General features: G+C 48.0%; 1 long non-coding RNA gene across 1 annotated transcript; it reads right to left on the reverse strand.

Moving 5' to 3' along the window:
• Positions 1 to 31,682: 31,682 nt before the first annotated feature.
• Positions 31,683 to 50,926, reverse strand: LOC142310676 (uncharacterized). Its single transcript, XR_012754205.1, has 4 exons — positions 50,858 to 50,926; positions 48,421 to 48,507; positions 40,029 to 40,153; positions 31,683 to 31,767 (listed from the first exon to the last, which is right to left on the reverse strand). It is a non-coding gene; the product is annotated as an uncharacterized LOC142310676 (long non-coding RNA).
• Positions 50,927 to 61,329: the final 10,403 nt, after the last annotated feature.

Genomic DNA, 61,329 nt, shown 5'->3' on the forward strand with positions numbered 1-61,329 from the left:
TGGAGTAACAGGCACCTGGTACTTGTCCACCGTGGCCTGCTGGATGAAATTGCCTGCTGCCCCGGAATCGAGGTACGCCTCGGCCGTGAACCGCGTCTCTCCCGTTGTCACTTGAACAGTCCACGTAACCGGGTCTGAGAGAGTTCCAGTAGCTAGGGTGGCCTCTCCTACCAACCCTAAGCTTTGGAGTTTCCCGTCCTCTCTGGACAGGAGCGTAGAAGGTGTGTGCCCTCTCCGCAGTAGAAGCAGAGGCCCTTGGCGAGCCGTTCTGCTCGGCGTTGTTCGGACTGCCGCAAACGGTCAATCTGCATAGGCTCGTGGACAGAGACACCAGACGACGCTGACTGAAGTACGGCGGGCTTCTGCGGAGGAGAGGAATGCCGTATCGGACGTCTCTCACGGGACACCTCTTTGGATCGTTCCTGGAATCTGAGGTCCACGCGGGTGGCTAGTGCGATCAGGGCATCCAGGGTGGAAGGAACATCGCGGCCTGCCAGCTCGTCCTTAATACGGCTGGAGAGTCCTTCCCAGAAGGCGGCGGTGAGGGCTTCATTGTTCCACCCCAATTCTGAGGCCAAAGTACGGAAGCGGATGGCATACTGCCCTACCGTCGTAGTCCCCTGACGTAGCCTGAGGAGTGATGAGGCGGAAGCAGCGGCACGTCCAGGTTCGTCAAAGGTGTTTCTGAATGCCTGCAGGAAGTCCTGGATGTTGGTAGTCACAGGATCCTCCTTTTCCCACAAGGGGTTCATCCAGGCCAGTGCCTCACCCTCTAGATGGGACATCACAAACGCCACCTTGGCTTGGTCGGAGGCAAACAAGTGTGGAAGCAGCTTGAAATGAAGGGAGCACTGGTTTAGGAATCCCCTGCAGGTCTTGGGATCTCCGGCGTACCGGGGTGGTGAGGCCAAACGAAGTCTGGAAGCATCCGAGGAGGCTGCCACGGGAGCTGTGGCCGTGGATTGTACAGTGGAAACCTGAGATGCCAAGGATGTGGCCGTCGCTTGTAGCGTGTTCAGGCGGGTATCCACAGAAGACATGAAGTTCAGCATGCGGGTCTGGGTCTCGCGCTGGCGTGTGAGTTCCTGCTGCAAGGCCGCTAGTGCTTCGGCGGGATCCATGGCCTGTTCTTACTGTTAGGGCCAGGTGGACGGGCAGACCCAGGAGGTGGATCCACTGGGCTGAACACCTCACCGAGGGCAAGGTGCCCGGTAGCCGGAGCACTAGCAGGACAGTCCGTTTAGAGGAGTGGAGTAAAGAAGTCCCTGGGACCACGGGGTCTCTGATGGTAGTCCGGGTGACGGAGCTCAGGTTCGGAGGCCGAGATGTCGTCAGGCAGAGTCCGGAACCAATGGAGCGAGAAGACGGGTCACCACAGGGATCGGAGATGGCAGGAACTGACGGGATGGCAGGCCGTCACCGTTCGGGGTTCGGGTATCGTCAGGACCGGTTGGCGAGGCAGGAGCGGCTCTACAAGAGAGATAGGTGAGTATATCACAGACACAAGGAGACCTGACTCCTAGCTTAGAAAACACGAAGAACAGGCCCCGCCCACTTGGAAAGGATCCCCCTATATACCCAGTACCTGATCCTTCAGTATCCTGTTGGAGGACACTGGCCCTTTAAGAAAGGGTCAATGACCGCGCGCGCGCCCTAATGCGCATGCACGAGGCCCGGGTGCCAGAAGCCAGGGCAGGGAGCGGTGAACAGGAGGCAGGGGAGCCGGCCTGGAGCAGAGCTGCCGACGGGCGCCGGGAGCGAAGACCGAGCCGCCTGGGGACCGCAGATGATGGGGGCTGGAGGCTGTGGAGCGGGGGATGCCTAACAGAGGAGCCGGGGAGCGAGGCAGGGAAGCCGGGGAGCGTGGCAGGTGAGCCGGGGATCGAGGCAGGGGAGCCGGGAAGCAAGGCAGGGGACCCGGGGGAGCGTGACATATACCCCCCATCATCCTGCTCATATACCCCCATCATCCTGCTATATGCCATCATCCTGTTCATATACTCCCATCATTCTGGAATATGGCCCCATCATCCTGCTCATATACCCCCATCATCCTGCTATATGCCATCATCCTGTTCATATACCCCCATCATCCTGCTATATGCCATCATCCTGTTCATATACCCCCATCATCTTGGTATATGGCCCCATCATCCTGCTCATATACCCCCATCATCCTGCTATATGCCATCATCCTGTTCATATACCCCCATCATCCTGCTATATGCCATCATCCTGTTCATATACCCCCATCATCTTGGTATATGGCCCCATCATCCTGCTCATATACCCCCATCATCCTGCTATATGCCATCATCCTGTTCATATACCCCCATCATCCTCTTCATATACCCCCATCCTGCGGCACACACAAAAAAAAATAAATAAACGTTTACACTCCCCTTTCCTCGTTCCACGCAGTGTCGCTCCTCCTCCATCTGTGCCGGCAGTGCTGTGTTGAGCCGGCCACTTTCCCTGCAGCACTGCAATATATTGTCCTCCAGTCTGCCGGCATGGCTGTGAAGACACACGTGCGCACAGCGATGACGTCATCGCTGTGAGCACCGCTAGTCTCCAGTCCACAAAGCGCGGCAGACTGGAGGACATCGCGATGCTTCAGGGGAACGGTGAGTACATTGATTCACTGCACCCCGCGCTGATGATGATGCACGGGGAGCAGTGAATACAGACGCACATGATCACTCCAGGCTGTAGTTGCCAGGGGTGATCACGGCCGCTGTTAATTATGCCCGCGTCCCCGCCCATCACCTGTCAGCCCCGGCTTCAGCACTGAGAGATGGGTGGGTGGATGGGCGTGCATATGTAATGAGTGGGCCCACGTGGTCACAGCAGGCGCTGCTGCTGCCTGCTCATGCCCCCGATGACCCGCTCCACCGCAGCACCCTCATTCCCCACAGCTATGCCCTACATTCAGACCATTAGACGCACCCCCCCACTTTCCCCCAACATTTGGGGGGGGAAAGTGCGTATTATGGTCCGAAAAATACGGTATTTTACCTGTATCAGCTTTTCCCATAAATTTTTATTAGGATTGAGATCAGGGTTTTGCGATGGCTGCTCCAAAACATTGACTTTGTTCTCCTTAAGGCACTTTGTAACCAGTTTGACAGGAGCTTCGGGTCATTGTCCATTTGAAAGACCCATTTTCACTTCCGGTTCCGGTCCTGGCCGCGGTGGAGGCATAAAGGAGAAGCTCCTGCCCCCCCCCCGAGAAAAGCAGTCAGACAGCAGCCCCCCCGCATCGGAGTCCGGGACGGGAGGGACCCAGCCTGAAAGCGGAGATCTGCAGCTATGGACAGATACCTGCTGAGGAGCGCCAGCGGCGGTGAAGGGCCCGGGAGAGGCGGCGACGCTGCGGACATGAGGGGAATGGAGGAGAGGAACATGGCGCCGATGAGCGGGCCGGGGGCGGAGCCAGAGGTGCGGGGAAGAGACGCGATGGAGCCGGGTAGGAGCGAGGGATTAGCAGAGGACACGGCTGCAGAGGCAGAGGACTGTGGAGCTGGAGACAGGTGGCTGCAGGGGTCGGAGGAGGGCAGCTCGCAGTGGGAGGATGAGGGGGAGGTGGGGGGAGAGACTGGAGAGGAGGACGCTGGCGTTATGGAGGGGAGCTATGGAGGAACAGGAGGGCTGGAGGAAAACGAAACCCAGCAAAGTAGAGGGCCCAGAGGGAGACAGCCGCAATACAGGAGGAGATCAACCTCAGGCACCCCCTGTAAAGGAGGAAAAAAAAAAACAACAGCAGGATCCAATGACATCTCAATTTTACAAGACATCTGAGGGAGGCAGAGACTCAATGCAAATAAGAAGATCTAAGAAAGCAGCTCCATCTGCTGACCAAAACAAACAAGTGCAAGAGTTCCATATGGATTACAAAAAACTGGCAGTAGAAGTAGCATCTCACTTGTCCAAAGACATAAAAATAGCTATTGAGGTAGCCGTACAAACTTCACTAGCCGCCATGCAGAAGCAATTGGCTGATCATTCAAAGAGACTCACAGAAGCAGAGCAAAGAATCTCTAACTCTGAGGAGACAATCTTGACCATGCAAGCACAGATAGCAACTCTTGTAAAATCTAATGATTACCTGAGAGACAAGGCAGAGGACCTAGAAAACAGATCGAGACGAAACAATCTTCGCATTGTGGGGCTGCAAGAATCGGTAACACTGGGACAGCTGGACAATATTTGTGAGGCGGAACTACCACAGGCGCTGGGCATAAAGGCGAAATTTAGAGTGGAGAGAGCCCACAGAGTGGGACCATTGAGGCAGCAAGAGGCGAAGGAGGGAGAAGGGCAAAATTCAAGCAATAAACCGCCCACAAGAGCCAGACAGGTGATAGTCAAATACCTTGACTACAAGCACAAAGAGGAAATTCTGAAAGCCTTTAGAGAACGAAAGCGACCTTTACAATACCAAGGAAATAGACTGCTGATCTTTGGGGATTATTCCGTTGATGTGTCCAAACGGAGGAAGGACTTCAGTAAACTGTGCACATTTCTGTACAATAAAAGAATAAAATGCCAACTACTCTACCCGGCAGTGCTGAAGGTCAGGAACTCCAATGGTTCGTTCTCATACTATAAAGACCACAAGGAGGCGGAAAATATTCTCATGTCAGAACATAAAGGGAACCGGACGGAGGGGCAGGAGAGGAGATCCAGTGGAGGAGAAAACTTCAGAAAAGGTTCCCCAACGGGTTCGAGAGGAGAGGGTGGACAACGCGGAAGGCAAACACAACCCGAGGCCAGTGGAGAGGGGAGACGCAGTCCAGCCCAGCAGTTTAGCCCAGGGATGGGACCCAGGGAGCAGCGTTCTTGAAAGACACCAAGACACAAGATGACTCTTGAACTGATCTCTACTGGCCCTTATCGATCTACCCCCCTGAGTGAGGAAGGTGGCCGAGCCGAGGGGGACGAGCCAGCGTGAAGGGGACGGAGGGGAGACTGAACAAGTCACCTACTCTCCCCCCCCCTCCTCCCCCTTTTTTTTTTTTTTTTTCTTTTCTCTTTCCTTTTTCTCCTCTCCCCCTCTCTTCTTCCTCTCCCTCTCTCTTTTCTTCCCTACCTCCTCCCTTCTCTCCCCTAATTTGTCTCTGGTGTGTTCTCCCTTCTTTTCTCTTTCTCCCTTCCCCTCTTTTCCCCCCTCGGTGCTTCCCCCCTCTCTCTCTCTATGCCCTCCCCGGTTCTACCTCTCTTGCCTTTTTTCCAATACTACTCCTCGCTTCTTTCTTCTCTTCTCCTCTGCGCTGTTTCTTCCCCTCTCGTGCTTCTTGGCTATGATATCCTTTATCTATTTCTATGCTGGGCTCTTTTATCTCTTTGTCTCTGCTCCGTTGTTCTTCTCTCTTTGTGGATTGCTTTGCAGGTCCAAATACAGTGGGCACGAATGGGTCGGCAGGAAGGTCCCACGAAACTAGGACTAACCCAGTAGATGAACTCTCTTTAAGGTCCTACCACTTATAACATAATGTTTTAATCTCTGTATATTACTTCAGATCGTTATGTTTTACGCGGGGGGATAGAGCTCTGAATCTGTCTATTGGGGGGGGACTAGGGAGACTCATATTTTGGCCAGGAAAAAGGGAAGCCACTAGCATGGCAAAAAGTGCCGAAAGTCCCACCAAAGGGACAACTTGTTATACTGTTGTAGGATTTATACTTTGCATATGTTGTTTAAGAGTTTACACACAAGTTGGGGAAAAGAAATGCCATTCTGGGGAAACCACGTGTGAAGGATATAATGATAGTCGTGTCTCTCCTACAGCTGGGGACCTGGGAGGTGGTATTGATAAGAGCAAATTACCCAGACAAACATGGTGCAACTAACGACATGGAATGTTAAGGGCCTAAGATCACCTAACAAACGAGCAATGGTACTAAGACACTTGAAAAGATTAAAAACAGACATTGCTCTATTACAAGAAACTCACTTGGGGAAGGAAGATTTCTTTCGCATGAAAAAATACTGGGTGGGTTCAGTATATGGGGCAGCGGCGCAAGGAAGGAAGGCGGGCACAATGATTTTGATAAACAAGCAACTTAGACATGAAATAGTGGCTCAGGAAGAGGATGACCAGGGAAGATGGCAGCACATAATAATTAATAGCCCAGCGGGGACACTCAGCATATATAATATTTATGGCCCAAACTCGAAGCAGAATCAGTTTCACGACACCATAAAAGCCATAATTCTCTTGGACAAGGAGCCTAACATCATAGTGGCGGGGGACTTCAATGCAGTGCCAGACTCGGTGGAGGATAGAAGCAAGGGAGAGGGGGAGCCAGGATCCGGGGATAAGGGAACAAATCACAGAGATGTATCACTGGAGGATGTAGGCCTAAAAGACATCTGGAGACTAACTCACCCGCACGATAGAGAGTATACGCACTTCTCTCACCCGCACAACAGTTGGTCTCGCATAGACCAGATCTGGTTATCTATGGAACTTGCGAATGGTGTGCAAAACTGTATGATTGAGAATATGGTAATCTCAGACCACAGCCCGGTGAGAGTGGACCTTAGAGAAAAATTCAAAAGGGGATCAGATATTATTTGGAGATTCCCGACGTTTCTCCTTAGACAGGACAATTTTCGCAGGATAATAAAAGAATGGTGGGAGGAGTTCTCAGAGGATAACAAGGATCACAGGGTGACCCCGATTCTGTTCTGGGAAACTGCAAAGGCGGTCTTGAGAGGACGCTTGATGGGGTATGCTGCCATGGTCAAACGGAAGACGAATGCGAATTACAACTTACACAGTGAGGCAGTACGTCTAGCGTATACTAATTATCTGTCAGACAGGTCTAGCAGGGCAAGGGAGAGGTGGCTGGCAACCAAGAGAGATTTTGACGAGTGGGCAAAAAAAAAGGAGCAACTATTTTGGTCACATAAAGAGGCAGATCTTCATAGATTTGGTAACAAGGCGGGGAGGATGTTGGCAAATCTAGCAAGAGGCAACAGAAAAATGACAGTAATCTCTTCATTGAAAACGAAGGATGGGGGGATGACTTCGGATCCTAAAGAAATTAACAAGGTGCTGGGAGAATATTATAGAAAGTTGTACGGGCCAGGACAGAATGACATGACTGACGAATCGGAATGGCTACGACAAGCCCAACTACCTAGCTTAACGGAGGAGGAAAGGGAGGCCCTAAATACAAACATCACGGAGGAGGAGGTCTCAAGAACAATTGGGGAACTTAGCACTAACAAGGCGCCAGGGCCCGATGGTTTTAATAGTGAATTTTATAAAGCCCTCAAGGACCAGATTTCGCCGGATTTAACCTCAGTCTTTAATGCGATACTGGGAGGAGCAGAAATCCCTAAAAATGCAAATATAGCGTACATTAAATTAATTCCTAAGGGAGCCAAGGACCTGGACGACCCCTCGAGTTATAGACCCATTTCGCTCATCAACCAGGACTTAAAAATAATGTCTAAAATCATGGCTGACAGATTGGCAGCAGTCTTACCTAGATTAATTTCAGAACACCAGGTAGGGTTTATAAAAGGAAGAAATGCAGTGACCAATATTAGAAAGATGATTTTAGTGGTTGATGCGGTTAGACTGGGGCATACAGAGGGAAAGGCAAGCCCTGCTTTAGTCACGCTTGATGCTGAGAAAGCGTTCGACAATGTTAACTGGAACTGGTTGGACAAGGTGATGGAGGCCGCAGGGATAGTGGGTAGGATGAGACTTTACATTAACAATTTGTATGCCAACTCGGGAGCAAGGATCCACACACCGGGATTTTTGTCTGACGTGTTCCCCCTGATGAAAGGGACGAGACAGGGATGCCCGCTATCCCCCCTACTTTTTAACCTTGCAATAGAACCCCTATCAAGAGTGCTGCAGGGTCACAATAGTTTTAAAGGGATCAAAATAAGGGGAAAAGAGATGAAGTTAGCGCTGTTCGCCGATGACGTGATTTTGTATATGGGGGACCCTGTTGCGGACCTACCCTGGACACTTGATATGATTGGAAAATTTGGTGCCTTTTCAGGCTTTAAGTTAAACAAAAAAAATGCGAGCTCTTATTCCTGAGCGGAGGCAAAGGACCAACTGTGGGAAACCCAAGTGAGGGTCATGTGAATGGGATCCCTATAGCGCACTCATCAGTAAAGTACCTGGGAGTACATATAGGGAGGACGACGGAATTAATTTATAAATTGAATTATGGTCCATTGATTAGAAAAATCATTAACCAGTTGAGGGGCTGGAAGGGGCTGCCCCTGCCACTATTGGCACGATGTCACCTCATAAAAATGATGAGCTTCCCTAGGCTGTTGTACCCCTTTCAGACGATCCCGCTATTGATAACACTGAAAGACGTCAACAGACTTAATTCAGCGTATGCAGACTTTGTTTGGAGGGGAAGGAAACCCAGAATAAAGCTGCGCACGCTGATGAAGTCAGTGGAGGAGGGTGGGATAAATTTCCCGGATGTCAGAGGGTATAACATTGTATGCATTATGAGACATGTGATTGACTGGCTGAGAGGAACGAGCAGGCACTCAGATTATGGAACGGAACTCAAGTATGCAGAACCATGGGACCTGACGTCCATTTTACACTCCCCAATGTCTAAGGTTGAAGGTCATATAAGAAACTCGGTTATATTTCGAGACACCATGTTGGCCTGGAGATTGGTTAGACGGAAATTGGGACTCTCCTGGAAGGTATCAAAATACCTAAATCCTTGGGCGTCACCAAACTTTCCCCAGGGGAGAGAGAATAAATTATTCCTCAAATGGAAAGAGAGAGGCATTAGGAGTCTGATAGATGTCATGAATGTGGAAGAGAGAAGATGGATGACAGGTCGGGAGGTGCTTGATAAGTACAATCTCAACGGCCTCCACATTATGCAGTACGAACAATTGAAACATGGAGTACTGAAAGAGCTTGGTGAGATTGGAAGGGAATTGAACAAGAGCATGATTGATGAGCTCATGGGATGTAGCGTAACAAATGTAAATGTTTCCCGAATATACCAAACATTTAGAGGTGTGCTAATATCCAGGGAAGATAGTCGAACACTTCTAGCATGGGAAAAACAACTGAAAGGACAGGAAGTAGTGGAGGTCATATTGAAAGGATGGGTTCAGATGAGGAAACAAGTCACTAACGAGAGCTGGAGGGACACCCAATTTAGGATATTACACAGGGCGGTTTTGGGCTTCAACATACCGGGCAGAGTGGCACGGTGTCCTAAGTGCCACAAAGAAAAAACAGACATGCTGCACGGTTTGTGGGAATGCAGTCCAATAAAGAGGTTTTGGAACCAAGTCAGAGCGTTAGTTCAAACAACATGGAAAATTTCCTGCAAACTAGAACTAATGGTGTGGATCTTCCACTTTTTGGAGGGTGGAGTTAGAGGGGGATTGAACGCTCAGGACAAAAAAACATTTGTAATAATACATGACATAGCCATGATAGCTAAAAGATGCATCCTAAGGCACTGGATACAGGAGGAGGCCCCAGCCATAGGGGAAGTCATCAGTGAACTGCACAACCTTTTGAGGCTGGAGAAATTAGAAGCAGAAAGGGACAAGGATAATTTGACAACCAAGTTTTTTAGGAGGTGGAAAACTTTTATAGAAGTTCATTACAAACAGGAGGACATAAGCCATTTAGTGGCACCCTTCAGACATACGGAGTGGTACCTCATAAATGAAATCCAGGATAGTCTGGGAAAGCTGAGGACTAATTAGCAGGGACCCAGGTGAGGGACAAAGGCGAGACAATATGACGTCATCAAGACATGACATTGGCACTAGAACTATTAGAGAATGGCACAGGGGTTCAGGGGTTTGTTTCATTTATGTTATGTTTGGATTTTTTAACTCTGATTCATTATTTGTCAATGCAATCTGAAGCGGGATTGGAGATAGAGAGGGGATTCTACCCCTTCCAATGATACTTATTGACAGCTGCAATCTTGTCTTTTGTAAATCATACTACTTTTGATACGATATTGAAATAAGTTTGTAAAATCAATAAAAATTGTTTTGAGAAAGACCCATTTTCGCCCAAGCTTTAAGTTCCTGGCTGATGTCTTGAGATGTTGGTTCAGTATTGCCACATAATCTTCTTTCCTCATGATGCCATCTATTTTGTGAAGTCACCAGTCCCTCCTTCAGCAAAACAACCCCATAACATGATGCTGCCACCACAGTGTTTCACAGTTGGGATGGTGTTCTTCGGCTTTAAAGCTTCTCCGTTTTTCCTACAAACATAACGCCAAACAGTTCAATTTTAGTTTTGTCAGAAGACAAACATTAATTTGTCTTTTTTATGTTTCTTCTGGAGTAATGCTTCTTCCTGGCAGAGTGGCCTATCGGTCCATGTTGATACAGTGCTCATTTTCATAATGACACAATCTTACCAGCTTCTGCCAGCATCTTCACAAGGTCTTTTGCTTTTGTTCTTGGGTTGATATGCATGTTAAAAAATATACTCTTAAATATATTTTTCTTCAAATACGTAAAGCCGCATGAAAGAAAGAACTTCCAAAAATGTAAAGAAAATAAATGTATTTTATCTATTTAAAAATGGTTGCCAGAGTTCAGTTACAGAAAGGAAAAATAATATACTTTGATGGCTTACGCAAAGAGTTCATTTAGTCCATAATGATCAATGGGAAGTCTTTACCCATCTTTCTTTGGTTCCTGAATGGCTAGGCAGGAGATGTCATCTCTTAGCGTGTCTTCATCTTTGCAGCCTCGAGTCTTCTCACAGCAGGCAATGTGGAGGAGCGAGCAGTAGCCCCCTCCATCGTGTATTATATACCAGCTGCTCAGTCCATATAGGGTGTTTAGTGGAACACAGTTGAATATAGTTCCATATTACGTAACCTTCTGGAAACTTCGGAAAGCTTCGGGAAGGATTTAAATATATCCTTCCATGCTCAGCACTCAAGTATATTCAATATGGGCATTTTAATATTTATCCCTTATAAACTTTATTAATAACCTATGCCCCCCAACATAAACAGAACTATGAACGTATATGTCTTACTATGAAATATTTGATAACTAGATGTATTAATTTTAATGTTTTTACAAACCCCCCTTGAAGCGGGTGGAGTAACCCCGAAATTAATTAATACATCATTAAAATAACAAATCTTCTTTCCTTATTTGGCAATAACGGATTAATATCAATAATAATGATGAAGAATAATTAATTTGCATTATTCATGTAAGTTCAATAATATAATAATGTGGATTCATGTTATGACAGGCTGTGACTGATCAATCATATAAAAATGTATAAAACTATACTTCGCTAGACCTAAAAAGAAATGCAAAAACCAAATCCGGTCACCATATGATGTCCTCTGAGTTGATGTCTTCTTATCTCCGATGTAATCCGGCATAAACACAGTCTCTTAGAAATAAATCCTTTGATAAAAATGAATGGTTACCAATTTAATACAGTCCCGTATTGCGTTTATCATCGTTAGATCAAAGTCCATAAACTTTATTCTTTATTACAAAGTCCATAGCCAATGTTGATAAACCACAGTTCATGAATGTAGAAGAATAGCAAAAGTCTTTGATGTCTGTGCAGTGCAATTTACATTAGTCACCTTTTATCCTCCATGCTGCCTGTTGTCAAATCCTTTTGGACAGATGTTAAGACGTTCTTGGTCAGCACGACAGGGGTTAACTTTAACACGTCATTGCTCTTCTTAGTAACTTTAGGGAGGTCTTAATGCACAGACCATGTGTCATTGTCCATCCTTGAACCAAAAGAGCACTATGTTTCTGAGATGCAAGCACAGTGAGTGTATTTTGTATGTTACACAGTCTTATTTGAGACGTTACCTTTTGGACCTTTTTGCAGAATCCCTTTTAACTTTAGAAAAAAAAATATAAAGTCGTTTTATCTTTTGTAATCTTGATTGAAGATTTCACTCCCTAATCTAAATACCAAATATGGCAATAACTATCACTAATAAATGTCACAGCGTATCATAACTTCTAATACTATAATACCATGTCATTATTATTATCGTAGAAGTATTAATATAATTGATACTCAGAATGATAAAATACTGTATAATGGTATAGACGATAGTATTCTCTTGTAATGACCTTTTTTTACCATTGGTGTATTACCCTTCCAAACCCATAGGTGGCAATGTGTTGAATGTAACCAAAACATAATATAAAGTATGAAATAATATAATGTGTACCTATAACATGTATCATATTATAAATATGAAAGGCAACAATGTGGCTTTTAGTTAGATCATTTGTAAATTATAAATCAAAGCAAATAACCTTTAGAAAAGACTGGATGATACCATCAAAACACAATAATACCCATTATAAATTATTATTGATTAAAAATATAATATATATTATTTATAAATATAGGAAGGTAAACCTAGATGTACCTCGATCTTCCATCTTTATTACTCTAATTTAATTTATTTGATTTGTCTATTATTTATTAAATAACCTACTATAAGGAAATGTGTAACTATAAGTAATATTTCATCCTTATTGTGTTAACATATTAATATAAAAATAATGTATTACTAGGAAATAAACAATTGTATATATTGATGAAGGAAGTATCTTTTCTTCCAAAAAATGGAACTTTTCCCTTTTAATATGATTCATATTTAATAAAGTAATATTCTTATATTAGATATTACTGAACTAAATATTGAAGTGTTTTCTCAATTGAGATATTTAAAATCTGAAGAAAAAATAAAAATTGTAAAATTAAAATTTTAATTAAAAATGTGAATATTAAATAATAATTAATATAAAAATAGGAATAAAAGAAAAAATGAAAATTGGAATAAAAATAAAAAATTGAAATAAAAATAATACATAACCTTAATGTTACCAGTATCTTATAGGATTACCATACCTATCATATCAGCAACCTATAATTAAATCATGTAACCTTGCAAATAATACACTTCTCTTAGTATATAAATGCATTATGATATACTTCAAATATATTTTTTTTTTCCCAATTCTTCCTTTGTACTTGAAATATTAATTATTAAAGTATCCTGTAAACACATATATTTATCAAATATAAATGTGATTGAGACCAAACCTCCCCCTTTCAATATCATGAAATATGATATTATAAAAATTACTATGTTTAGATTAAATTAAATTAAAATATGTGTGGTATATCTTCAAGACCATATTATAAATATCACTTCCATATTTGAAAAGAAAAATGATTTTCAATCTATGTACCAATAAAAGAAGTGACTAACACAAAAGATATAAAAACAAAAAAATCAAAACGTTATAACCTTATTCTAGAATGTAACTCTTCAGAATAAACCCTTAATAAAAAAAAAATCCTAATATCCCTATACTAAAGAAATATGTCTAAGAATAACCTCGAAGTTAAAACAAAAATTCCCCTTTTTTTTTTTCTCTCTCTCTCTGGATCCAAGTACTCTGACTTTAGCAGCTGCTCAAACAATCAATCATTCATAGACACATCTATACACACAAGACTGTCATGGTTCTTTAACATATACTTTCACATAAAAACATTGACGGACACAAATCCCTGTTTTCCCAATTATTCTATGCGCATTTCAAAGATTATGTTACTAAATTGATGTACTTCTCGAAAAAAACAAATTCCAATGTATTACCTACTGTACATATCACCATGAAACAAACATTTATTATTAACTTTAGTATCAAGTCACATGCTCTGATACGTGCAAAGAACACCATTCCAAAACAGCAAGCAGTTTTACTACTCCAAAGCTCAGATTACATTTCTAATAACTCTATAGAAGATATATATATATTCATAAAAGAAACGTTCAAGTATACTTCTCTGACCATTGGTACCTGAGAAAATAATAATTATTATCAATCATGCTTTCGCGAATTAACCTTACACAAGAAAATATATGTTACCTGATTGAGGACAAGAACATATGTAAAAAAAAATAAAAAGTTAATACTCCATCAATTTGCTTTACTGATAAATTCTGAGGGAAATAAAAGAATAAAATTATTATCATATTTATGATAAAAATGAAACACTTAAAATCCGTTACTTTCTCTTATTATTTTATTTTAAATATTATTATTCATATACAGAGATCAAATTATTAATTTATAACGTTAAACTATCATTTTACTAAATGAAAATATGACCTTGATTTACTATCACTACCTTTAATATATATATATATATATATATATATATATATATATATATATATATATATATATGTATTGATTCACTGTATATGAATAAACATATTCCTCAAACAATAAAATTAATTCACCCAGAAATCCACTTCATTTAACTGAAGACCATACCTAATTTTTTCTTCAAAGATTCGATTTATTAGATTCCCTTTGAACTTATAGGAATCTCGGAACTTATGTAATTCAAGGTTTTCTCTTATATGAGAAAGAACGTCTCTCTCTGAAAGACCACCCAGCTGCCACTGGCTATGAAATTCTAACCCAGGGAGAGAATCTGCACAAGACACCTGTTTCTGTCTTTCAAAGCTATTACTCATCATTTGTCCGGGATTTTCAATCCCAGTGACCGATCCCGTCACTGGTGACAAGGGTTTTTCCTGTGGAAAAAGACTTTTAGATGACAAAAATTGGGGTGGATTGTATGGTTTATAACACGTATGCATCTTCCTCCGAACTTCATATACCCTGTCACAGAAATATCTGGATCTGGGAGACACTGTTGGTTTTTCACAAAAACTCTCCCTTTTTTGTATTGGTTTTTCAGAATTAATTAATTTCTGTTTTGATTGACTTTGGCGATTTCTAACAAAATCGATAAATGTCGTACATTCGAATAGGGACTTTTTATTTAATGCCACTGCACAGGCGGCATTGTCAAGGAAATTAAATTTCTTGATGAATAAACGTATCATTCCATCCAATCCCACATTTGGAATAACCGCCCTATACAAACGTTCAAAAACGGACATAAATGAGAACGTACTCTCATTCTGTTCAATTTGTAATTCTTTCAACATCTCATAGTTTGGATCAGATTCATTCCTTGCACAGAAGATGAGATTTTTCAGCCTTATGATATCGTTATCATTTGAACAATCAAATGTCTCATTGTCAGAAAACTTTTTTAATGCCAATTGTCTAAAGAAATGCTGAGGTAACCACATACGGAATAACTGATTCGTCTCACTATTGGTTAAGTTTAACTTCTCGATGGAACTTTCAAATATCTCTGAATTTCTGCAAACATGTATTTTAGGATTATATGCGGGAATTAATTTGCATATGTCCAATAAATTTTTTCTAAGTGTAATCCCTAACTTAGCCTGTTCTATTTTTAGAAACTGATCGTCGCCATTTTCTCTCTCCACATGTCCTTTCTGCACGTGTCCCACTCTGGCTCCTCCCCCTTCTGGCTTCTCTACGTCATTTCCTGCTTCTTTCCCAGTGTCCTGAAAATGACCTTGATCACGTAGCACATGTCTGCCGCCATTATCAAGATTCTGATTTGCAAAATTACAGCCAACATTACAGTCAGAATTCACAATATCACTGACTGACATTCCAGGTTCTAAGCAGTCTTTGGATTTCTCTGTCACTGACTCTCCTGACCATTCAGGTTGTCTATTTCCACCATTTTTACACTTTTCTACGATTAACTTGTGAAAATCATAGACTAAATGACAGACATTTCTGATTTTCTGTTTCTCTCTATTAAAAGACCTTGCACATTCTATACGTGAATTCTCAAGTTCACACTCCCCATAAAAGCGTAACCAAAGCTCCTCTACATTAGAAATATCTGAATAAGTGAACTGAAGTTTACTCTGCTTCACATATGAAGAGATAAAATCCATTTTCTTACCTGAAATGATCAGATGATCTGATGGATGATCCTCTAAGACTTGATTCACCTTACTCAGCAGGTCCAATACTTCTTATGGACTGACTTTATCTTTCTTACTCAAAAATACGTCAAAAGTTAACTTCTGTGGCTTTGTAAAAACTTTAAAGTTCATTCAAAAAAACTTTCATGCAACTTGACTTATACGTATTTCCTAGGTTCTGCGTGATTTTTATAAATTGTAGATTCCTGATCCTTTGCAGGAGATACTTGAGATACCCCCCTTATGCAAAGTGAAGGAACAACAAAAAATGCAAAAAAAATGACGAATGGGTGGCTCACCAAAATGTTAAAAAATATACTCTTAAATATATTTTTCTTCAAATACGTAAAGCCGCATGAAAGAAAGAACTTCCAAAAATGTAAAGAAAATAAATGTATTTTATCTATTTAAAAATGGTTGCCAGAGTTCAGTTACAGAAAGGAAAAATAATATACTTTGATGGCTTACGCAAAGAGTTCATTTAGTCCATAATGATCAATGGGAAGTCTTTACCCATCTTTCTTTGGTTCCTGAATGGCTAGGCAGGAGATGTCATCTCTTAGCGTGTCTTCATCTTTGCAGCCTCGAGTCTTCTCACAGCAGGCAATGTGGAGGAGCGAGCCGTAGCCCCCTCCATCGTGTATTATATACCAGCTGCTCAGTCCATATAGGGTGTTTAGTGGAACACAGTTGAATATAGTTCCATATTACGTAACCTTCTGGAAACTTCGGAAAGCTTCGGGAAGGATTTAAATATATCCTTCCATGCTCAGCACTCAAGTATATTCAATATGGGCATTTTAATATTTATCCCTTATAAACTTTATTAATAACCTATGCCCCCCAACATAAACAGAACTATGAACGTATATGTCTTACTATGAAATATTTGATAACTAGATGTATTAATTTTAATGTTTTTACAATGCACATGTCTGATCAAAGCATGTTCATCTCTGGTACACAGAACCCGTCTCCTTCCTGAGCAGTATGATGGCTGGACATTCCCATCTTGTTTGTACTTGCGTATTATTGTTTGTACAGATGAGCGAGGCACCTCCAGGTATCTGGAAATTGCACCCAAGGATGAACCAGACTTGTGCAAGTGCATAATTCTCTTCCTGAGATCTTGGTGGATTTCGTTTGACTTTCCTATGATGCTACACAAAGAAGCCGTGTGTTTCAGGTGTGCATTAAATACATCACAGGTGTGTCTGTAATTCTCTAAATCAGAAGATTCCAAAGACATGACATCATCATAGGAGCTGTCCCATATTGTTTAAAGGCATATTACTCTTAAGGGTGCTTTACACACTGCAACATCGGTAACGATATATCGTCGGGGTCACGTCGTTAGTAACGCACATCTGCCGCCGTTTCTGACATCGCAGCGTGTGACACCAAGGAGCGACGATCAGCGAGCACAAAAACATGAAAAATCGTTGCTCGTTGACACGTCGCTCCTTTCCTTAATATCGTTGCTGCAGCAGGTACGATGTTGTTCGTCGTTCCTGCGGCAGCACACATCGCTATGTGTGACACTGCAGGAGCGACGAACATCTCCTTACCTCCGTCCACCAGCAATGAGGAAGGAAGGAAGGAGGTGGGCGGCCTGTTCCGGCCGCTCATCTGCGCCCCTCCTCTGCTATTGGACGGCTGCCGTGTGACGTCGCTATGACGCCGCACAAACCGCCCCCTTAGAAAGGAGGCGGATCGCCGGCCACAGCGACGTCGCAGGGAAGGTAAGTCCGTGTCACGGGTGTTAGCGATGTTGTGCGCCACGGGCAGCGATTTGCCCATGTCGTACAACCGACGGGGGCGGGTACGCTCGCTAACGATATCGTAGCGTGTAAAGTACCCTTTAGTGTATGTAAACTTTTGATTTTGCGAAAAGTAATAAAAATTTCTTAAAACATTCTCTCTCATTATTCTGGCATTTGGCAAATATAAATAATTTTGGCTCTTAATTGACGTAAAAGGTTTATTCTGATTTCATGCCAGAGAGTGAGAAAAACATACATACAGTATGTGTCTTTTTAGATATTGTATATAAACTTCTGAATTCAACTGTATGTATGCAAATGTACTTTCAATTCTCCCCTGGGGTGATTTTAGCACTCCTGAAATTCCCTCCACTCCCCTGCTAATTTTGTTAGGAGAACATGCTACATTTAGCTTAAAAAAGGGCAAAAGACAAAATATAGATAATTTCTGCCTTTGCTCAACTTTACTGAAGCCGCGAGCACCATGTTGAAGAATCTGGCACAAAAAAAAGTCAATATTAAACGCAAATAAAAGGACTTTGTAAATCGGGCCCTAAGGGTATGTGCCCACAATCAGGACTCACGGCGTCCTGAAGGCAGCGGGTCCTGACCTGTGGATCCGTGAGTCTCCTCCGCAGGAGAATGCAGGAGACCGCAGCTGCTTGTACCCACAATCAGGGTTCAGTGCGCTGCGGTCTCTCTCTTGTGTTCTCCCTATGGAGGAGGCATGCAAATCCGCAGCAAACAATTGACATAATGCGGTCTGGAAAGACGCACCTCAGTTCAGTGTTTGCTGCGGAGAAACAAGCACACTGGGCACAGGATTTCAAGAAATCCATCCACTGTGCTTGTACTGTACAATGCAACCTATTGGATGCAGCTGAAGCATGCTGCGTCCAAAACCCTGCAAGCACTGATCGTGGGCACGCACCCTAAGTGCCATCACTCGCTGACATATTCTCTTGTAGGACATTTGACTGTATTTTGATGCCACTATTGCATTCTATGTAATACAATGTTTGTCAATAACAACAAAACAAAAATTAAGAATATGTTTATTTCCTTTCATGAGTTTTTTGATGTGTTAGAAAATATGGTTTGCGGGTGTAATTTTTCCCACATTCATGACATGAATACACCTTCTCCTCTGAATGAATTACTTGATGCTTGAGAAGACAGGATTTACGAGAAAAAAGTTTCCCACATTCTGAACATGAAAACGGCTTCTCCCCAGTGTGAATTCTCTGATGACTATCAAGATGTGATTTTTGGTTAAAATATTTCCCACATTGTGAACATAAATATGGCTTTACCCCTGTGTGAATTCTCTGGTGTTTAATAAGATGTGATCTCTGTTTAAAATACTTTCCACATTCTGAACATGAATATGGCCTCTCCGCGGTGTGAATTCTCAGATGTCCAACAAGGTCGGGTTTCTGCTTAAAACATTTCCCACAGTAAGGACATACAAACAACCTCTCCAGTGTGTGACATTTGTGATGTCTAAGAAGATGCGCTCTCTGCGTAAAACATTTCCCACATACTGAGCATGAAAACGGCTTCTCTCCTGTGTGAGTTCTCAAATGTTTAGCGAGATATGATTTATGGCTAAAACATTTTCCGCATTCTGGACATGTAAATGGCTTCTCTTCTTTGTGAGATCTTTGATATTCATCACCATAACTGTGCATTTCATTTTCCATAACAGTCTGAAATGAAGGAGTAGATAAGACCTGTCTAAAAGGCTCAAATGATAGATCTTCATTGAGAAGAGCCGACGGTATATCTGAGATAGTAGCATGCTCGTCATATGTGTCTTGTGCAAAACCAGGATCATCTGCTTTAAAATCTGAAGATAGAAGATGTTCCTCCGCGCTCATGGTATAGTCATCTGCCAAGGACAAAGCATTTTTTTATACATGTATAATACAACCATATTCTCTTAACGACTTATTTTTTTTTAGACTTTACCCCCCTTTTTTTTTAATCTATCACAAATTATTTTATATGGTAATAACTTTGGAATGTTTGCACTTATCCAAGTGATTCCAACCACTGTTCTTTTGTAGCTCATCATATATTGTTCTGATGGTAAATTTTGATCAAAATGTTTTGTGTATCTTTTTTAAAAAAAAATAAAAAAATAAAATTTACAAGAAATTTGGAAAAATCTACATTCCCCGTTTTAAAATATTAAACCATTTTTTCTTAAAATTGATAATGACACCGCCATGAGTGAATTATTTTGTCTATTATTTGTATAGGCATTTTTAGGATGTTTCATGGCTCTTAACACTAGAAGTCCCTGAAATTTCGAGCTCCATAGAGTTCCAATGTAGAAATGTTAAATGACCCCTCTCTGGGACTTCTAGTGTTAAAGTTATTATCAATTGCACAAATTTTTAAAATCAAACTTTAGGGACCAAATCAGTTCAGAACTGGTCTATATGTTAGAATCCCCATAAATCACAGTAATTAGAGCAACTTGGAGTTGAAAACTAAAAATGTAATCTTTGCCGATTAACTCCTTCAGCCCATCTAATAAGGGGACTAGCAACAGCCTCACACCTGAAACCCCACAGGCTTAGGGCCTGAGGGATCTTTTGATCCTTGTTAGCACTCAGGATTATAGTATAAATATACTGGGTGCCACCTAACGCAGTCCAACATCACAAGAGTTAACCTTGGCAAGGTGGAAATATACTGCAAGACTCTGCTGATATCTAATGGTCATCCACTATATTACCACCCTTCATAGATCTGTCATCTGTGATTTGTGGTTCTCTGTGTTGCCTAGATAAACAAAATTCCAACCGGTGAGGTTATTATCCAGCTACTCCCCCAAGCCTGAGGCCTAGCCCACTATTATTGCCTCTAACGTACTGTAATCTGGAACCTCCGGGATGACGCAATTTTCCCTGCTCTCACCCTGTAAAGCACAGCACATAATAGGTTATCCATTTAACATGCTTAACTAATGTTGGGCCAAACCTTCCGAATTCTTTAATTATTCATATCTGCCATTATAACGAGGCCGTGCAGGACCACTTCAGCAAATCCTAATCTCAGAAACCGACCCCCAGCAGACCACAGCGCCAACATTTCCTCTGGGCCACACTCCGCAGCTGAATCAACTTTCTCCTCAACGCAAGACAGAGCCGACTTAAACATGATTCCAGCATCTATGACCAGTATCCTATCTAACCCTACCTCATACCGGGCCAAGAAAGGACCTTTCTTGGGAAAGGAATGTACGGATCTGGGAAATATTTTTGAGTTGGAGGTGAAGAGGGCTTGGATGTGTGGCTTGAGAGAGCAGTCTAGGATTACTCCCAGGCAGTGAGCACGTGGCACTGGGGAAAGTGAGCAGCCACTGACATTGATGAGTGTCAGGTGGGGGGGTTGAGTGAGGAGGAGGAAGGACAATGAATTCTATTTTGTCCATGTTCAGTTTTAGGAATCAAGCAGAGAAAAAGAATGAAATAGCAGAGAGACATTGTGGGATTCTGGTTAGTAGGGAGGTGATGTCAGGTCCAGAGAGGTAGATCTGCGTATCATCAGCGAATAGATGATACTGAAAACCGTGAGACTATTAGCTGTCCCAGGCCGAAGGTGTAGATGGAGAACAGCAGGGGTCCTAGAACTGAACCTTGGGGGACACCGACAGATACGGGGTGAGATGAGGAAGTGGTGTGAGAGCGGGAGACGCTGAAAGTTCGGTTGGTTAAGTATGAGGAGATCCAAGATAGGGCCAAGTCTGTGATGCCCAGAGACGAGAAATGGTCTATACAGTCCTCTCCCCAGTGGGCATTATTCGCTGCTTCACCAAGCTACGGCTTCTGGGTCCATCTTCATCCCCTTCAGCCACATCTCCACCACAACACTCCAGATATGCGACCAACATATGGCACCTTGAATCCGGAAATACTTTTCCTAATTCATTCTCACTTTCATGCTGTGAACATGACCCATTTACGAAAAATCCCATTCTCTTTTTACAGTGACCCTGTTTCTATCTTATATTTTTTTATAGTTTTTATATTTTTTTTTATAGTTTGCAAATTGTGAATTTTTTCATAAATAAAGGCAAATAATATTTACCACTAACATTAACTACAACAGGTCTTGAAAAAAGAATTTCAGAATCACTGGGATATGTTGAAGCGTTCCAGAGTTATTTTTCATAAATTGATAATGGTCATATTTAAGAAATGAGGTTTGGCCATTAATAGTGTTGAGCGAGTAGTTAACTATTCGTACTCGCTATGCTGTTAGTGAGCTACTTGTTAGCTACTTGCATATTCGTTATGAGTAGCAGGCGCAATGTAAGTCAATGGGAAATACTCGCTAAGTAGCGAGTAACCCGAAAGCCGTACTTTTCGTGTGAGTAGCGGACAGTACTCGCTAACAGCATAGCAAATACTCGCTCAACACTGGTCATTAACGAAGAAAGTGAGGGGTTAAGAGGAAACATGTAACTGTATTGGAGCGGCAGAGTCATAGCCCAGACATTAATCCAATTGAGAATCTGTGGTCAGACTTGAAGGTCACTGTTCACCAGAAGAAACATCTAACTGGAAGGAGCTGGAGCAGTTTTGCCTTGAGTAACGGCAAAAACACCAGTGGCAAAATGTGGAAAGCTCATAGAGACTTATCCAAAGTGACTTGCAGCTGTAATTGCTGCCAAAGGAGGCTCTACAAAGCACTGACTTTAGGGGGTGAATAATTATGCACACTGAAGTTTTCGGTTATTTTGTCCTATTTGCTATTTTCCTTCACAATAAAAAGAAAAAGAAATGTTCACAGTTGTAGGCATGTTCTTATATGAACTGATGGAAAATCTCAACAAAACAGTTAAATTCCAGGCTGTAAGGTAGCAAAACACAAAAAATGCCGGGGGGGGGGGGTGTAATACATTTGCAAGTCACTGTAGGAGAGACTGAGTCCAAAGGTAACTCCGCCTTATTATAGTGAACGTTCTATCAGGGGTTCTGTCTGAATCACGTATTTCAGAAAATGACATGTAAACCCCGGTGTAAGCGCTCGGCATAGAGCACAGTATAAATATGAGCCGAGTCTTACTAGGATCTTTGGGAGGAAGAATGAACAAATCATCAGCAGTTCAACAACTGCTTTTATACTTTACACCATTCCCAGTGCAGTATACGTGAATAGGCGGCTTTATTCTTTGGGTCGGTGCGATTACAGCAAAACCAGATTTATATATTTTTTTTTTTCACCACAATTTAAGAGCTACAATTTTTCTGTATTTCTGCAGAGTCATGGGTGGTAAAATTGATAAAACCGCTTTATTTTGGGGGTCAGTACGATCACAGCGATACTATATTTATATCATTTTATTATGCTCTACCTCTGTTACACAATACATACAATTTTATAGAAAAAAATAATTGTTTTTGCATCTCTGTATTCTGAGAGCTGTATCTTTTTTATTTTTCTGTAAAGGGAACTGACTAGGAGGCTTGTTTTTTTGAGGGATAAGATGACATTTTCAGCTATACAATTTTTATTACATGTGAGTTTTTGATCGCATTTTATTCCACTTTTTTTGAACGTTGTTTTTTTGCCACATATTATTTGTTGTTTTTTTTATGGTATTCATTAAAGGGGGTGAATAGCAGGACAGTTGTATAGTTTGTGCCAATACCAAATTTGTGTACCTTTTTGTTTAGTTTTCTTTTTACATCAATATATGTATTTATTGTAATGAAGGGAATTTTGTTTACTTACCGTAAATTCCTTTTCTTCTAGCTCCTATTGGGAGACCCAGCCAATTGACAATTGGGTGTATAGCTTCTGCCTCCGGAGGCCACACAAAGTATTACACTTTAAAAAGTGTAACCCCTCCCCTCTACCTATACACCCTCCCGTGGTCCACGGGCTCCTCAGTTTTGGTGCAAAAGCAGGAAGGAGAAAACTTATAAATTGGTCTAAGGTAAATTCAATCCGAAGGATGTTCGGAGAACTGAAGACCATGAACCAAAAGAACAATTCAACATGAACAACATGTGTACACAAAAGAACAACCAGCCCAAAGGGCACAGGGGCGGGTGCTGGGTCTCCCAATAGGAGCTAGAAGAAAAGGAATTTACGGTAAGTAAACAAAATTCCCTTCTTCTTTGTCGCTCCATTGGGAGACCCAGACAATTGGGACGTCCAAAAGCAGTCCCTGGGTGGGTAAAAGAATACCTCGATAAAAAGAGCCGAAAACGGCCCCCTCTTACAGGTGGGCAACCGCCGCCTGAAGGACTCGCCTACCTAGACTGGCGTCTGCCGAAGCATAGGTATGCACTTGATAGTGCTTTGTGAAAGTGTGCAGACTAGACCACGTAGCTGCCTGACACACCTGCTGAGCCGTAGCCCGGTGCCGCAAAGCCCAGGACGCACCCACGGCTCTGGTAGAATGGGCTTTCAGCCCTGAAGGAAGCGGAAGCCCAGAAGAACGGTAGGCTTCGAGAATCGGTTCCTTGATCCACCGAGCCAAGGTTGACTTGGAAGCCTGCGAATACTTACGCTGGCCAGCGACAAGGACAAAGAGCGCATCTGTACGACGCAGGGGCGCCGTGCGAGACACGTAGAGTCGGAGTGCTCTCACCAGATCCAAAGAGTGCAAATCCTTTTCACATTGGTGAATTGGATTAGGGCAAAATGAAGGCAAGGAGATATCCTGATTGAGATGAAAAGGAGATACCACCTTAGGGAGAAAATCCGGGACCAGACGCAGAACCACCTTATCCTGGTGAAACACCAGGAAGGGGGCTTTGCATGACAGCGCTGCCAGCTCAGACACTCTCCGGAGTGATGTAACTGCCACTAGAAAGGCCACCTTCTGCGAAAGACGTGATAAAGAGACATCACGCAGCGGCTCGAAAGGTGGCTTCTGAAGAGCCGTTAGTACCCTGTTAAGATCCCAGGGTTCCAGCGGACGCTTGTAAGGTGGGACTATGTGACAAACTCCCTGCAGGAACGTGCGGACCTGCGGAAGCCTGGCTAGGCGCTTTTGAAACAATACGGAGAGCGCCGATACTTGGCCCTTGAGAGAGCCGAGTGACAAACCCTTGTCCATTCCGGATTGAAGGAATGAAAGAAAAGTGGGTAAGGCAAACGGCCATGGAAGAAAACCGTTATCAGAGCACCAGGATAAGAAGATTTGCCAAGACCTGTAATAGATCTTGGCGGACGTTGGCTTCCTGGCCTGTCTCATGGTGGCAATGACATCCTGAGATAACCCTGAAGACGCTAGGAGCCAGGACTCAATGGCCACACAGTCAGGTTGAGGGCCACGGAATTCAGATGGAAAAACGGGCCTTGAGACAGCAAGTCTGGGCGGTCTGGAAGCGCCCACGGTTGACCCACCGTGAGATGCCACAGATCTGGGTACCACGACCGCCTTGGCCAGTCTGGAGCGACGAGAATGGCGCGACGGCAGTCGGACCTGATCTTGCGTAACACTCTGGGCAGCATCGCCAGAGGAGGAAACACATAAGGCAGTCGAAACTGCGACCAATCCTGAACTAACGCGTCCGCCGCCAGAGCTCTGTGATCCTGAGACCGTGCCATGAATGCCGGGACTTTGTTGTTGTGCCGTGACGCCATGAGATCGACGTCCGGCGTTCCCCAGCGGCGACAGATCTCTCGAAACACTTCTGGGTGCAGAGACCATTCCCCCGCATCCATGCCCTGACGACTGAGAAAATCTGCTTCCCAGTTTTCTACGCCCGGGATGTGAACTGCGGAGATGGTGGAGGCTGTGGCTTCCCCCCACTGCAGAATTCGCCGGACTTCCTGGAAGGCTTGACGACTGCGAGTGCCGCCTTGGTGGTTGATGTATGCGACGGCAGTGGCGTTGTCCGACTGGATACGGATCTGCCTGCCCTCCAGCCACTGATGGAAAGCCAATAGGGCTAGATACACTGCCCTTATCTCCAGAATATTGATCTGAAGGGAAGACTCTATCGGAGTCCAGGTTCCCTGAGCCCTGTGGTGGAGAAAAACCGCTCCCCACCCTGACAGGCTCGCGTCCGTGGTGACCACAGCCCAGGTTGGGGGGTAGGAAGGATTTTCCCTGCGATAGAGAATTGGGAAGGAGCCACCACTGAAGTGACGTCTTGGTTGCAAGGGAAAGAGAGACGTTCCTGTCGAGGGAAGCCGACCTCCTGTCCCATTTGCGGAGAATGTCCCATTGGAGTGGCCGCAGATGGAATTGCGCGAACGGCACTGCCTCCATTGCTGCCACCATCTTCCCCAGGAAGTGCATGAGGCGCCTTAAGGGGTGTGACTGACCCCGAAGAAGTGATTGCACCCCTGCCTGCAGAGAAAGCTGTTTGTCCCACGGTAGCTTGACTACCGCTGACTGTGTATGAAACTCCATCCCGAGGTAAGTCAGTGATTGGGTCGGTGTCAACTTGGATTTCGGGAAGTTGATGATCCACCCGAACTGCTGGAGAGTCGCCAGAGCGACGGTAAGGCTGTGTTGACACGCCACCCGAGAAGGGGCCCTGACTAGGAGATCGTCCAAGTAGGGAATCACCGAGTGGCCCTGAGAGTGTAGGACCGCCACAACGGATGCCATGACTTTGGTGAAAACCCGTGGGGCTGTCGCCAAGCCGAAAGGCAATGCCACGAACTGAAGGTGTTCGTCCCCGATGGCGAAACGCAAGAAGCGTTGATGTTCGGGTGCGATCGGCACGTGGAGATAAGCATCCTTGATGTCGATCGATGCTAGGAAGTCTCCTTGTGACATCGAGGCGATGACTGAGCGGAGAGATTCCATCCGAAACCGTCTGGTTCTCACATGTCTGTTGAGTAGCTTGAGGTCCAGAACGGGACGGAATGATCCGTCCTTTTTTGGCACCACGAACAAGTTGGAGTAAAAGCCGCGACCACGTTCCTGAAGGGGAACGGGGATCACAACTCCTTCTGTCTTCAGAGCGTCCACTGCCTGAAAAAGTGCGTCGGCCTGAGCGGGGGGCGGAGAGGTTCTGAAGAAACGAGCCGCAGGACGAGAGCTGAACTCTATCCTGTAACCGTGAGACAGAATGTCTCTCACCCATCGGTCTTGAACATGTGGCCACCAGGCGTCTCCAAAGCGGGAGAGCCTGCCACCGACCGAGGATGCGGCTAGGGGATGCCGAGAGTCAGGAGGAGGCCGCCTTGGAGGTAGTGCCTCCTGCGGCCTTTTGGGGGCGTGACTTGGACCGCCACGCATAGGAGTTCCTCTGGCCTTTCTCCGGCCTGCTGGACAAAGAGGATTGGGGCTTGGCGGAGGGACGAAAGGACCGAAACCTCGATTGTATTTTCCGTTGCTGAGGTCTCTTAGGTTTGGACTGGGGGTAAGGAGGAGTCCTTTCCCTTGGATTCCTTAATAATCTCATCCAATCGTTCGCCAAACAAGCGGTCGCCAGAAAACGGCAAACCGGTTAAGAACCTCTTGGAGGCCGAGTCTGCCTTCCATTCGCGCAGCCACATGGCCCTGCGGACTGCCACAGAGTTAGCGGATGCCACAGCTGTACGGCTAGCAGAGTCTAGGACTGCGTTCATGGCGTAGGAAGAAAAAGCTGACGCTTGAGAAGTCGAAGACGCAACTTGCGGAGCAGAATTGCGTGTGACAGCATTAATCTCAGCCAGACAAGCTGAGATAGCTTGGAGTGCCCACACGGCTGCAAAGGCCGGGGCAAAAGACGCGCCCGTGGCCTCATAGATGGACTTCACCAGGAGTTCTATCTGCCTGTCAGTGGCATCCTTTAGCGATGAGCCATCTGCAACCGATACCACGGATCTAGCCGCCAATCTAGAGACTGGAGGATCCACCTTGGGACATTGAGCCCAACCCTTAACGACTTCAGAGGGGAAGGGGTAACGTGTGTCAGTGAGGCGCTTAGTAAAGCGCTTGTCCGGAACCGCTCTGGGCTTCTGGACAGCATCTCTGAAGTTAGAGTGATCGAAAAACGCACTACGTGTACGTTTGGGGAACCTAAACTGGTGTTTCTCCTGCTGAGACGCCGACTCCTCTACAGTAGGAGGCGGGGGAGAAAGATCAAACACCTGGTTGATGGACGAGATAAGATCATTCACTAAGGCGTCCCCTTCAGGTGTATCAAGGTTAAGGGCGACGTCAGGGTCAGAGCCCTGAGCTGCGACGTCCGCCTCGTCCTCCAGAGAGTCCTCAAGCTGGGAACCCGAGCAGCATGAAGAAGTCGGGGAAGATTCCCAGCGAGCCCGCTTAGCCTGTCTAGGACTGTGGTCCGGGCAGGAGTCCTCCATGTGAGACCTAGGGCCCAACCTGGGAGCGCGCTGCGGCGCGGACCGAGAGGGGCCTGGAGGCGACGATCCAACAGGGGCCGGGGCCTGTGTAAGGACCGGTCTGGACTGCAAAGCTTCTAGCAGCTTGGCAGACAATTTGTCCATAGACTGAGCCATGGATTGTGAAAGTGACTCAGAGAGTTTCTCAGCAAAAGAGGCGAACTCTGTCCCTGCCGCCTGGACAGGGAGAGCAGGGGGGTCTGCCTGAGCCGAGGGGCCCACTAGTGACCGAGGCTCCGGGTGAGCAAGCAAAACAGGGGTTGAGCATTGCTCACAGTGAGGGTAGGTGGAACCCGCAGGTAACTTAGCCCCACAAGAGGTACAGGCCGCAAAAAAACCCTGTGCCTTAACAGCTTTGCTCCTTGTGGACGACATGCTGTTGTCTCCTAGGAGAATGATCACTGAGGGTATATGGGCAAAAAAGGGTATACAGCCCGACCGAACAGAAATATATATATAAATACGTATCTATTCCGGCACCCTAGGGGGACCAGCACCGGGTGACCGGTGTGGCTTACCGACCGCTAACAAGCGGAGTGTGTGTGTCCTCCAGATTCCCTGCCTTAGGTCCCCCGGAGCTGCAGAGCTCTTCACTGAGAATCCTCCACCGGCAGAATGCCAAAAAATGGCTGCCGGAGCTCTCAGGGGAGGAGTGGAGCCGTGGGCGGCGCCAGGAAAGTGCGGGAATCTGGGGTCCCCACAGTGATCAGTGAGGGGGGAGGAAACATGCAGGATGCTCCAGCCCTCACATCCGACGTCAGGTCGGCAGTCCCGCCCTTACCCCTGACAGGCAGGCCTGGGGGCGGGATTTTTTGCGACTAGGCCGCGATGAAGCCGGGGACTAAATTTGAGACCGCGCCCGACAAGCAGGCACGGTCGGCGCGGAAGTCCGCCGGCCTTCTCAATTCAGCAGCTGCCGCAGCGTCCGGGAAGAAGGTGCGCTCCCTGCACAGTCCCCAATGGGGACACAGAGTACCTTTGAGATGCAGGGCCCGGTCCCTGAGGTTGAATAGACTCCGGTCCGGCAGATTCCCACAGGGGCTGCGGAGGGAGCACGGTCCCAGTAAATGGATGACCGCTCAGGATCCCACTTCTCCCAGAGCCGCTAAGGGATGGTGAAGGAGACGGCATGAGGCTCCGGCCTTTGTACCCGCAATGGGTACCTCAACCTTAACAACACCGCCGACGTAGTGGGGTGAGAAGGGAACATGCCGGGGGCCCCGTGGGGGCCCTCTTTTCTTCCAACCGACATAACTAATATGAGAATGCATGAGTGGATGTGTGCCTCCTTCCACACAAAGCATAAAACTGAGGAGCCCGTGATCCACGGGAGGGTGTATAGGCAGAGGGGAGGGGTTACACTTTTTAAAGTGTAATACTTTGTGTGGCCTCCGGAGGCAGAAGCTATACACCCAATTGTCAATTGGCTGGGTCTCCCAATGGAGCGACAAAGAAATATATTTTTTTACTTATGGGACTTTAACTTGTATTACTCTGATTACTCATGTAATGCATTGCAATAGATTACACCTGTGAGTGCAGCACTGACAGAACGCCTTTTAGACCATGCTCTTGGCATGGTCATACAGGCCACCGTAGCTGGCAGACCTGGAGGTCATTTTTTTGACCTTGGGTTGCCTTGACAATGATCGGAACCCCTTGATCATGTTGCAAGGGTCCCAATCAGGTGGAAAAGAAAGAGCACTCCCTCTTCCAGCCTCCTAAATGCTGTCATCGTTATTAAGTGTGGCATTTAGGGGGCTTAAACAGCCAGAGGTTGCACGGGCACTGCACCTATATGTGATGGCTGAAGTTTGGCTACAACTTACACCGAGGCGACCGTTCAGGCCAAGCTCCTGTTTACATCATTTTGTGGGAACGCTTTCCTGACCATGGCATAAACTTATGGCAAATTTCATGAAAGGGTTAAAAACCGTCATCAATTGAGTTGTCAGAAAAAAACGGTATCTGTTTCAAAGCACTTACTAAAAAAGAAAAACAATTATTACAAGGAAACAAATTCAAAAGTCCTCTGAAAAGAATACAAAAGAATATTGAGAATTATTAGATTATGCGATTCTTTGCTGCATTTACTACTCACCGGAGCCGTTATCGGAAGGGATCTCCTCTTTGCACTGCTCCTCTCTCCAGACATCGACCTCTCCACTTTTTCCGTCTGGAAAATTGTTATGGTCCAGATCTTCATCCTGATTGAAAAGCGGTGAAATAATTGGAGACGTGGAGTGGAATCTGCTATATGATCAGGAGAGATGATTAACTTGAGAAACCGTATCGGCATCTACCTGAAGTCCCAGAGGAAAAAGAGGATGGGGACATCTCTCCGGTCTGGTCCTCCTGGAGAGAACTGGAGAAACACAAAAGGTCTTAATTCATTCCTTACATATAGATAATTATAGGCCGTGTGTATGTAGTCCTGTCTATTACCTGGAGATGTGCGGGGCGGATTCTCCTCCATCACGTCCTTGTACCGGTCCTTGTGCTCTTCTAGATACTCCCACTCCTCCATGGAGAAATAGACGGTGACGTCCTGACACCTTATAGGAACCTGACACATACAATGATACCGTCATCCCCCGTTCCCTTCATAGCGTTAAGGGGGCTTTACACGCAACAACATCGCTAACGAGATGTCGTTGGGGGTCACGGAATTCGTGACTCACATCCGGCCTCGTTAGCGACGTCGTTGCGTGTGAAACGCACGAACGACCGTTAACGATCAAAATTACTCATCTAATTGTTGATCGTTGACACGTCGTTCTAATCCCAAATATCGTTGCTGGTGCAGGACGCAGGTTGTTTGTCATTCCTGCGGCAGCACACATCGCTATGTGTGACACCGCAGGAACGAGGAAAAACATCATACCTGCGGCCGCCGGCAATGAGGAAGGAAGGAGGTGGGCGGGATGTTCCGGCCGCTCATCTCCACCCCTCCGCTTCTATTGGGCGGCCGCTTAGTGACGCCGTTGTGACGCCGAACAAACCTCCCCCTTAAAGGAGAGATTGTTCGGTGGCCACAGCGACGTCGGTGAACGGTAATTGCGTGTGACGCTGCCGTAACGATATTGTTTGCACGGCAGCGATCACCCCGTGACGCGCCACCGACGTGGGCGGGTACTATCGCTCACAGCGTGTAAAGCCCGCTTTACTGTATAATGTCCCAGCATTCCCAGCACTGTCACCTCTCCAGTCAGCAGCTCAATCATCTTGTAGGAGAGTTCTAAGATCTTCTGGTCATTGATGTCCTCATGTATCCGGGGGTGCGGTGGAGGGCCAGGGATTGGGCTTATGGTTCCTCCCCATCCCTCAGACACAGGGGCCTGACAGCGATCACTAGAGATCTTCTTCACCACCGTGTAATCCTGTGTATGGAGACACAGTAATAAATATCACTACAGACATTTCCAGAGTCAATAGAGATGCGCGAATATCCAGAAATTTCATTTGGATTTGGTGCGGCCAAAAATTCATTTAGAAGCAAATCAGTTTGTCTTCAATCAAAAGTGATCCAAAGCCTCTATACACCGGGAGAAGGTGTGTGTGATACTCTGAGGTCTCCTAGGACTTAATACAACCTCTTTCAAGCTCTTTATTACCTTGCAATTTTATGTTTGTTTGGTTTTTTTTTTTCATTGACTTCTTCCAAGAGCAATAACATTTTTATTTTTCCTTCCACACATCCGTATGAGGGCTTGTTTTTTTCCGAGATGAGTAGTATTTTTGATTGACATAATTAGTTTTATCATGTGATGCACTGGAAAGTGGGAAAAAAAAAATCCAAATTCGTTGAAATTGCAAACAAAAAAAAAAAAGTGCAGTTCCACAATAGATTTGTTTTTTTTTTTACTTACCATGTTCACTACATTGTAAAATTGACCCGGCGGTATAATCCTCCAGGTCAGTACGACGACGCAGTTACCAAACATGTATAGTTTTTTCTTTTTATTTGGTGGGGAAAATTTTGTAAGGAAAAAATTGTGGGTCGCTATTTTCTAAGACACATAACATTTCCATTTTTCGGGATGTGGGGCTGTGTGAGGGCTTATTTTTTTACGTCTTATTGCTGACATTTTTACAGATACCATTTTGCGGTAGATATGATGGTCTAATCGCCTATTACATTTTATTGCAATGTTAAAGCAAACAAAAAAATATAATTCTGGTATTTTAATTTTTTCTCTTCTTATGCTGTTTACCAATCAAGATTAAATTTATATTATATATTAGCTGTACTACCCGGCTTCGCCCGGGTTAATAACTGCTGTTAACAAAATAGAATGTATTAACAAAAATGTATTCTGCACACAAAAACCACAAAACAAATAGATAGAAATGTAATTATAATGTCTGTCTCCCCCTCTGTATATATCTCTCTGTCTCTTTCCCTCTCTTTCCCTGTCTGTCTCTTTCCCTCTCCTTCCCTGTCTGTCTCTTTCCCTGTCTGTCTCTTTCCCTCTCTTTCCCTGTCTGTCTCTTTCCCTCTCTTATCCTGTCTGTCTCTTTCCCTCTCCTTCCCTGTCTGTCTGTTTCCCTGTGTCTGTCTGTGTCTTAACCTGTCTCTCTCTTTCCGTCTGTCTCTTTCCCCGTCAGTCTGTCTCTTTGTCTGTGTCTTACCCTGTCTATGTCTGTTTCTTTCCCTGGCTGCGCCTGTCTCTTTCCCTGGCTGCATTGTGACACGCCAACATTCCATATAAGGGCGTGGCTGCGCATTCTTCTGAAGTTCTGGCTGCACTCTGGCTTCCAGCTCCATTCGCTTTAATGGAGGCAGGTTTTTTGGTGAATAACTGTAAAGCGCGGGGTTAAAATTTCCCCTCAAAACATAGCCTATGACGTTCTCGGGGTCCAGACGTGCGAGTGTGCAAAATTTTTTGGCTGTAGCTGCGACGGTGCAGATGCCAATCCCGGACATATACACACACACACACACACACACACACACACACACACAGAGCTTTATATATTAGACTGGCTGTACTCCCCGGCTTCGCCCGGGTTAATAACTGCTGTTAACAAAATAGAATGTATTAACAAAAATTTATTTAAATTTAATGGAGTTAAAAGGGGTGATTTCAACTTATAGGTTTTTTTTTTTATAATTTTAAAGAAGGGAATTTTGTTTACTTACCGTAAATTCCTTTTCTTCTAGCTCTAATTGGGAGACCCAGACAATTGGGTATATAGCTACTGCCTCCGGAGGCCACACAAAGCATTACACTTAAAAGTGTAAGGCCCCTCCCCTTCTGCCTATACACCCCCCGTGGGATCACGGGCTCCTCAGTTTTAGTGCAAAAGCAAGAAGGAGGAAAGCCAATAAACTGGTTTAAGCAAATTCAATCCGAAGGAATATCGGAGAACTGAAACCATTCAACATGAACAACATGTGTATACAAAAAAACAGGGGCGGGTGCTGGGTCTCCCAATTAGAGCTAGAAGAAAAGGAATTTACGGTAAGTAAACAAAATTCCCTTCTTCTTTGTCGCTCTATTGGGAGACCCAGACAATTGGGATGTCCAAAAGCAATCCCTGGGTGGGTAAAATAATACCTCGTAATAGAGCCGTAAAACGGCCCCTTTCTACAGGTGGGCAACCGCCGCCTGAAGGACTCGTCTGCCTATGCTGGCATCCGCCGAAGCATAGGTATGCACCTGACAGTGTTTCGTGAAAGTGTGGAGGCTGGACCAGGTATCCGCCTGACACACAAGCTGAGCCGTAGCCTGGTGCCTCAAGCCCAGGACGCATCCACCGCTCTGGTAGAATGGACCTGCAGCCCTGAGGGAACCGTAAGCCCAGCAGAACGATAAGCTAGAGAATTGGTTCCTTGAACCACCGAGCCAGTCTTGCTTTGGAAGCCTGTAACCCTTTACGCTGGCTAGCGACAAGGACAAGAGTGCTTCCGAGCGGCGCAGGGACGCCGTACGATCGATGAAGAGTCTGAGTGCTCTCACCAGATCTAATCAAGTGCAAATCCTTTTCACATTGGTGAACTGGATGAAGACAAACAGAGGGTACGGATACCCTGATTGAGATGAAAGGGGGGATTCCACCTTAGGGAGAAATTCCGGAACCGGACGCAGAACCCCTTGACCTGGTGAGACACCGGGAAGGGGACTTTGCACGACAATGCTGCCCCGACAGACACTCTCCGAAGTGAAGTGACTGCTCCTAGGAAAACCACTTTCTGCGAAAGGCGTGAGAGAGAAAAATCCCTCATAGGCTCGAATGGTGGTTTCTGCAGAACCATCAGCACCCTGTTCAATCACAGGGTTCTAACAGTCGTTTGTAAGGAAGGACTAAGAGGCAAACCCCCTGCAGGAACGTGCGTACCTGAGGTAGTCTTGCTAGGCGCTTCTGAAAAAAATACAGAGAGCGCTGAGATTTGTCCGTTTAAGGGAACCGAGCGACAACCTTTTTCCAACCGAATTGCAGGAAGGAAAGAAAGTAGGCAAGGCAATTGGCCAGGGAGAAACTCCCTGAGCAGAGGACCAAGATAAGAATATCTTCCACGTTCTGTGGTAGATCTTGGCAGATGTGTGTTTTCTGGCCTGTCTCATAGTGGTAATGACCCCTTGAGATAACCCTGCAGATGCTAGGATCCAGGACTCAATGGCCACTCCATCAGGTTGAGGGTCGCAGAATTCTGAAGGAAAAAACGACCCTTGAGACAGCAAGTCTGGTCGGTCTGATAGTTCCCCCGGTTGGCCTACCGTGAGATGCCACAGATCCGGGTACCACGACCTCGTTGGCCATTTTGGAGCGACGAGGATGGCGCGGCGGCAGTCGGACCTGATCTTGCGTAACACTCTGGGCAACAGTGTCAGAGGTGGGAACGCATAAGGGAGTTGAAACTGCGACCAATTCTGAACGAAGGCGTCTGCCGCCAAAGCTCTGTGATCGTGAGACCGCGCCATGAATGCCGGGACCTTGTTGTTGTGCTGAGACGCCATTAGGTCGACGTCCGGCATCCCCCAGCGGCAACAGATCTCCTGAAACACGTCCGGGTGAAGGGACCATTCCCCTGCATCCATGCCCTGGCGACTGAGAAAGTCTGCTTCCCAGTTTTCTACGCTCGGGATGTGAACTGCGGATATGGTGGGTGCTGTGGCTTCCACCCACAGCAGAATCCGCCGGACTTCTTGGAAGGCTTGCCGACTGCGTGTCCCACCTTGGTGGTTGATGTAAGCCACCGCTGTGGAGTTGTCCGACTGAATTCGGATCTGCCTGCCTTCCAGCCACTGTTGGAACGCTTTTAGGGCAAGATACACTGCCCTGATCTCCAGAACATTGATCTGAAGTGAGGACTCTTACTGAGTCCACGTACCCTGAGCCCTGTGGTGGAGAAGATCGCTCCCCACCCTGACAGACTCGCGTCCGTCGTGACCACCGCCCAGGATGGGGTTAGGCAAGATTTCCCTTTCGATAATGAGGTGGGAAGAAGCCACCTCCGAAGGGAAGCTTTGGTTGCTTGAGAGAGGGAGACGTTCCTGTCTATGGACGTCGGCATCCTGTCCCACTTGCGTAGGATGTCCCATTGAAGAGGACGCAGGAGAAACTGCGCGAAAGGGACTGCTTCTATTGCTGCCACCATCTTCCCCAGGAAGTGCATGAGGCGCCTCAAGGGGTGTGACCGACCTTGAAGGAGTGATTGTACCCCTGTATGTAGTGACCGCTGTTTGTCCAGCGGAAGCTTCACTATCGCTGGAAGAGTAAGAAACTCATGCCAAGATATGTCAGCGATTGGACCGGTGTCAGATTTGACTTTGGAAAATGGATGATCCACCCGAAACTCTGGAGAATCTCCAGAGTAACGTTGAGGCTGTGTTGGCATGCCTCTTGAGAGGGTGCCTTGACCAGCAGATCGTCTAAGTAGGGTATCACTGAGTGACCCTGAGAGTGGAGGACCGCAACTACTGTAGCCATGACCTTGGTGAAAACCCTTGGGTCTGTCGCCAGGCCGAACGGCAGTGCCGCGAACTGAAGGTGTTCGTCTCCTATGGCGAAGCACAGGAAGCGCTGATGCTCTGGAGCAATTGGTACGTGGAGATAAGCATCCTGATATCGATCGATGCTAGGAATTCTCCTTGGAACATTGAGGCGATGACGGAGCGGAGGGATTCCATCCGGAACCGCCTGGTCCTTACGTGTTTGTTGAACAGTTTTAGGTCCAAAACAGGACAGAAGGACCCGTCCTTCTTTGGAACCACAAACAGGTTGGAGTAGAAACCGTGACCCTGTTGCTGAAGAGGAACCGGGACCACCACTCCTTCTGCCTTCAGAATGCCCACCGCCTGCAGCAGAGCCTTGGCTCGCTCGGGAGGCGGAGATGTTCTGAAGAATCGAGTCGGAGGACGAGAGCTGAACTCTATCCTGTAACCGTGAGACAAAATGTCTCTCACCCAACGGTCTTTTACTTGTGGCAGCCAGGTGTCGCAAAAGCGGGAGAGCCTGCCACCGACCGAGGATGCGGTGTGAGGAGGCCGTAAGTCATGAGGAAGCCGCCTTGGTAGCGGCGCCTCCGGCGGTCTTTTTAGGGCGTGATTTAGACCGCCACGCGTCGGAGTTCCTCTGATCCTTCTGAGGCCTTTTGGACGAGGAGAATTGGACCTGCCTGCGCCCCGCAAGGACCGAAACCTCGACTGTCCCCTCCTCTGTTGGGGTATGATCGGTTTAGCCTGAGGAAAGGATGTATCCTTTCCCTTGGATTGTTTGATGATTTCATCCAGTCGCTCACCAAACAAGCGGTCGCCAGAGAATGGCAAACTGGTTAGGCACTTTTTGGAAGCAGAATCTGCCTTCCATTCCCGCAACCACAAGGCTCTGCGTATTACCACTGAATTGTCGGACGCAACCGCCTTCCGGCTCGCCGAGTCCAGGACAGCATTAATGGCGTATGACGCAAACGCTGACGTTTGAGATGTTAAAGACGCAGCCTGCGACGCAGACATACGTGTGACTGCCTCAATTTGCGCTTGAGCCGCTGAGACCGCTTGGAGCGCCCAGACGGCTGCGAAAGCTGGGGCAAAGACACGGCAATAGCTTCATAGATGGATTCCAACCAGAGCTCCATCTGTCTGTCAGTGGCATCTTTGAGTGAAGCCATATCTTCCACTGCAACTAAGGATTTAGCCGCTGGAGATAGGAGGTCCACATTGGAACACTGAACCCAGCCCTTGACAACGTCAAAAGGGAAGAGATAACGTGTATCATTAAGGCAAAAACGATATCTGGAGAAGCCTGGTGGTTCTGGACTGCCTCCCTGAAGTCAGAGTGATCCAGAAAGCGCACTCAATGTACGCTTGGGGAACCTGAAACGGAACTTCTCCTGCTGAGAAGCTGACTCCTCAGGCGTAGGAGCTGAGGGAGAAATAACCAACATATGATTGATGGACGCCGTAAGATCGTTCACTACGGTGTCACAGTCAGGTGTATCCAGGTAGAGAACGTTCTCAGGATCAGAATCCTGATCAGATACCTCCGCCTTATCATAGAGAGAGTCCCTGCTGAGACCCTGAATGATGCTGTGACGTCGAGGGATGCTCCCAGCGAGGTCGCTTAGGGGGTCTGGGACTGCGGTCCGAGTCAGACCCCTCACCCTGGGATCCCTGAGACACTCCAGGAGCACCTTGTTGTACCAACTGTGGGGGGGGGGGGACCAGGGGCAATGAATCAACAGAGCCCATGGTCTGAGGGACCGGTCTGGACTGCAAGGCTTCTAGTATCTTAGCCATAGTCTCAGAAAGTCTGAAGTAGATACTGCAAACTCCGTCCCCACCACCTGGACCATTAGCAGAGACTCCGGCTGAGTAAGTTCCACAAGGGCCGTGCATTGCATACAATTGGGGTCCGTGGAACCTGCCGGCAGTATAGCCGTACATGCTGTACAGGCTTACAAGCATATATCTATATGTGCATTTCGGCACTAGTGGGGTCAGCACCACAGGTGCTGCTTACCGCCCGCACACAGCGGTTGTGTGACCACCCGAATCCCTGCCAGGGTCTTCCCAAACTTGTCTCTTTTCTCAGTCACAGAAAAAACTGACATGAATGGCTGCCGGCGTCCTGTGTAGAGGAGGAGGCCGTGGGCGTGCCCCAGAAAGTGCGGGAATCCGGTTTCACACTGTGTACAGTGAGAGGGGTGGAGTATGCAAAGTATGCTCCATCTCTCAGCGCTGCCGTGCTGTGCAGCGTCACGCCCTTACCCTGACTGGCAGGCCAGTGGGCGGTAACGAAGTGAGAGAAGGCCGCAAAAGCCGGGGACTAGAGTGATAAGCGCGGCCCGGCATATAAGCCCTGGTCGGCGCGGAAGTCCCCGGCGCACCACAAGTCCCAGCCGCGCCTGAGATAAAAATGGCAGCGGCGGTTAGCGCGGCAGTCCCCCAATACTCTAACACACCCAGCACGCTGTAGTGTGCGATGGCACCAGTGCGGGCAGCGCCGCCATCCCTGGCACACTAACACACCCAGCAGTGCTGCCGTGTGTCTGTGCGCGGTCCCCACGGGGACACAGAGTACCTCAACGTAGCAGGGCCATGTCCCTGAGGATACTCCGCTCCATGTCCAGCAGATTCCCAGGGGCTGTGGATGGAGCACGGCCTCAGTGCCTGGAGACCGATAAGATCCCACTTCACCCAGAGCCCTAAGGGGATGGGGAAGGAATCAGCATGTGGGCTCCAGCCTCCGTACCCGCAATGGGTACCTCAACCTTAACAAACACCGCCGACAAAAGTGGGGTGAGAAGGGAGCATGCTGGGGGCCCAAGTATGGGCCCTCTTTTCTTCCATCCGACATAGTCAGCAGCTGCTGCTGACTAAACAGTGGAGCTATGCGTGGATGTCTGACCTCCTTCGCACAAAGCATGAAAACTGAGGAGCCCGTGATCCCACGGGGGGTGTATAGGCAGAAGGGGAGGGGCCTTACACTTTTAAGTGTAATACTTTGTGTGGCCTCCGGAGGCAGTAGCTATACACCCAATTGTCTGGGTCTCCCAATAGAGCGACAAAGAAAACTTTTTTTCTCACTTTTTACTGCATTTAATAGTCCCTTTAGAGCAGAGGGGCACAACATATTTTGGTCCAAGGGCCACATTGTCATATTGAACCAATCCCAAGGCCCGGAAACATTTTTTTAAAGGGGTACTTACATGAATATATCACTAGAACCACCATCAGAACACTAATACATCACCAGAAGCAAGTTTTAATTATTTGAGGAGGATTTAGAGAGTTTTGCTCAGTTTTTGCTAAAAAAAAAACCAAACAAAAAAAACCAATCACACTAATTTAAACTGAATTTTTGGAGGAAAAACTCACCAAATCCTCCTCATAGAAATACTCAAAACTTAGGGAGTTGAGATTAGCTTTCAACAAAGCCATGAACTATGTTATGGATTTCTACATGTGCAAGAGATCAGAACCACCACCGCCAGCACATAAGTGCAGCGCGAGAACCACCGTCAGCACATGAATGCAACACAAAAGCAACCATCAGTAAAGTTATGCGGAACTACATGCAGCCGACCCGCTTTTGTCAGGAGAGTGTGCGGCTGCCGGGTGGTGCGATGCAAGACTCGGGCAAGTGTGACTCCGGCCTTACGGTGCGCTCACACGAACCATATGACTCACACGAGTCTTGCATCGCATCACCCGGCAGCCGCACACTATCCGGACACGAGTGGGCAACTGCAGGCTGCACCATGATGGGGGCACATACCAGCATGGGGCCACATCACAGCATTAGCATATTTTTACTTAACTTTACACTGTTCATGGCCTTCTTTCATTACAAGCCATGGACATCATTAAACATTAAACTCATCTATTAAAACTGTTCCTTCTGTTTGTCATTTTAAAACCAATACACAATTATAAGAATACTAAATTCAACCGAACCCCTCCAGCCCATTCATTACCTTATTATTCACTCTGCTACCCTACATACACATTCTAGACGACCCGATACGTTAGAATCCGGCCACCTTCTAGTCATAGATAATGGTGTGACGTCACCAGAGTCTCTCACCTCTCCTGTAATCCGGAAGAGGATCTCTAGGGTGAGGTGTAATATCCTCTCCGCCATCTTTCCGTCTCCGTTCCCATCCATCCTGGACAGTTCAGTCTCCCGAGAGGATCCTATTTTGTAGGGACCTGAATAAAGAAGATGAACAAATGTAATATTCTATGTAAAGAACAAAAAAAACCTGTGGGTGTCAAAAAGGTAAAAAAAAACTGACTCCTTTTCATCATTTGCATAAAAATAGAATTCAGCCGGAATTACAGATTATTCAAGAAAATTATTCTATGGTTATGACACGAAACGCTCAAATCACCGGGACCTCATAAGAGCGGCGCCGCCCCAAAGGACCGGGAGCGTGTATGTGCCCGAGTCATACAACTTTGTGTTCTGTTTTGGCGAAACAGCTTCAGGAAGACGTCGGCGCTCATTTCCCTGAAAAGTCTTTGCCATTGTTTTTTTCCCCAGACGTTTTTCTTCTTTGCTCCGTACTTTCGAGAATGAGCATGGTCCACTACTAGGACAACCCCTTCTCGTTCTCCACGTTTGGCCCTGTTAAAATAAGAAGCTTATACTCACCTCCGGTGCTGGCGCTGTTCCAGCGGTGTCTGCACCCATGTTCCCGGTGTTTATGTGAGGTTGTACCTTCTTATGTGCCCAAAGCCCAATCATCCATCGCCATCTTCTCTCTCCCCAGGTTCAGACGTGGGATCGCTCAACAGGAAGTGAGAGCTGCGTCCTTCCTGTTCATTAATCATTTGTCCAAAGTTGGATGAGAGGGAAGCCGGTGATTGGGCATGCGGCTTGCGGGATGTCAGAACCTCAGGTGAGTCACGGGAATGCGAGGGCCAACAGTGGAGGTGAGTATAAAGCGGGCTTTACACACAGCGACATCGCTAGCGATGTCGCTGGTGAAAGCACCCGACCCCGTCGGTTGTGCGTCATGGGCAAATCGCTGCCCGTGGCGCACAACATCGCTAACACCCGTCACTTACATGCCTAGCGACGTCACTGTGGCCGGCAAACCGCCTCCTTTCTAAGGGGGAGGTTCGTTCGGCGTCACAAAGCGGCCGCCCAATAGATGCGGAGGGGCGGAGATAAGCGGGCCGAACATCCCACCCAACTCGTTCCTTCCTCATTGCGGGCGGTTGCAGGTACGATGTCCTTCCTCATTCCTGCGGTGTCACATGTAATGATGTGTGCTGCCGCAGGAACGATGAACAACCTGCGTCCTGCAACGATAATCGGGAAAGGAACGGCGTGTCAATGATCAATGATTAGGTAAGTAATTTTGATCGTTAACGGTCGTTCCTGCGTTTCACATGCACCGACGTCGCTAACGAGGCCGGATGTGCGTCATGAATTCCGTGACCCCAACGACATCTCGTTAGCGCTTAAGTGAGAGCTGCGTCCTTCCTGTTCATTAATCATTTGTCCAAAGTTGGAGAGAGGGAAGCCGGTGATTGGGTGTGCGGGATGTCAAAACCTCAGGTGAGCTCCGGGAATGCGAGGGCCAACAGTGGAGGTGCGTATAAGGCTACGTGCACACACTGCGTTTTTTAATGTGTTTTTTTGAGAAATCTGAACCAATATCTGTATATTCTGAAGCCAGCAAACTCTATGACATATCTGAACTGCTGTGCGCACCAAATCTGCAGCGCGTGCACATACCCGATTTTAATTGGGGCCAAACATGGGCACTAAAAAGGGGTCGTCCAAGTAGTGGAGATCCCCTTTAATGGTGTTCAAACGCTGAAGAGGATAAAAGAAAGAATAAACTACCAATCATGCACAGCAGAACCGTTTTTACATTGATGGGCATCATGTTTATTTTTTTGCGGCGTACCTGAAAAGAAGGGAATTTTGTTTACTTACCGTAAATTCCTTTTCTTCTAGCTCCAATTGGGAGACCCAGACAATTGGGTGTATAGCTTCTGCCTCCGGAGGCCACAGAAAGTATTACACTGAAAAGTGTAACCCCTCCCCTCTGCCTATACACCCTCCCGTGCATCACGGGCTCCTCAGTTTTGGTGCAAAAGCAGGAAGGAGGAAACTTATAAATTGGTCTGGGGTAAATTCAATCCGAAGGATGTTCGGAGAACTGAAACCATGAACCAAAAGAACAATTCAACATGAACAACATGTGTACACAAAAGAACAACCAGCCCGAAGGGAACAGGGGCGGGTGCTGGGTCTCCCAATAGGAGCTAGAAGAAAAGGAATTTACGGTAAGTAAACAAAATTCCCCTCTTCTTTGTCGCTCCATTGGGAGACCCAGACAATTGGGACGTCCAAAAGCAGTCCCTGGGTGGGTAAAAGAATACCTCAATAAAAGAGAGCCGAAAACGACCCCTTCCTACAGGTGGGCAACCGCCGCCTGAAGGACTAGCCTACCTAGACTGGCATCTGCCGAAGCATAGGTATGCACTTGATAGTGTTTCGTGAAAGTGTGCAGACTAGACCAGGTAGCTGCCTGACACACCTGCTGAGCCGTAGCCCGGTGTCGCAATGCCCAGGACGCTCCCACGGCTCTGGTAGAATGGGCTTTCAGGCCCGAAGGAAGAGGAAGCTCCGAAGAACGGTAGGCTTCAAGAATCGGTTCCTTGATCCACCGAGCCAAGGTTGACTTGGAAGCCTGCGACCCCTTACGCTGGCCAGCGACAAGGACAAAGAGCGCATCTGAACGGCGCAGGGGCGCCATGCGAGACACGTAGAGCCGGAGTGCTCTCACTAGATCTAATGAATGCAAATCCTTTTCACACTGGTGAACTGGATGAGGGCAAAACGACGTTAAGGAGATATCCTGATTGAGATGAAAAGGAGATACCACCTTAGGGAGAAACTCCGGGACAGGACGCAGAACCACCTTATCCTGGTGAAAAACCAGGAAAGGGGATTTGCATGACAGCGCTGCCAGCTCCGACACTCTTCGGAGTGAGGTAATTGAGATAAACCCGACGACGCTAGGAGCCAGGACTCAATGGCCACACAGTCAGGTTGAGGGCCGCAGAATTGAGATGGAAAAACGGCCCTTGTGACAGCAGGTCTGTGCGGTCTGGAAGCGCCCACGGCTGACCCACCGCGAGATGCCACAGATCCGGGTACCACGACCGCCTCGGCCAATCTGGAGCGACGAGAATGGCGCGACGACAGTCGGATCTGATCTTGCGTAACACTCTGGGCAACATCGCCAGAGGAGGAAACACATAAGGGAGTCGAAACTGCGACCAATCCTGAACTAACGCGTCCGCCGCCAGAGCTCTGTGATCTTGAGACCGTGCCATGAAGGCCGGGACCTTGTTGTTGTGCCGTGACGCCATGAGATCGACGTCCGGCGTTCCCCAGCGGCGACAGATCTCTCGAAACACGTCTGGGTGCAGAGACCATTCCCCCGCATCCATGCCCTGACGACTGAGAAAATCTGCTTCCCAGTTTTCTACGCCCGGGATGTGAACTGCGGAGATGGTGGAGGCTGTGGCTTCCGCCCACAGCAGAATCCGTCGGACTTCCTGGAAGGCTTGACGGCTGCGCGTGCCGCCCTAGTGGTTGATGTACGCGACCGCCGTGGCGTTGTCCGACTGTATGCGGATCTGCCTGCCCTCCAGCCACCGATGGAACGCCTTTAGGGCTAGATACACTGCCCTTATCTCCAGAACATTGATCTGAAGGGAGGACTCTATCGGAGTCCAGGTTCCCTGAGCCCTGTGGTGGAGAAAAAACGCTCCCCACCCTGACAGGCTCGCGTCCGTCGTGACCACAGCCCAGGTTGGGGGTAGGAAGTATTTTCCCTGCGACAGAGGGTTGGGAAGGAGCCACCACTGAAGTGACGTCTTGGTTGCAAGGGAAAGAGAGACGTTCCTGTCGAGGGACGTCGACCTCCTGTCCCATTTGCGGAGAATGTCCCATTGGAGTGGGCGCAGATGGAACTGCGCGAAGGGCACTGCCTCCATTGCTGCCACCATCTTCCCCAGGAAGTGCATGAGGCGCCTCAAGGGGTGTGACTGACCCCGAAGAAGAGATTGCACCCCTGTCTGCAGCGAAAGCTGTTTGTCCAGCGGTAGCTTGACTACCGCTGAGTGAGTATGAAACTCCATCCCAAGGTACGTCAGTGATTGGGTCGGTGTCAACTTGGATTTTGGGAAGTTGATGAGCCACCCGAACTGCTGGAGAGTCGCCAGAGCGACGGTCAGGCTGTGTTGACACGCCACCCGGGAGGGTGCCCTGACTAGGAGATCGTCTAAGTAAGGGATCACCGAGTGTCCCTGAGAGTGTAGGACCGCCACAACGGATGCCATGACCTTGGTGAAGACCCGTGGGGCTGTCGCCAGGCCGAAAGGCAGTGCCACGAACTGAAGGTGTTCGTCCCCGATGGCGAAACGCAGGAAGCGTTGATGTTCGGGTGCGATCGGCACATGGAGATAAGCATCCTTGATGTCGATTGATGCTAGGAAGTCTCCTTGTGACATCGAAGCGATGACCGAGCGGAGAGATTCCATCCGAAACCTTCTGGTGCTCACATGCCTGTTGAGCAGTTTGAGGTCCAGAACGGGACGGAATGATCCGTCCTTCTTTGGCACCACGAACAAGTTGGAGTAGAAGCCGTGACCATGTTCCTGAGGGGGAACGGGAATCACCACTCCTTCTGTCTTCAGAACGCCCACAGCCTGAAAAAGTGCGCCGGCCCGAGATGGGGGCGGAGATGTTCTGAAGAAACGAGTCGGAGGACGAGAGCTGAACTCTATCCTGTAACCGTGAGACAGAATGTCTCTCACCCATCGGTCTTGGACATGTGGCCACCAGGCGTCGCAAAAGCGGGAGAGCCTGCCACCGACCGAGGATGCGGTTCGGGGAGGCCGAAAGTCATGAGGAGGCCGCCTTGGAGGCAGTGCCTCCGGCGGTTTTTTGGGGGCGTGACTTGGACCGCCACGCATAGGAGTTCCTCTGGCCCTTCTCCGGCCTGTTGGACGAGGAGGATTGGGACTTGGCTGAGGGCCGAAAGGACCGAAACCTCGGTTATATTTTCCGTTGCTGAGGTCTCTTCGGTTTGGACTGGGGTAAGGACGAGTCCTTTCCCTTGGATTCCTTAATAATTTTATCCAATCGTTCGCCAGAAAACGGCAAACCGGTTAAGAACTTCTTGGAAGCAGAGTCTGCCTTCCATTCGCGTAGCCACATGGCCCTGTTGACTGCCACCGAATTAGCGGATGCTACCGCTGTACGGCTAGCAGAGTCCAGGACGGCGTTCATGGCGTAGGACGAAAAAGCCGACGCCTGAGAAGTGAAAGACGCAACTTGCGGAGCAGAGGTACGTGTTACCGCATTAATCTCAGACAGACAAGCTGAGATAGCTTGGAGTGCCCACACGGCTGCAAAGGCCGGGGCAAAAGACGCGCCTGTGGCTTCATAGATGGATTTCACCAGGAGCTCTATCTGCCTGTCAGTGGCATCTTTTAGCGATGAGCCATCTGCAACCGATACCACAGATCTAGCCGCCAATCTGGAGACTGGGGGATCCACCTTGGGACATTGAGCCCAACCCTTAACTACGTCAGAGGGGAAGGGGTAACGTGTGTCATTAAGGCGCTTAGTAAAGCGCTTGTCCGGAAATGCTCTGTGCTTCTGGACAGCATCTCTGAAGTTAGAGTGATCGAAAAACGCACTCCGTGTACGTTTGGGAAACCTAAACTGGTGTTTCTCCTGCTGCGAAGCCGACTCCTCTATAGGTGGAGGTGGGGGAGAAAGATCTAGCACCTGGTTAATGGACGATATAAGATCATTTACTAAGGCGTCCCCCTCAGGTGTATCAAGATTGAGGGCAACGTCAGGGTCAGAGCCCTGAGCTGCGACGTCCGCCTCGTTTTCCAGAGAGTCCTCAAGCTGAGGCCCCGAGCAGCGTGAGGAAGTCGGGGAAGATTCCCAGCGAGCCCGCTTAGCCGGTCTGGGACTGTGGTCCGTGCAGGAGTCCTCCACGTGAGACCTAGGGGCCACCCCAGGAGCACGCTGCGGCGCAGACCGAGAGGGGCCTAGAGGCGATGATCCAACAGTGCCCGGGGCCTGTGTAAGGACCGGTCTGGACTGCAAGGCTACTAGTAGCTTGGCAGACCATTTGTCCATAGACTGAGCCATGGATTGTGAAAGCGACTCAGAGAGTTTCTCAGCAAAAACTGCAAACTCTGTCCCTGCCGCCTGGACAGGGAGAGCAGGAGGGTCTGCCTGATCCGAGGGGCCCACTAGTGACCGAGGCTCCGGCTGAGCAAGTGCAACAGGGGTCGAGCATTGCTCACAGTGAGGGTAGGTGGAACCCGCAGGTAACATAGCCCCACAAGAGGTGCAGGTTGCAAAAAAACCCTTTGCCTTAGCGCCCTTGCTCCTTGTGGACGACATGCTGTTGTCTCCTAGGAGAGTGATCACTGAGGGTATATAGCCAAAAGTAAACAACCCGGCCGAACAGAGAAAATATATACAAATATATATATATACTCCGGCACCCTAGGGGGACCAGCACCGGGTGACCGCTGTGGCTTACCGACCGCCCAAAGCGGAGTGTGTGTCCACCAGATTCCCTGCCTTAGGTCTCCCAGAGCTGCAGAGCTCGTTCCTGAAATCCTCCACCGGCAGAATGTGTGTAAAAATGGCTGCCGGAGCTCTCAGGGGAGGAGGGAGCCGTGGGCGGCGACTAGTAAAGTGCGGGAATCTGGGGCCCCACAGTGATCAGTGAGGGGGGGGGAGGAAACCTAAAGTATGCTCCAGCCCTCACTGCCGACGTCAGGTCGACCGTCCCGCCCTTACCCCTGACTGGCAGGCCCGGGGGCGGGAGTTATGGTACTAGGCCGCAATGAAGCCGGGGACTAAATTTAATACCGTGGCCGACAAACAGGCTCGGTCGGCGCGGAAGTCCCGGTCTTCACAAACCAGCAGCTGCTGCAGCGTCTGTGAAACAAGCGCTCCATGCACAGTCCCCATGGGGACACAGAGTACCTTTAGATGCAGGGCCCTGTCCCTGAGGATACTCAGTCTCCTGTCCGTCAGATTCCCCCAGGGGCTGCGGAGGGAGCCCGGTCCCAGTGAATGGATGACCGCTCAGGATCCCACTTCTCCCAGAGCCTCTAAGGGATGGTGAAGGAAAACGGCATGTGGCTCCAGCCTCTGTACCCGCAATGGGTACCTCAACCTTAACAGCACCGCCGACGTAGTGGGGTGAGAAGGGAGCATGCCGGGGGCCCTGTGGGGGCCCTCTTTTCTTCCATCCGATAAAATCAGCAGCTGCTGCTGACTAAAATGGGAATGCATGAGTGGATGTGTGCCACCTTCCACACAAAGCATAAAACTGAGGAGCCCGTGATGCACGGGAGGGTGTATAGGCAGAGGGGAGGGGTTACACTTTTCAGTGTAATACTTTGTGTGGCCTCCGGAGGCAGAAGCTATACACCCAATTGTCTGGGTCTCCCAATGGAGCGACAAAGAAATGACAGTGTGCCCATACCCTTAGGGTACTTTGCACACTACGACATCGCAAGCCGATGCTTGCGATGCCGAGCGCGATAGTCCCCGCCCCTGTCGCAGCTGCGATATCTGGTGATAGCTGCCGTAGCGAACATTATCGCTACGGCAGCTTCACATGCACTTACCTGCCCTGCGACGTCGCTCTGGCCGGCGACCTGCCTCCTTCCTAAGGGGGCGGGTCGTGCGGCGTCACAGCGACGTCACACGGCAGGCGGCTAATAGAAGCGGAGGGGCGGAGATGAGCGGGACGTAAACATCCCGCCCACCTCCTTCCTTCCGCATTGCCGATGTGACCCGCAGGACACAGGTAGGAGATGTTCCTTGTTCCTGCGGCTTCATACACAGCGATGTGTGCTGCCGCAGGAATGAGGAACTACATCGTAACATTGGTCCTTCCGAAATTATGGAAATGACCGACGCTACACCGATCATACGATTTCAACGCTTTTGCGCTTGTTAAACGTATCAAAAGCGATTTACACACTACGATGTCGCCTGCGATGCCGGATGTGCGTCACTTTCGATTTGACCCCACCAACATCGCACCTGCAATGTCGTAGTGTGCAAAGTACCCCTTAGGGCCCCTTCACATGATGCATTTCCCCAAGGATAAAAAAATTACACATTTTACACCAACAGCAAAGTGAACACAGACGTTCCTTTTTTTCCCTGGTGGAATTGAACAAATGTTTTTTTAATATCTGCAGCGAGTCAATTCTTCCAGCGTTTGTCACCCATTCAAATGAATACAGAAAACAATGCAAGTAAAATGCACTGAAAAAGCTCATAAAAATTAATACAAAATGTGCATATGTTACACAGGATTTTTGCTGCCAGCGCTTTGTATTTGGTGCAGAAAAATCGGCTGCAAATGCTCAATTTCGCGATTTCGATTTACCTTGAAGCGATTCTCTCCTCTCTGGTCAGGACATGCTGGAAGTTGTAGTTTCACAGCAGCTGGAGTTGTGCAGGACGATGACCGCTCCTAAAGGGATAAAAAGAAATAAGAATTTAATAGTCATAATTTCTAAACATAAAGAAAAGTCCGGCCAATTGCCTAAAAAACGAGTTTAATTAGCAACGTTAACATTTATCAAACCGTATAATCAAAGTAACATCACTTAAAGGGGATGTCCATCTCTGGGAACTTTTTTGTTTTTGTTTACTTAAATGCACACATTTGGGGCTACAAATCATGTTTGCTATTAGGTTTTATTACATACTGGCTGTACTACCCGGCTTCACCCGGGTTAATAACTGCTGTTAACAAAATAGAATGTATTAACAAAAATGTATTCTGCACACAAAAACCACAAAACAAATAGAAATGTAACTATTAAAAGGCAAAAACTAAGCTAATAGAAGCATTTCACAACATCTATTTCAACACCACAGATATTCCACACAGATTAAACTAAATTGGCCAAGTAATGTGCTCCTAATGTCCCTTTCCAGGTCTGTCTCTTTCCAGGTCTGCCTGTCTCTGTCTCTTTGTTTCTTTCCCCATCTGTCTCCCCGTCTCTTTGTCTGTGTCTTTTCCCGTCTGCCTCTTTCCCAGTCTGCCTCTTTCCCCGTCTGCTTCTTTCCCCGTCTGCCTCTTTCCCAGTCTGCCTCTTTCCCCGTCTGCTTCTTTCCCCGTCTGCCTCTTTCCCCGTCTGCCTCTTTCCCCGTCTGCTTCTTTCCCCGTCTGCTTCTTTCCCCGTCTGCTTCTTTCCCCGTCTGCTTCTTTCCCCGTCTGCCTCTTTCCCAGTCTGCCTCTTTCCCAAACTTAAGCAAGCATTGTTGACCTTAGGGAGATCAACATATCCACTGCGGAGACACCATCACGTGTTTCTCAACGCAGTGATTCTAGAGCATTGCCCCCTGGGAAGTATGCAAATAAGAAAGCCGCGGAGACACCATCACGTGTTTCTCAACGCTGGCAGGAAACTAGCCAGGTATTTCACCGGGAAGGAACAACCACGGGAAGGGCAGTCTCCAGTCAAGGAGACCACCTATACCAAACATGGTATCCATCCACCGACAGCCGTTTCGGGGTATTTGCCCCTCATCAGTGTGGAGTAGGAATCTGACTAGTGGGGGCAATGCCTAGTAAAAGACTACTTTTCCCAGTCTGCCTCTTTCCCCGTCTGCCTCTTTCCCAGTCTGCCTCTTTCCCAGAATGCCTCTTTCCCAGTCTGCCTCTTTCCCAGTCTGCCTCTTTCCCCGTCTGCCTCTTTCCCCGTCTGCCTCTTTCCCCGTCTGCCTCTTTCCCCGTCTGCCTCTTTCCCAGTCTGCCTCTTTCCCAGTCTGCCTCTTTCCCAGTCTGCCTCTGTCTCTTTGTTTCTTTCCCCATCTGTCTCTTTCCAGGTCTGTCTCTTTCCAGGTCTGTCTCTTTCACCGTTTATCTCTGTCTGTCTCACTGTCTGTCTCTCTCTGTCTCCCCACCATTTTATTACCTCACACATAAGCTTCTTATACTATGAATGTCTTTTGTTCCTACAGCAACCAATCACAGCTCCTATTAATGACCTGTAGTTCCAGGCTCCATTTACTATAATGGAGGCATATTTTTTGGAGAGTAACTGTAAAGTGCCTGGTGAAATTTTCCTGTCAAAACATAGTCTACGACGTTCCCTGGGTCACATGAGGTGTCTGTGCAAAATTTTGTGAATGTAAATGCGACGGTGCGGATGACAATCTCGGACACACACACATTCACATACGCATACACACATACATATATATACACAGACACATACACACACATATATATATATATATATACACAGACACATACACACACATACATGCACACACATTATATATATATATATATATATATATATATATATATATATATATATATATTATATATATATATATATATATATATATATGTATATTATATATACATACACACACATTCAGCTTTATATATATTAGATTTTGCAACGTTTTGCTTCTTTAGGCTTTTGTTTTCTCAGACATTCAGCTTTGATTGAGCCTGTGGTCATAAATCAGCCATGAAGAGCTCAGAGAACGAGTTACAACCTCCCTGTCGGAATGCGCTCACTGACAGATTCTTAGTTAACTCATTTTGGCCCCAAATATATGCATATAAGTAATACAAAAGACTGTCCGTCGAGATGAAGAACGCTTTTATATTGCAAATAAAATGACAACATGGAAAAAGTCAACACGTCCGGCAAAGAAAACGGTGCAAACAGCGACATCGAAGGAAAAATAAGGACGTTCTGCCTCCAGGAATGAGACATTGGATAAAAAAAAAGTGTCCATAAGGTCGTTTCTGAAAGGGTTAAAAATCCCTGCGTCCGGTAACGGTAATTACCTACCTCCTCCTCCGCAGCAGCAGAGCCGCACGCTGGATACGGCTGCTCTGTGCTACAGGACCTGCGGTGATGTCACAGTCATGTGATCAGTCACATGTGTGGGAGGAGTCACATGACCGGGCGCTCATGGTATATAAGTGGTGATCCTCATTGGACAAGCTGAGGTTTACCTCAGAATGTATTTGAAATAGGACCCAGACCCAGAGCTGTAGTGAAGTGCAGGGGACCACTGTGATTACATTAGAAGCAGAGAATACAGTGGCACTAACCCAATATTCAATAAAAAATGTATCTTTACTAATTTACATAATTAAAATTCAACAAAGTCCAAAAAATGGGGTAAGCTATACCGCATACAACAATATAGCAACACGGACAGTGTATATTACACTGAATTATACAAAAGTGTATTATAAACAGTCATATAGGGAGTGACAATAATAACCATTCACATGCTAACCTTGATTAGGCATAGACAATTACATCACAATCATTTATACCCCCTGATTACTGTAATCTATATATATAATTGCCTTATTCTGTCTGTCTGTCTGTCTGTCTTGCTCCAAAATTGTGTCCTTACGGTGACAAACAGCGGATTGGCTGCTGGCCTCGCCATGGCCCCGCCCCCCTGCACAGATTGGCCGCTCGCCTCGCCTCGACTCCTCCCCCCCGCACGGATTGGTCGCTCGCCTCGGCTCCTCCCCCCCGCACGGATTGGTCGCTCGCCTCGCCTCGGGTCCGCCCCCCCTCGCACGGATTGGCCATGTGCTTACGGTGACAAATAGCGGATTGGCCGCTGGGCTCGCCATGGCCCCGTCCCCCCGCACGGATTGGCCGCTCGGCTTCACGGATTCACCATGGCCCCGCCCCCCGCACGGATTGGCCACTTGCCTCGGCTCCTCCCCCTTGCACAGATTGGCCACTCTCCTCGCCCAGGCTCCGCCCCCCGCACGGATTGGCCGATCGCCTAGGCTCCTCCCCCTCGCACGGATTGGCCGCTCTCCTCGCCCAGGCTCCGCCCCCCCGCACGGATTGGCCGATCGCCCAGGCTCCGCCCCCACACGAGGTGAGCGCATCAAGGTCCTGCAGCGGCGGAACGCACGCACGCACGCACACACACACCCACACAGACACACACACCGCATCCACACACTCACAACATCCCGTGATATCGCTTGCTTCTCGGCGGCGATACTGTGCAGTGATCTTCCAGGACCTGCCAGAGGATCACATGGCCGGAAGCATGTGGTATCTCCGGATGTTGTGATTGTGTCAGTGCGTGTATGCGATTGGATGTGTGTGAGTGTGTGTGTGTGAGTGTATGCGATCGGATCTGTGAGTGTCAGCAGAGGAGCACGACGTGCAGCACAGCTGCTGGGACCGGCCACCGGTGGGCACAGGGAGAAGTGGGGTGTGTGTGTGAGTGTATGCGATCAGATGTGTGCGTGTTTAATGTTTGATGTGTGACTGTGGAGCACAATGGGGAGTGCGCAGCATGGGGGATGGAGCACGATGGGGGGTGCGCAGCATGGGGGATGGAGCACGATGGGGGGTGCACAGCATGGGGGATGGAGCACGATGGGGAGTGCGCAGCATGGGGGATGGAGCACGATGAGGAGTGCGCAGCATGGGAGATGGAGCACGTTTGGGAGTGCGCAGCATAGGGGATGGAGCACGATGGTGAGTGCGCAGCATGGGGGATGGAGCACGATGGGGGGTGCGCAGCATGGGGGATGGAGCACGATGGGGAGTGCACAGCATGGGAGATGGAGCACGTTTGGGAGTGCGCAGCATAGGGGATGGAGCACGATGGGGAGTGCGCAGCATGGGGGATGGAGCACGATGGGGAGTGCGCAGCATAGGGGATGGAGCACGATGCTGAGTGTGCAGCATGGGGGATAGAGCACGATGGGGGGTGCGCAGCATGGGGGATGGAGCACGATGGGGAGTGCGCAGCATGGGGATAGAGCACGATGGGGGGTGCGCAGCATGGGGGATGGAGCACGATGGGGAGTGCGCAGCATGGGGGATGGAGCACGATGGGGAGTGCGCAGCATGGGGGATGGAGCACGATGGGGAGTGCGCAGCATGGGGGATGGAGCACGATGGGGAGTGCGCAGCATGGGGAATGGAGCGCGATGGGGAGTGCGCAGCATGGGGGATGGAGCACGATGGGGAGTGCGCAGCATGGGGGATGGAGCACGATGGGGGGTGCGCAGCATGGGGGATGGAGCACGATGGGGGGTGCGCAGCATGGGGGATGGAGCACGATGGGGAGTGCGCAGCATGGGGGATGGAGCACGATGGGGAGTGCGCAGCATGGGGGATGGAGCACGATGGGGAGTGCGCAGCATGGGGGATGGAGCACGATGGGGAGTGCGCAGCATGGGGATGGAGCACGATGGGGAGTGCGCAGCATGGGGGATAGAGCACGATGGGGGGTGCGCAGCATGGGGGATGGAGCCCGATGGGGAGTGCGCAGCATGGGGATGGAGCACGATGGGGGGTTCGCAGCATGGGGGATGGAGCATGATGGGGGTGCGCAGCATGGGGGATGGAGCACGATGGGGGGTGCACATCTCCCCCCAAAACACACACACACACACACACACACTGCCACACACGCACTGCACAACACACCACACACACACTGGGAACCACAAACACTGCCCTACACAGACACCCACACACACACACAACGCCGCACACACAACACCCAACACACAAACACCGCGGCACACACAAATATACGCACATACCGCGCAACACACACATTGCACAAAACATACCTCCCCCCAAAACACACCACACCCACACAAACCGCGCAACACACATACACAATGATACAGACACACAGCGCTCTACAAACAACGCAACACACAAACAACACCGCTCTCACCCCCCGCCACACCCAGACAACACCCAGAACATGTACAGCGCCCTACACAAACACTTGGTAACTACAGACAACAACATCTATATATATATATATATAACAAAAATCATACATTAACTACACAATACGTAAATTCTAGAATACCCGATGCGTAGAATCCGGCCACCTTCTAGTATCAGTATAAATAGTTATGTACGTCACCTGATTCCCAGTTGTGACTAATAACTGCTGGGGGAATGAAGGTGTAACCTCATGATGGTATATGTGCCGCCCCGTGCTCAGCAGCCGAGCCACTCAGGTCCGGACCTTCAGTGGGTTGCTCGAGCGTCTCCGGACCCGGGGGCCCTGTGGTCACTCCGATCTAAAAGGGGTTGGGGGTTTGGGGACGTAGGTGTACGGCCGGAGCCGTGTTTGAGTTCGTGACGCCACCCACGGGATGTGGTGAAGGTGGACACCACCGCTGCAGTTACGGGGCACCTGGGGGAGATGTTACGCAGCAAGATGTTAACCCCACCGTGGGTAGTGATGGTGGCCCCGGGACCCGTTGGGGGGGTAGTTGGGCGGTGCAGGGAGATGTGCAGCCGGGGGACACTGTTGTACTCACAATTAGTGACACACGCAAGTCTCTGGTAAACCAAGGTGATGGTGGTCGGTGCCCGCAGCTGGCTGCAGTCTGGTCCCCCACCCGGTTGGTGGTCTCTGCCTTTCTCTTGCACCTGTTTGTGTGATGATGGACTACCTGAACTTGCAATACAGGAGTCCACTCCCCGGCTTGTGATTGTCGGAGGAGCCCTTTGCCCGCAGACGCTGGCCCGTGGGATCTCTCTGCCTGTGCGGTGGCTTTCTATCCCCCTCGTTGGGCTGTTGTCTTCAGTCGGGACTTTGGGTGGGAAAGGACCTATAGTCCTGTCTGCAATCAGTTAATTAGCTAGCCCCCAGTAGCTTCCTGAGTACCCCCCTTTGTGCTCCGGTTTCCAGTTGGTTCCCCGGGTTGGTACCGGTGGGCCACTACCCTGTCCCGGTCCACCACGGTTCCACCGAGCCAGCTTACCGACCCCTGCAGGCAGAGGCCTCCGTATGCCTCCTAGCCAAAGGTGCCCAGGCTCCTACCCTGGCACCTGTCAGTTTGTTGCAGACCTGACACACAGGCCTGCTTCCACTCTGCTTCACCTCCAAAACTGATCTGACCTTTTTCCCGCCTCAGGCTCTCTGAACTCCTCGATGGGCGTGGCCAACCGCCTGGCTCCGGCCCCTGGTTTGTCCATCAAGTCCTGAGAGGGGTGACTAGGGTTTTAAAGTGTGGCTGCTGAAACCTTGTTAGGGGACTGGTGTTGTGCGGTGCTCTATCTGTGACTACCTGGCTGGTCCAGGGCGTCACATATACAATTAATCAGTGACTCAGACCATTGGTATCTTAATCGTAGTTTGAATGTATTTAACATGGGTCTTCTACTATTATATACACCAGGTGAGGTGACTAACAAAACCCCCAATCAGTCCCATGGTGGATGGAATCAGTACTAACCAGTTGTTGTAACGATGGTTGCTTCCCAGCAGTCCCTACGCGCGTTTCACCTCTTCATCAGGGGACGCATATTAAACTGGATGAAAATGGGGGTATATATATCTGAAGTAAGTGGCATGGAACGAGGTGGGCGTATAACTTTTAATTGGCTGGATATCGTAAATTTAGCCGACTTCCCTTAGATGGAACGCAACTGCGGTTCACCATATTAGTCACATGATGTAATGACCAATTGGCCGAACTTACGTATCATTCCGGATCTCAGTTTCTGGGATCACGTAATACACCGTAGAGCGGTGGGTATCGCACATGCATCTGCGCTCTCTATGGAACGCAGCTTGCATTCCAAGGTACAATATCCACGGCAACCAATGATCAGGAGGACAACCTGGGAGTGAAACATTACACATCATTCTGAATGTCCTCCCTCAGTATCACGTGATCAGAGCGTTGCTTATGAAACTTAGTGAATACCGGAAGTGTGGCGCCCCTGACCTGGTCAGGTGCCACTGAGTACTGCACCCATGCTGGGTGAGTGCACACAGGTAATCCAAAAGGCTGAATAGGGTGTGTACCCACAGACACATACGGTAGCAACCAGGTCTCTCCCACACACTAGAGGGGACCCTTGGGCAGACCCAAGAGGGGGCGTGACCTCCACATCTCAGCTAGGGGTGCTGGGGAGGGGCTGGAAGCTAGGTTGCAGTGGCAGTCAGGAAAAGGAGCTGGAGGAGCAAGCCGAGCCTGAAGTAGGGACGCAAGTGAGCAGACACGCTAGTCAGACCCTGCATGTGTGGTGGCCGTTGGCGGGGGAGAGCGGTTGCCACAGAGTCAGCCTGAAAGACTCCTGTAGAAGAAAGGACAGTTGAGTACGGGGACTCCTGGTAATCAAGTAGTAATGACTCTTAGGCCTGGGGAATAATATATATCTTATAAAAACACACAAAATATTCCCCAAATTTATTTTATTAAAGTAGATAAAAGGTTTTTGATACCACACCATTTAGTGCATAATGAACAAAACACAATCAATCTGTCTCAGAAGGACCAACTTCTTGGCCACCCCTGGTCTTGAATATCAAGAACAGGGTTTACAAATAGATTATTTGACAAATTGATACAATTTACAGAATGGATACAGTACAGGTTCACACAGGACACATAAGGCTGCTTTCACACATCCGGCTTGAGCTGTGCGGCTCAATCCGGCTGTGCAAGCTATGCAACGGATGCGGTGAAAACACCGCATCCTTTGCATAAGTTTTTCCCATGCGGCCCGTCCGGTATTTGCCGCTTGCGGCATGCTACTGAGCATGTGCAGTGGCAAAACCCGCATGCGGCATCCATATGGATGCATTGGAAAATGCACCGCACGGCCGGATGCGGCGCGATCTGGGTTTTTTTGCCGCACAAAAAAACGTGCCAGGCTACGTTCCATCCGGCCGCCGCATCGGCTAAATCTGCCGCATGCGGCAAAAAACGGACGGAACGCAAGCCCATGCGGCACAATGCGGCACTAATTAAAGTCTATGCAGGAAAAACGCAACCGGCAGCAAAAAAAAACGGGTGCGATTTTCCTGCAAAGTGCCGGATTGTGCCGCATTGCAAAAACCGGATGTGTGAAAGCAGCCTAAGAATCACACCGAGTCAAACTTAACTTTTAGGCTTCCTACGTGATTCTGCTGGCACATTAGTGCTGAGATAATATATCACAATCAGGAGTAATAATCCAAAAGCATCCAAAATTGGGTCACAAGGCGTTTGGTATTCAGTCCCACAATCAATAGGGTGAACCGCCATCCATTTATATTGGATTAAAGAAGCTTTAAAGATGCTTTTGGATTATTACTCCTGATTGTGATATATTATCTCAGCACTAATGTGCCAGCAGAATCACGTAGGAATAAATTAAATTTGGGGAATATTTTGTGAGTTTTTATAAGACTCCTGGTAATGAGGCACGCACGGGGTACAGGTCCCTAGGGCCAGACATCCATTTAGTGGTCTGCTAAACCTGCAGGTGGAGGGGACTAGAGGTCCCTCACCAACCATATAGAGTCCGAGCATCAGCAGCAACGAGGAGGCCCATAAGGAGGATCGAGCATGGAGCCATCTTCCTTGGTCCACGCTGCCAGCAAATGGGCGAGAAAGGGGAGAAAAGGCAGTTGCGACTTCCCTGGATGAATCCCGCAGTACTTTAAGTCAGGGTTTGTCCGAAACAAGAAGTGCTAGGAAGGCGAGCTAACGGCCACCCTGATTTCAGCCTGATGGATACCTGGTTCCACCTGGTTCATCTCAGTATCGCCCGGGTTGCCTCGCTTTACCACCAGAAAGTGAGTAAACAGATTGAAAGACATTTCTGCCTGAGACTGAGTTACTTTGCGACCCGTGGTTCTACCCGCACACATCCGAGCCCCTGGGGCCCGGGTTCCCTATGAGCAGGTCCGTTGGCGGCGGCCTGCTGAGCTATGTGGGGGACTCGTGGGACGCGTCGGGCATGAAGAAAGAAGTGATTCGATGCCAATGGGACGAAGCCCAAACATCCGCCATTACCAGAGCGCCACCGAGAGTGTTCAGGACAAAAGAGGAACTACCGACTAGTGCCAGTGGGCATAGGAGAATACAAGGAATAGGAAGCAAGAGCAGAAGGGAAGCAACTGACTGTGGTCATATGAGAAGCTGTAATCCCTGTATTTAGAGATTGCAACCGTTTGTCAGTAAAAGTTAAGGCTGTTTAAACCGAAGTCACCGCTGTTGTCTCCTATTTATTGCAAGCTGCTGAAAGGGAAGAAGAGGTGCTGAATACCCTGGAAAGGCAAGTGAGTGAACGCACCCCACATGTTCACAGGCCCGATTGTCTGTCTGTGAGCAAGGGGCAGGGGGTCGCAGGACTACTACAGCACCCCCTGTGCTACCTGTTTACACAAGCACTTAAATATTTTTTACTTATTTGAGCACACACCCTTAGGTCCTCTTTCACACGCCCGTGAAATACCACGCACGTTTTTCACGGACGTGTCAGAGGTGCGTTTTGGCCTCCGTGACACGTGTTTATGGGCTACGTGTGTTCTCCGTGTGTTATCCGTGATAACACACAGAGAACGGGAACTTTCTTCTCACCTGTCCCTGGCGTCGCTGTCCGTGGTACTGATCTTCGGTCTCCGGTCCTGCGACTCCCCGCTGCTGCTGCTTCCGGCCGCAGGGAAGTGAATATTCAATGAGCATAATGAGCGGCGGTCGGTTGCAAGTGACAGCAGCAGCAGAGACAGGAGGGCTGGAGAAGGTGAGTAATGTTTTGTTTTTTTTCTCACAGACACATGTCTTCTCTCCGGCGTGTGTCACATGGAACACATCCGTGTGGTCCGTGTGTGTTACATGTGACACGTTTGCGTTCCGTGTGACACCCGTGATGCCGGAGAGAAAACAGACATGAGAAACATAGGGACACACATAAGTACGGAATGGACACATGGTCCGTGCGCAAATACTTAAGTGTCCAAAACCATAGAAATACCTAGGTCTATGTGTGTACGTGTCTCCGGTACGTGAGAAAACTGCCAAACACTTACCAGAGGCACGTGCGTGTGAAGGAGGCCTTAATCTGTGCCAGAAGGCCCGGAAAAGGGAATTTTTTAATTCCCAGTTGATGGTTTGGCCATTATTACGCTGTGGGAAACTTCACTATTTATTTATGATTATTTTTCTCTCCCATGTACAGTGCCTACAAGTAGTATTCATCCTCCTGCAGATTTAGCAGGTTTACACATTCGGAATTAACTTGGCATTGTGACATTTGGACTGTAGATCAGCCTGGAAGTGTGAAATGCAGCAAAAAAGAATGTTATTTCTTTTTTTTTTTTTAAATTGTGAAAAGTTTATTCAGAGGGTCATTTATTATTCAACCCCTCAAACCACCAGAATTCTGTTTGGTTCCCCTAAAGTATTAAGAAGTATTTCAGGAACAAAGAACAATGAGCTTCACATGTTTGGATTAATTATCTCTTTTCCAGCCTTTTCTGACTAATTAAGACCCTCCCCAAACTTGTGAACAGCACTCATACTTGGTCAACATGGGAAAGACAAAGGAGCATTCCAAGGCCATCAGAGACAAGATCGTGGAGGGTCACAAGGCTGGCAAGGGGTACAAAACCCTTTCCAAGGAGTTGGGCCTACCTGTCTCCACTGTTGGGAGCATCATCTGGAAGTGGAAGGCTTATGGAACTACTGTTAGCCTTCCACGGCCTGGACAGCCTTTGAAAGTTTCCACCCGTGCCGAGGCCAGGCTTGTCCGAAGAGTCAAGGCTAACCCAAGGACAACAAGGAAGGAGCTCCGGGAAGATCTCATGGCAGTGGGGACATTGGTTTCAGTCAATACCATAAGTAACCGCAATGGTCTCCGTTCCAGACGAGCCCGTAAAGTACCTTTACTTTCAAAGTGTCATGTCAAGGCTCGTCTACAGTTTGCTCATGATCACTTGGAGGACTCTGAGACAGACTGGTTCAAGGTTCTCTGGTCTGATGAGACCAAGATCGAGATATTTGGTGCCAACCACACACGTGACGTTTGGAGACTGGATGGCACTGCATACGACCCCAAGAATACCATCCCTACAGTCAAGCATGGTGGTGGCAGCATCATGCTGTGGGGCTGATTCTCAGCCAAGGGGCCTGGCCATCTGGTCCGCATCCATGGGAAGATGGATAGCACGGCCTACCTGGAGATTTTGGCCAAGAACCTCCGCTCCTCCATCAAGGATCTTAAGATGGGTCATCATTTCATCTTCCAACAAGACAACGACCCAAAGCACACAGCCAAGAAAGCCAAGGCCTGGTTCAAGAGGGAAAAAATCAAGGTGTTGCAGTGGCCTAGTCAGTCTCCTGACCTTAACCCAATTGAAAACTTGTGGAAGGAGCTCAAGATTAAAGTCCACATGAGACACCCAAAGAACCTAGATAACTTGGAGAAGATCTGCATGGAGGAGTGGGCCAAGATAACTCCAGAGACCTGTGCCGGCCTGATCAGGTCTTATAAAAGACGATTATTAGCTGTAATTGCAAACAAGGGTTATTCCAAAAAATATTAAACCTAGGGGTTGAATAATAATTGACCCACACTTTTATGTTGAAAATTTATTAAAATTTAACTGAGCAACATAACTTGTTGGTTTGTAAGATTTATGCATCTGTTAATAAATCCTGCTCTTGTTTGAAGTTTGCAGCCTCTAACTTATTTGCATCTTATCAAACCTGCTAAATCTGCAGGGGGTTGAAGACTACTTGTAGGCACTGTATATATATATCTGCAGGGGGTTGAATACTACTTGTAGGCACTGTATATATATATATCTGCAGGGGGTTGAATACTACTTGTAGGCACTGTATGTGCATATTTCACATGTGTCATGTCACCCACAGTGCGCACAATGCAGGTAATCACTCAGATACCAGCACAGCGCTATACAAACCAGGTACAGTTTCACGTCATTTTCCGAACCCGATCCCCAAGCCTCGAGCCTGAGGTTTGTTCAACCCTACTCATAGGTTCCTCTCTTTGCAGGTTTAGGGGTGGCTGCATGTATATGGAATGGAGCATTGTCTGTATGGAGCAGAGCCATGTTAGCATGGAGCGGAGCCGTGTGCATGGTGCGGGGCCATATCTGTACAGAGCAGAGCTGTGTGTACGGAGTTGAGCCGTTTCTGTACACTGTGTAGGGAAGGATCCATGTGTGTGTATGGTGCGAAGCCGTATGTGTACAAGAAGTACATAGCAGAGCCATGCGTGTACAGAGTGGACCAGAGTCTGTATAAAGTGTACGGTGTGAATGTCTGTATGGAGCACAAAATGCACCAAAAAAGCAGCGTGCACATGAGGCCTAACAAATACAATATGTGAACGGAACAGAGTTGTATGTGTACATGATCCATTAGATGTGGCAATTCTGGTGCTTTGCCCGACTCCTCCCGATTTGCTCTGGTGTGGTAGTGTGCCATCAGCCGGCGCTGCTCGGATCCAGGCCTGCTGGAGTAGTGGCTCGAGGGTCTCCGGACCCG

The sequence above is a fragment of the Anomaloglossus baeobatrachus genome, chromosome 5 (assembly GCF_048569485.1).
Source record: "Anomaloglossus baeobatrachus isolate aAnoBae1 chromosome 5, aAnoBae1.hap1, whole genome shotgun sequence".
Taxonomy (NCBI): Eukaryota; Metazoa; Chordata; class Amphibia; order Anura; family Aromobatidae; genus Anomaloglossus; species Anomaloglossus baeobatrachus.